Below are 71,602 nucleotides of genomic sequence, written 5' to 3'. Positions count from 1 at the left end.
AATGCATTTGGATTTAGACCCCGACCTCTGACATGTTTCCTATGTAATGGTCCCCACAAAGTAGGCGAATGCCCCCATAAAGTAGGCGAATGCCCCCATAAGACCGCTCTTAGTGCTCTACAAGCATCTATTTGCTCCCAAGAGCATGAGGGAGGGCGAGAGGAGGTAGTAGAAGAAGGAGAAGACGGCGCAAAAGTGGGAGCGGTGAGATTCTTGAATGCCCTTAATGGACAGGTCGTTCATACTAGGAAGACCAACAAGAAAGGTCTTATGTTCGTGGATGCGGCGATAAATGGAAAGGCCGCAAAGAGTGTGATGGTGGACACAGGTGCCACCCACAACTTTTGTTCAGAGATTGAAGCTCGAAGGTTGGGCCTACGCTTACAAAAGGATGCGGGGCAAATGAAAGCAGTAAATTCCAAAGCATTACCTATGGTGGGCCTAGCGAAACAAGTGCCTCTCAAGTTGGGAACTTGGAAGGACCGGGTGGATTTGATTGTAATACCAATGGATGACTTTGATGTAATCTTGGGAATGGACTTCCTAGTGAAGAAGAAGGCAATCCCTATTCCCACCGCTAACAGCCTGTTGATGATGGGAGAACAAACGGGAATAGTTCCCGTATAGAGGAAGCAACTGAACAACCCCAAACTTCTATCGGCTCTCCAATTTAAGAAGGGAGTAAGACGCAAAGAACCCTCTTACATAGCATTGGTGGTAGCGAGGGAGGGTGAAGATGATGAAACTACTTCTCCTATGGTGCTGGATGCCTTAAAATCATTCAATGATGTGATGCCGGACAACTTACCAAGGAACTTACCTCCTCGACGAGATATTGACTACAAAATCGAACTGATACCAGGAGAAAAACCTCCAGCAAAGGCACCTTATCGGATGGCCCCTCCTGAGCTGGCAGATCTACGGAAGTAACTCAGGGAACTTTTGGAAGCAGGGTTCCTGAGCCCCTCGAAGGCACCTTATGGTGCTCCAATATTATTCCAAAAGAAGAAAGATGGAACTTTGCGCCTGTGCGTAGATTATCGAGCACTGAACAAGGTCACGGTGCGAAACAAGTACCCGATCCCTTTAATAGCTGACTTGTTCGACCAGCTAAGCGGAGCCAAATTTTTCACTAAATTGGATTTGAGATCGGGATACTACCAAGTGAGAATCGCTAAAGGAGACGAAGAGAAAACCACCTGCGTTACACGATACGGAGCCTTCGAATTCTTGGTGATGCGTTTTGGGTTGATGAATGCACCAGCACCATTTTGCACCCTCATGAACCAGGTATTTCGAAACTTCCTTGACAAATTAGTGGTGGTGTATCTTGACGACATTGTAATCTTTAGCCCTACCTTAGAAGAACATGTCGAACACATTCGAATGGTACTCTAGAGACTCCAAGAAAATCAATTATTTGTGAAGAAGGAAAAATGTGCTTTTGGCAGAAGATGAATCAAGTTTCTGGGACACATCGTCGAGGAGGGGAAGATCCGTATGGACATGGAGAAGGTAAAAGCCATCCAAGAGTGGAAAACTGCCGCTAATGTGAAAGAACTTAGATCATTTCTGGGATTGGCAAATTACTACCGTCGCTTCGTAAAAGGATACTTGAAGAAAGCAACTCCCCTAACGGAATTGCTAAAGAAGGAGGTGCCTTGGGAGTGGAGCAAGGAATGTGAGGGCGCATTCCAGGATCTAAAGGAAGCTATGATGAAAGACCCGGTGTTGGCCCTGCCGACATCACAAGACCCTTCGAAGTCCAAACCGATTCATCTAACTTCGCTTTAGGTGGAGTCCTACTCCAAGATGGTCATCCTGTCGCCTACAAAAGCAGGAAGTTATCAGCGGCAGAAAGAAACTATACGGCTCAAGAAAAGGAGATTCTTGCCGTAATTCATTGTTTAAGAACCTGGAGGCACTACTTATTGGGGTCAAGCTTTGTAGTAAAGACTGATAACTCAGCCGTTAGTCACTTCCTTACACAACCAAAACTAACCCCAAAACAAGCTTGTTGGCAGGAATTCATTGCAGACTTTGACCTTCATTTCGAGCACAAGGCGGGGATCAAGAACTAGGTGGCGGATGCCCTAAGTCATAAGACGGAGCTTGCGGCACTAAGGGTGGTGGCTAAATGGCTACGAGTACTATCGCGAATTCAATGCGAGAGCTGATAAAGTAACATCTAGGGGGAGATCAATGTGCCTAGAATATCCTCAAACTGTGCAAGGAGGGAAAAACTCGTCAATTTTGGGAGGAAGATGATTTACTATGGACAAAAGGAAATAGGTTATTTGTCCCGAAGGCTGGAGACTTAAGAAAAATGTTAATGAGAGAATGCCACGACACTTTGTGGGCTGGGCATCCGGGGTGGCAAAGGACGTATGCCTTAATCAAACAGGGATATTATTGGCCACAGATGCGTGATGATATTATGGACTACATCCGAACCTGTCTTGTGTGCCAACAGGACAAAGTTAAGAGGCAGAAACCACCAGGGCTGTTGGAACCTCTATTCATCCCGTCACGCTCATGGGAGAGTGTGTCAATCGATTTCATCACCAACCTTCCAAAGATCGGGGATCTTTCAAGTATTTTTATTATTGTGGATCGATTCTCAAAATATGCAACATTCATCCCTGCCTCAAAGTACTGTACGGCCGAGGAAACTGCCCGCTTATTCTTCAAGTATGTGGTGAAATATTGGGGTGTGCCCCGACACATTGTAAGCAATAGAGATGTAAAGTTCACGGGATCTTTCTGGACAGAACTATTCAAGCTTCTTGGGTCCCAGCTCAACATTTCCTCCAATTATCACCCGCAAACGGATGGGCAGACGGAAAGATTCAATGGCATGTTAGAAGAGTACCTACGACCCTTTGTTAGTGCCAACCAGAAGAATTGGGCACAACTCCTTGATGTAGCTCAATTCTGCTTCAACGCACAGAAGGGATCTCCCACAACTAAGTGCCCATTCGAAATAGTTAACGGCCAGAAGCCCTTACTTCCACACACAGTCGATGAGTACCAAGGCAAGAACCCAAAGGCTTTCAACTTCACCAAAGAGTGGAAGAACAACATGGAAATAGCCAGGGCCTACATGGAGAAGGCAGCAAATCGGATGAAGAAATGGGCAGACAAAGACCGGCGACCCCTAAAGTTCAATGCGGGGGATATGGTGATGGTTAAGCTAACTCGAGAGCAATTTTGCTGGCTACGGGACAGAGACCCCAGGTTGATGAGAAAATATGAGGGACCAATGCCGATCATTGTCAAAGTAGGGAGGGCGTCGTATAAGGTGGTTACCCCAGGATGGATGAGAGTGCACCCGGTAGTCCACATCAGCAACCTCAAGCCATACTACGCTGACAAGGAGGATCCAGCGCGCAACACTCCAGCAAGAGCCGAAGTTAAGACCAAGCTGCCGAAGACAACCAAGGAAGTGGAGGAGATCCTTGCAGAAAGAACTAGAAGCGTGCATCGACAGCCAGTACGAGAGTACCTCATCAAGTGGAAGGGACTAGGAGAAGAAGAAACCAGCTGGGAGAAGGAAGGCAACTTGGCACCCTACAAGCAGCAGATCGAGGAGTTCAAGGCAGCGGAGTCGTCGAGGACGTCGATAGAATGAGTGGGGGAGGATGTAAGAGTCACACACACCTCCGCATTTTGATTGTAAATACCAAGCCAAGTTCATCCAGGGTCATTAGTCAAGCCCATGGTCACTTGCTTGGATTTCTGGCTTTTGTTATTCGAAATAGTGCCATTATGATTCCCCGCATATTTTGATATGTATTCCTGTCGGAATGAAAATGACTCAATAAGCTCTTTGGAGGGGGGTGGCTAGTCGGCGAGTTGTCGGGCTAGACCACTAGCATAGGTGAGAACTTTTAATAGCGTGCTTGTAAACCTCTCTGCTGTTCTCTCCATCGAGACCGAATAAAACGAACGCATTTCCAATTCATCGTAGTGTTGCCTTATTTATTGACCATTTTCTAACGATTGTGTGATTACATGCTTTATTTTATTGCTTGCTTGGTGCATGCACAATATTAATATCGTGTTGGTTATCTGCTTGCAAGGCACATTAACTGTTGGCTTACCACCAGCGAGGGGCGAGTAAGCACTGCACGGCCCCATTGTACGCTTAGAACGGTGGGACCGTGACACCTTGCATATATAGGTATCGATCAATTCTAAAAATTTTAGGGCTCCATCTATCCCTGTCTGTGTGTTTATTGGCTAAGATTATTTATTTATTTATTTATTTATTTTTATGGATGTTGAAGAGCTCTGCCACCTTGCTTATAATTAATTAAGACTTTCTTTTTTTTGGGCTTTTCCAATATTGATAAGTAAGGAATTCGAATTTGGGATCACTATATAAGGAAATAATAATTTTGTCATTGCATTTTCACTGTAGAAAATATATCTAAGATTACTGAGTTATATGAAATGTATTTTGTAAGAGTGTCAATCAATCAAGCCAAACCTAAATTAGAATTCTCAAACTCGGCTAGCATAATTTTAAAAGTGATCAAACTCAGTTAAAAATTGTTAAAAATTGTCTCGACTCATTGATAAAAATTTAAAGCTTAACTCGGCTAACTCATTATAAGACAAAAATTTAAAAGAAATTGAGCATTTACTTTTTTTTTTTTTTTAATGTTAGATTATTAGTACATTTCATTTATTTTTGTTAATTTATTTATAAATTAAATATAAATAATATTATTAATGCATTAAAAGTTTCTATATGTTTAAATTATTACTAAAATATCAAAGAATTCATAGGAGCATCTCTAATGGTTTTTACTATTGTTAGATTATTCTTTTGCCATGTCTAAGAAAAAAAAAAAAAAAACAGCGACTTAAAAAAAAAAAATCTCTCCAATGGATTTGCCTAAATACCATGTTAAACTGATGTGATTTGGAAAACAAAACTAAACACTGTCTTTTAGGCATTATAAAATTTCTTAAAAAATAATTTTTTTAAAAAAAGTTATTTTTTTTAATGCAAAATAAAATAAACTAATAATATATTCAATTAATTAATAGCCCTAAATTGCTTTTATGCATATTACGATTGAAAAATAATTTTATAATTGATTATATATTTATATATTTAGATTCAGACTTTAGTTTGATATTGTTTTAGCTTCTAAAATAATCAACTTTAACTATGCTGCAGAAAAAATCAGTTAAGTGTTTGATAAACTATTATTTTATATTATTGTACGATTCAAAATCAGTATTTTATTATTTAATTATTATTGCTATTATAACGATTAAAATGTACATGATTTATCATCATCTTTTTTGCTTGTGGCATCGTTTTTTTGTTAATATATATAACCTATATTACTAAATATTTATCAAAAATTTTATTTTCATCACAACAGTAATAAAGGATAAAATATATTAAATGCATAACTAAAATTTTATAAAATTAGAATTTAAAAAACAAATCCATGTAGAAAAGAAATTACAAAATATATATAAATATATATATATATATATAAATTATCTACTATGCATCAGACTTTCAGTAATTGGATTTCTCAAGTTCTACACCTAAGACAAGAATGATATTAACTTTATAAATAAGGGTAAAAATTGGTATTTTCATTATAAATAATTATAACGGTTAGTATTTTGCTGCTTCTAAAAAATAATTGTTAGAAAATATAAATTTTTGTAAAATTAAAATTTTATTATTTTACCAAACACTAAAATTAGCTTTATGTTCTTTACCAATTAGAATTTGTGCTCTAAAATCAACCCCGAACGATGTCTTAGACAGCGTCAATGTCTCTGCTACATATAGAGAAATTCACATTCACCATTAGAGATATTTTAAGGTATTGTATTCATATGTTAGTCAAGATTGGTTTAGCTATTAAATATACGCTTTATTTATTGTTCAAAATTGACTCATTTTTAATTATTCATTGTCTATCAAAACTATGTATATTTATACATACAAATATATATATATATATACATATATATATAATCCTTTTATGGTCAGGTCGTACATGACCAATGTGGTGCGGACAAAAAAAAGGTCAAAAAAATGGACCATTGGATTCAAATGGTTTTATTCGGATGACTCAGATTGTAAGGAAGCTCACGTGCCAAAAATTGTCAAAAATTGCCATTCGCACCGAGTCTCTTCTTCTCTGATACCCATTCGCACCATGCGTCTTCTCTTCTTCTCCTCTGATTCCCATTCACACCTTCCTCTTTTCCTATAGTATTTGTTTCCTCTGCTTTCACCATCATCTCCAGCTCGCACGTAAGCTGTTGCAGCCCCGTTGTACCAAACTCAAACTTATCAAAAAAAAAACAAAAAAGAAAGAAAGAAAGAAAAAGAAAAAAATTACTCAAAAATTAGAAAAAAATTACAAAAGAATTACTCAAAAAAATTACCAAAAAAATTATAAAAAAAAATGTTACAAAAGCCAACGGCTTTACAATGTAAAAATATTGGCTTTGACCCCCTTTTTTTTGTTATCTTTTAATTTTGTAATTTTCAATTGGCACTCAATTTTTTTTGTTAAATTTAAATTTTATAATTTTGAATCATATTTGTAAAAGTAAAAATATATATAAATATATATATATATATATATATATTCAAAAAAAAATAAAACAATTAAAAAAATTTACAAAAACAAACGCTGTTAAAAGCGTCTGCTTTGACCTATAAAGCATCCAAAATAAGTTTTCAGTGGGACCATTTTGAAATAGGGAGAGAAATTAAAAATACTTGATGCATACATGTGGCTAGGAAATAAACACATAGTGTTGGCCTCACAAAAACCGGACACCATTATTTCTTAGGTTGACTGTTTGTAATTTGATTCGCTTTTCTTTTGATATATTAAAAATAAATAAAAAATAATTAAAAAAATAAAAAATTGAGGAGTTAAAAGACGACGTTTTACATTGTAAAAGCGTCCGCTTATGTCAATTTTTTAATTCTTTTGTAATTTTTTAAATTTTTTTGATACTTTTACAAGAATCATTTAAAATTATAAAATTCAAACTTAATAAAAAAATAATTGGGGATCGATTAAAATTACAAAATTGAAAGTTAACCAAAAAAAAAAAATTGTGAGACCAAAACCAATGCTTTTCCTTTGTAAAAACGTTGGCTTTTGAAAATTGTTTTATGTAATTCTATTAAATTTCTTTAATTTTTTCCTTTTTTTGGTAATTTTTTTTGAGTAATTTTTTTGTAATTTTTTATAATTTTTGATTTTTTTTTTTTTTTGGGGGATAAATTTGAATTTTGTACAATGGGGCTAGAATGGCTTGTGTGCAAGCTAGAGATGGTGGTGGAAGCGGAGGAAAAAAAACATTATAGGAGAAAAAGAACGTGCAAATGGAAATAAGAGGAGAAAAGGAAAAAATGGGAAGGGGCATTGTGCGAATGTGTATCAGAGGAGAAGAGGTTCGATATGAATGGCAATTTTTGGCAATTTTTTGCGCATGAGCTTCCTTACAATCTAAGCCGACCGAATAAAACCATTTGAATCCAATAGTCCAGCTTTTTAACATGTTTTTAGTTAGCACCATATTTGTCAGGTCCAACCTAACCATAAAATGATTCTATATATAGATATACTTATATATATATATATACATATAATGATTCTATATATAGATATACTTATATATAAATAAATATATATATATATATATATGTATATAGATATAGATAATTGATAAATTGGGAAGACAAAATTTAGAATCAAGCCTGGAACCCAGGATCTGGTGTTGTTGTAGTGGTTATTGCCATATGACATGTCCAAAAAACCATAGAGAGAGAGAGAGAGAGAGAGAGAGAGAGAGAGAGAGAGAATTTGTGCTATATAGCTAGCTATTGGAAGCACAATTAGATGGCATTAATTACTATATCAACATCTTAGACAGATTATTCCCAAAAGAAATATATATCTTACACAGATATTTTAGCAAAATTTTCACACCCAACACACATTGGTTCACACATGATATAAATGTATATGGAACTACATTGAGTCAAGCAGAATTTCCACAGCCAACACACAATGGTTCACACATGATATAAATGTATATGGAACTATACTAAGACTTGACGCGGCCATGTCCCCCAAGCCTTTCAATTTTTATTTTTATTTTTGTTTTTTGAAATATCTATATATATCATATAAAATTAAGCATGATCCTAATATTAAATATGTCCCATCATCAAGGATGATAGTTTAACATAAAAAAATTATTCAACTATCACACCTACAAATTCGAAAGATGTGGTTCAAGTTTTAGGAAGTCTAGCTCTAATGAAGTGTGAATGGGAATAAAACATTAATGTTTGGAATTCTTCTTCATTAGAAACTTCTACTTATAAAACCCTTGCATGGTCATTGTGGTACAATATGGTCAATGAGCTAATATCACATTGATTTGCATCAATATAGGCCAATCTTGATTATATATATGCGTTCCCATTATGACTATGATCGGCTTGATTGATTTTCTGGCTGTTGAAGAGCTCAGCCAGCTTGCTTATAATTAATTACAACTGTTTTTAATTTTTACTTTTTTCTATTTTTTCTATTTTTTTTTTTATATTGGGATGAGGAATTCAAACTTAAATTGCTAACCAAAAAATTAATAATTTTTCAGATTGTCCCTGCAGATGCAAAAACCATATAATTAAGATTGTTGAGTTATGTGGAGTGTATTTTGATCTACAATTATAGTTAATTTATAGTATGTAGAATGATCCAGTTATTTGTATTCTACTTCAACTGTAATGTGATTTTTTTTTTTTCAAATGTATTATAACCAAAGTTAGGAGAAAATCTTGGATGTAACCTTGAAAGCGGGGCAGTTAATTGTTTTCAAATACATATAGCTACGTTAGGAGAAAATCTTGAATTTTCACACACAACACACAATGGTTCACACACGATATAAATGTATACATTGAGACTTGACGCGGCCGTGTCCCCCAAGCCTTTCAATTCTCATTTTTATTTTTTTGAAAAATCTATATATATCATTAAAATTAAGCATGATCCTAATATTAAATATGCCCCATCATTAAAGATGATAGTTTAACAAAAAGAAATTATTCAACTATCACACCTTCAAATTCGAAAGATGTGGTTCAAGTTTTAGGAAGTCTAGCTCTAATGAAGTGTGAATGGGAATAAAACATTAATATTTGGAATTCTTCTTCATTAGAAGCTTCTACTTATAAAACCCTTGCATGGTCATTGTGGCACAATATGGTCAATGAGCTAATATCACGTTGATTTGAGTCAATATAAGCCAATTTTGATTATATATATATGCGTTCCCATTATGACTATGATCGGCTTGATTAATTTTCTGGCTATTGAAGAGCTCTGCCAGCTTGCTTATAGTTAATTACAACTGTTTTTAATTTTTATTTATTTATTTATTTTTTGTATTTTTTTTTTTTAATATTGGGATGAGGAATTCAAACTTAAATTGCTAACCAAAAAATTAATAATTTTTCAGATTGTCCCTGCAGATCCAAAAACCATATAATTAAGATTATTGAGTTATGTATAGTGTATTTTGATCTACAATTATAGTTAATTTATAGTATGTAGAATGATCCAGTTATCTGTATTCTACTTCAAACTGTAATGTGATTTTTTTTTTTCAAATTTATTATAGCCAAATTTAGGAGAAAATCTTGGATGTAACGGTGAAAGCGGGGCAGTCAATTGTTTTCAAATACATATAGCTACGTTAGGGTTGAGTGGTGCGGCTAGTCTAGCTTGGTGAGCTAAGGCCCTGTTTGGGATTGTTTTTGGAACCTCAAATTTCATTATAAAACAATCAAAAACTAATTTAGGTATTAAATAAAATTTAAAAAAAAATCTTATTCTTCAAAAATCTAGATGTCCAGAACCTAATTTTGAATCAGCAGAAGAGTACATATATATATATATATATATAGAAGCAGGTTCTTCTAACTTTTTCCACTTACTATCACAAAAATACCAAGTTTAACCCTTTTTAATAAAGCTTTTATTTTTTTTTCCAATTTATATTTTTATAGTAAATGAGCTTTGATACCTTATATATATATATATATATATGTATATATATTTATATCAGTCCATCTATGGTGCGGACGGTCCTCATGTGTACCATAATATTGATGACGGTTTTTTATAGTATTGGTGACGATTTTCTAAAAAACCGTCGTTAATACTATAAAAAACCGTCACTAATACTGCGGTTCTCATGCGGACAATAAAAGAATAGTAATATTATTAAGAAAAAATTTACAATAATATTTTTTTGGTAAAAAAATTGCAATAATATTTGTAATAGTACTACTAAGGATATAATAATTGACAACAATTAAACACTTTTATTTACTACAGGTTTAAATGTTGGTTTTAAAACTTACAACAATTTTGAAATATCTGTTTACCAAACACTTAACCGATTATTTTATAACTAATTATTTCTTCGTGCAGTTGAAGCTAATTTGATTAGAAGCTACAACTATATTAAACCAAGCCTAAGACTCTAGCTCTTCATGTCAGGGCCCGTCCAAAATTCCTCACCGGAACCCTAGACAAGCCCTGATCCCAGGGAAACCCTACCGGACCCTCCAATGGAAAATCTGGCAAAACCTTCCCTAAGTGTTGGACTTACCACAAATTTCCTGCACTGAAAACACATTTCTATAAACATCCCCTTATTTCTCCCACATTACTACAATTTGATTCCACAATTTTACAGCACTTCACAGGAATAACAGTAATCTAGTGCATAAATAATACATAAGCGTCCAGAACAGTATACAGAGCTTCATGAAGTACTATTAAGCAGAGAATACAACAAGGATGAAAGAAATATTACAATTGAAATGAACGAATACAAGGGTACTTCTCGAACTAAGACAGCGACGGAGATTTGGTTCGCTCCGGAAGAACGTCTACCACCCCTTTCACCTAAGGGAACGGAATTTAAAAACGTGAGATGCTAATCATCTCAGTGAGTGACCCTATCTACTGAACGCTTTGAATATTAATAGTATAACAAATAAGAAAATTTAATTTAATACCGACAATTAAATAGGTAAATAAATAATAAACAATTGAAAGTAATAATTTCTCTCAAAACCCTCACTATTCACTCGGTTGGAAATGTTCCCTTTTTAAAACATTTTCACAAAACCCGATATTCGTATTTCCCAAAAACCAAGGGATCAAATAATTTAATAAACAATAAATAAATACCCCAAATATAAATAAAATGTAATAAAATATGATAAATAATTTGAACACTTTGGGGTTTGAAATTTCCATCCAAAAATTTATACTTGACGCACCACACCATATACCAGTGATGCCCTCCGATACCCAGCGTCCCGAGCACTGACTGGCGGGAGATTAAAGAGAGAAACTTGCATACGGCACTTAGGCGTCCCGATAATACCGCTGCTGAAACCGTCATCCAGGCCAAGGAGGGGGGCGGCTATGGCCAATATCAAACTTGCTTGCCCTCGGTCCAATGGCAACTCACGGGAGACATAATAACTTGCGCGCTAACCACATATACACCGGAACACCAATACTGTATGAGTGCGTCTAAAATAAATATTAAATTAATTATTACAGTACCGATTTTCCAAAATCACCGTGGGAAATATCCCAGTTTTCAAATTGACCATCCCACATTTTCCTTTAACATTTCCGGTATGAAACCAACGATAACAATATTCCACGAGCATAAGTGTAAAATTCGAAACCACCAATTTAAACAAATAATTTCCTTAAAATATTTAAACCAATTATGCCCAAAAATAATATTAAAATCCAGATACGATTTATTACTGAAAATACTTTACTCGTGCGTAGTAAATAAAATTAAATTACAATAATAAAAATCGGGGTTTTTGGATAACCCAAATTCAGTTTAGCACAACAAACATACACGTACTTATTAAACAATATTTTTCATAATTATAATTAAATTTCACCACATGAGCATAATTGCAGATATCAATTAAACACCAAATAAATATAATTAATTATCCCAAAATATTTTTAAATGTGGGTCACTCACCTTAAGCACGTATATCAGCTAAGATCCTCCGCAAGAATCAACTCCACTACCCACACGTGCACCTAAAACATCCACAGTACACCAACCAAATATATTAATATTTTAATCGGGTAACTCCCAAATGGGTACCCAGGGAGCGAACACAAACGACAACTAAAATTGACGAGTAATATACCGAATCGAAGCTTGATTGATGAGGATTACAAATCCGGTCTCACTTCCCAGAGATCGGACCCGAGGTGGCCGAAATCTTGTCGGAAAGCTTTCGGGATTCAACTCTTCGATTCTCCCAAACCGTAGTGAATTAGAGGAAAAAGACGCCGGATTTGGATTCAGGGGGTCAGAATTAGTGGAGAGGGACCAGAGACGAGACTGGGTACTCTCCGGAACAGGGAGTTCTCCGACGAGCCATCGCGGTCACCGGCAACCGTCGCCGCCGGTGGTGCGTGCAGCGGTTGATGGTCGTGATTTTTGGAGGTTTTGTAGCTTGAAGGGAGAGGGTTCCAACTGTACCGGCGGTGACAAGAACGGAGGCCGGAATGTGGAGATCTCAGCGGTTGAAAGATTCGGCGCCGCCGCCGGAAAAAGCCTCGATCCGGGGGCATCGCCGATCGGTTGGCCGTGAAATTTCGGGGTTCGACCAGGAATGAGGAGGCGCTCCCGTCTGTCTGGCGCGTGTAGCAAGAATCAGCCGAAAAATTTGACAACTCTGGCGGCCGGTCGTTTCTCTCTCTCCCTCTCTCTCTCTCCTCTCTCTCTTTCTCTCTCCTCCCCATCGTTTTTGCCAAATAAAAGCCACCGTGGGTGACACTGTTCACCACGTGGACCAATCAGATGTCGACATGTGGCATTACTGTACATTTAAGCCAGATATAATAAAATATTACGGTATCCGGCGAACTTCACACGTCCATAACTTTTTAACCAGATGTCCAATTTAAGCTTGCTGCTAGTCTATGAACTCGTATCAATGAGTACTTTACAAACATACAAAAGTCAAAACAAAATTATATAATGATAAAAAAGTCAACTCCCGGCACCTTTTGGACAGTTTGCATCTCGACTTGTTTTACCCATAACTTTCAAACCGTAGCTCCGTTTTAGACGTGCTACTAGTCTACGAACTCGGGACATCATCCACTTCGCCACGGTACCATGGTCAACTAGAAATTTCAACTGGAACAAAAAGTCAACTTTTGACCCACTCGGTCAACGGTCAACCTCGGTCAACGTGCACGAATTCCGATGTGGTTTAGGACGGGATGTTACACTTCAAATATTAAAGGCACATGCAAAAAATATACTAAAAGTGTAACACCCCGTCCCAAAGTACAACGGAAATTTTCCAACTTTGACTAAGGTTGACCGTTGATCGTCGACTTTGACCATTGACCGAAGGAGTCAAAAGTTGACTTTTTTGACTTGGATGGAATTCTAGGTTGAATGAGGTACCGTTATGAAGTACAGATTGGCACGAGTTCATAGACTAGTAGCTCGTTGAAAACGGAGCTACGGTTTGAAAGTTATGAGCAAAACAAGATTAGGGTCCAAACTATCCAAGGGTGCTGGAGTTGACTTTTTATTCATGCAAAGTTGAGCTTTGACTCATGCATGATTGTGGAATACTTGTCGATACGAGTTTATAGACTAGCGGCACGCTTAAATTGGATATCTGGTTAAAAAGTTATGGACCTGTAAAGTTTTAAAATACCGTATTATTTTAATATTATTTTTTTAAAACGTGTAACAATGTGCCACGTGTGACTTAATAAATGTGACCATGTGTCACCATGATGAGATGCCACATGTCAACCATGCTTAATACCATATTATTTTATTATTGTTATTTTATATAATAATATTATTTTTAATATTATTTAATTATTTTATTTTCTTTTCTTTTCTTCCCTTTTCTTTCTTTTTTTCTTTTTTCTTTTTTCTTTCTTTTCTCCCACGTGGGAAAAACATCCAGCCACCCGAATTCCTTCTTCTTCTTCTTCCTCCTTCTTCCTTTTCTTTCCTTTTCTTCCTCTCGGGCCCTTGCCGTTTCTTAAATTCCAGCCACCACCTTGCTACACGAGCCAGCCAGAGAGGAGCGGGGGATGAAGGTGATCTTGGCCGCAAAATTTTACGGCCACTAGTGGCCGAACACCCCCAGATCGGGCCGGAGAAGCCCGACGGCCGGAAATTTTCTTTCTCCTCTTTTCTTGTATTTTCCGGCCAACCCAGCTCGATCCATACCTCTATTCCACCATTTTCGACCCCTCTGAGTCCATTTCCGTGATTAGATTGCCCAAAACCCCCACCATTTGAGAGATCTCTCAAGATGAAATTCGACCGGTACTTCCCGGCAAATTCCGGCCACCACCGACAGAATTGGGGTCAATGGAGACCGGTAATGCGATCCTCATTCCATAAGCTTCGTTTCAGTTTATTACTCGTCAATTTTGGTTAACGTTTGTGTTTAACCCCCCAGGTACCGAGTATTATTTACTCGAATAAAATATTATTTTATTTGACTGTGTGAAAATTGTTATTCTAGGAGCACGTGTGCGTCGTGGAATTGATCCCATGGAGGATCTTAGGTTAATTGCGTGCTCCAGGTGAGTGACCCACCTTTAGAACTATTTTGGGGTAATTAATTATATTTATTTTGTGTTAATTTGATATCTGGAATTATGCTCATGTGTTGGAATTTAAATATAATTGTGGAAAAAATATTATTATATATATATATATATATCCATTGATGCTAAATGAAGGTTTGGGTTGTTAAGAAATTCTCGATTATTATCATTATGATTTAATTGTGTTTATTACGCATGAGCAATGTGTTTTCATTAATTAATTGTATTTGGATTTTAATATTATTTTTGGGCATGATTTGATTTTTAAATATTTCAAGGAAAATATTGGTTTAAGTTGGTGGTGATAAATTTTATAATTATGCCCATGGAACATTATGTGATTCAATTTATTATGTTCCAAAAATATTTATGCCATCGAAAAATTTGAATATTTAAATTGATGGAATTGAGAGCTGGTGGATTTGAAATTTGATGAAATTTATGCGATAAATTTATGTTGATGATTTATAAAGGAATTGTGGAAAATTACGGGTTTAATTTGTTGGGATAAACCCGATGATATTTATGGAATTTTGAGATTTTGAGATGTATTGATTTATGATTTTTAGATGCACCATACACGTACTGGTGTTTTGTGTATATGGATGTGATTAGTGCGCACATGGATGTGATTAGCGCGTAGGTGGGTGTGAGTAGCGCGCAGGTGATTTATGGGGTAGGCCGCCTCTCCATGGCCGGGATACCTGTTTGCAGCGGCACGGTGAGACGCCACGCGACCGTATGCCGGTTTCTCTCTTTAACCTCCTGTCTAGCGGTACCTTGGGACGCTGGGTACTGTTGGCGCCACTGGTATATAGTGGGTGCATCAAGTGATTTTCAGAACTTGGATTTCAAAATAAATATTTTGAAATTGTATTTAAATTTAATAATATATTTAATGTTGTTTTATTATTTATTTCAAATGGAGGTTTTAAATTTGATTTAATATTTTTTCCTTTGCTTAATTATTCAATAAATTGATTTATTTTAATTATTTAATTATTTTCTGAATTGTCTTAATGTAAGCTTCATTAATATTTGGTATTATTTGTTTATGACATTTATTAATCATTTAGTAATTGTTACGAAATTATTTTTATTCTATTCTATTTTATTTTCATTATAAATTTTGGATGCTTGATTTATTATATTTTATTTGATATTTAGTTAACTAATTGATTCCTTGGTTTTCGGGGAATACAAATAATGGGTTTTGGAATATGTTTTAAAAGAGGAATCTTTCCAACAGAATGAATAGTGAGGGTTTTGAGAGAAAATATCATTTTCAGTTAATCATTATTTATTTACTTATATATTCCCAATTAGTCAAATGTGCCATAAGTATCGTTATTTTATAATTGTACAGTAGATAGGGTCACTCACTGAGATGATTAGCATCTCATATTTTTAAATTCCGTTCCCTTAGATCCAGGTTGGAAGACGTTGATCGTCCGGGGCGAGCTCGACATCTCAGTTCATTGCCAAAAGTTCAAGAAGCATTTCCTTCCTTTTTCCTTTTTATCTTGTATTGCTTCTTTATCTGACATTGTATTAATTCCATATTTATTTGTATAATGCTTTGTATACTGTATTGGACACATTTAGTTATTAAATACTGCATTAATTTCCTGTTATTATTTTGAAGTGCTGCAAATTTGTGAAATTAAATTGTAGTAATGTGGGAGGAATAAGGGGATGTTTCTAGAAGTATGTTTTCAGTGCAGGAAATTTATGGTAAGTCCAACCCTTAGGGGAGGTTCTACCGGATTTTCCATTGGAAGGTCCGGTAGGATTTCCCTGGGATCAGGGCTTGTCTAGGATTCCGGTGAGGAATTTTGGATGGATCCTGACAAAAAGAATATCTGGCTGGTCCTTTAATTTCTTGTTCTATTGGTATAAGGTATATATTTCTACTATATATATTTCTATTGTATATATATACAGTTCAGATCGAATCAATATATAATAATTTTATAAAATCAAGATATAATTTAAATCATTCAGTATAAATCAATTATTTTCAATTCAGCTTGATTTTTTTGCATTGTATTCTGATTTTATAAAATCAGGATATCTTGATCGAATAATTATTCTACATCTATATATATATATATACAAGTTTGCTATAAAAAAAAATAGGTTCACTCCATAAGATAAGATTCTAACATCAAATATCCTTTTGGAAGGGCCAGTTTAAAATTGCTTAGCTGGAATTTAACAAACATTTAATAAAAAATGGTCTTTTTGAAAATTTATATAGAAGGCAATGGAAAAAGACAAAATGATCATGTAAAATAAATACCCTTACCTATGTCTTGGGCCTTTAGGTAGCTTGTGCCCCAATAATATGAATAATCAAAGGGGAATTTTGCCCAATACCCTTGTTTCAAGGGCCTTAATGATATTTGCCCATCTCTTTTTTATCTTTTTTGTTTTATCCCTGCATATCAAATTTAACCTTAATAAAAATTAAAAATGACATCCATAGCCATTCATTTTATTTTTCCCTTCATCTAGTAACCACAACCAAAAAGAATCTTTGTTGTTTCTCAACCACTGTAATATTCTGTTCTCCCCTGTTTTAGGTGTTGTTACTGTTCATGCTGAAGTTGCCATTGTTTTGAGCTTGCTGTTGCTGCCATTGTTGCTGTTGGTGCTCTTGTGTTGCTGTGTTGCTGTTGTGCTGTTGCTGTTGCCGTGTTTCTACACCTCCATCAATAATTTATCAATTTTGTTGAATCATGTTTATAAGTGAAAAGTGGTCATGGTATACATCTTGCTTTTGTCCGCCGACTATACTTTGGCTAAAGTAGAATTGAAAATGGAATTATAAAAAAATAGTTAAATCTGTCCATACATATATTTGATGAAATGATGATTTCTTCTTGAATACAATATTTGTTTGGTAATGTCACTTCTCCTAGTCCAATTTTTTCTGCTTAGTTACTACATTATTGGATTTTAGCCGTGACGTTTTACTCCATGGTATTAATAGGTTATACTTATTTATTGGAATTGAAGGCTGCACAAATATATTTGGTAATTGCAAATTCTCCAATTGTTTAATCCAAATCAACAAAATGAAAACTTATACAACTTCAATAATGAGAGTTTCCATCAAGAACATGCTAAATCTAACTTTATTAATGATTCTCAACAAAAGAATCCACAAAACAATATGAAGAAGTGGAAAATTTTCAAATAAAGTTTATTACTGATGGTGCATCGGTAATTACCGATGCCAACGATTTCATTGGTAATTATCGATACCTTGTCAGTAATTACAATTTGTCATTTTTTTCAATCCAACAACTTTGATAATACATGTTTCCACCAAAAACATGCAAAAACTAACTTTATGAATGATCCTCAACAATACAATCCACAAAAAATTTAGAAAATTTCAACCAAAGTTGATTACCAACGAATCATCGGTAATTACCGATGAAACCATCCATAAGTTTTCCCGCAACCACATGGACTTCTAATATGGATTACTGATGGTTGCCTCGATAATTACCGATGACCCCTTGGTAATCAACTTTGGTTCAAATTTTCTAACTTTTTCCAAACTTTTTGTGGATTGTATTGTTGAGGATCATTAATAAAGTTAGTTTTTGTGTATTCTTGGTAAAAACACACATTATCAAAGTTATCGGAACAAATACATTAAGACCCATATTGGATTACCAACAGTTTCATCGATAATTACCGATGGACCGTCGATAATCAACTTCCTTTGAAATTTTCTCATTTTTTCTAAATCTTTTGTGGATTTTTTTGTTTAGAATCATTAATAAAATTATATTTAGCATGTTCTTGGTAGAAATGAAACATAAAATAAACAATTAAGCTCCACATACTACAAATATTTCATAACCAACCACATAGAGGCAATTAATAAGGCAATCAATTCTTTTATCCATTGAACTTTTTTTTCAATTAATATTAATTCATTCACATTATAAGATATATATATATATATATATACACATATTATAGCTGTATACTTGTTCTTTTGATTGTATGTACTTAATTTTTAATATAAAAAAGTAACTAACAAGTTAAACCTTTTAAGATACATTTCACAATGAGCTAATTATCATAAGCATCAAACCATATAAGCGTCTCATGTCAAAAATTGAAAAAGAAAATCTTAAAATAATAGCTCAATATATTGACATATAATCTGTCAATAGACAACCCCAAAACTGATATTTATCACCACATGACATGATATTTTTTCTCAATTTAAAGAGGCTATCATCAAACCTCCTATGTCATGATAACAAGAAATAGCAACCTACTGGGCCATTAACCATTTTTCTCGGTGATCATAGAAATGCCTCCAACATCTTAAGCTATTCATTATGGATGCCAGATAAATTTACTAATGTCAGGCTATTGATAGCTATTTAGACACTGAATAAATACCTACACTATACAACTGGTTTGATTCTATCATTAGAGTCTACCATATCCTCCACGCATTACAATTTTCCCATCCACTTCTAGTTCAAAAACCAATCTTAAAAGCTAAAACTATTGCTTATAGAGTTGGATTTTATGGTTCTAAGATTTTAACATAAGTCTAACTTCATATACAATCCTAAATCATAATATATTGAGCTTAAGTCAAGTTTGATGATACAAATTTACACTCCTAAACCCAGACATTATATTCAACTTTTGGAGAAAATTTAGTTAATAGAATAAAAGTCGAGAATGAGAAAAACTAATTTATCATATGATAAGAAACTTGATTTTTCAAATTCAAAGGATAAAAGAAATAATTTTATCAACTTCCATAATGGAATAGTTCATTCTTTCACATACTTCTACAAAAACCAAGTTCAATTTTCTATCAGCACATAAAAGGCCGATAACTGTTAGATGGTGCTATAATATACTGTCGGTAATGTTTGAACGAAATGTTCATCTGGTATACAATTATGCTCCTTGGATGCATTAGCTGACTGCACATGAAATAAATCAAACTTCAGAAAACAAACTTAAACGTTTTATCTTTCTAGGATAATTTGGAACTCTGTTTCAGAAAAATTTAATTATCATCTTAATTGATAATCAGATTGTGAAAGTAACATAAAGGTTACTTACAAGGGGTCGATCCCGCCAAAACTCAAGCAGTGACCTTCTCTGCAGGATCGTCACATATAAAACAGGTAATAGTGAGAGGAATAATCAGGCCCTAACAAAGAAATTTAAGAAGGAAATGACTTAATAGGATAATAAGACAGCTATTCACTCGAGGCATATATCATCCCATGAGCATTAAGATTTTATCTGTATCATGCTGAATGTTGTTAAATTTATAGTTTTAGAAACTTTCATGCAAGTCCATTAGTTTTACATTAAAGTTGAATAGAAAAAGTAGGAGAATATGCTAACTTCTTGAGACAACTTGCCTTGCAATGCCATTGAAACATAGGAAAGATTATATTGTCATTCACCACAACCTCAACATGCTTCCTAGTCTAAACAACCCACTGCAAAAAGACAATAATTGGATATAATAAGTAAGAAAAAATGCCAATTACTACGATTGATTAGCCTTTAGTGTTTGACTCAAATATAGAAGCGATTAATCTCTTATCCCAAGTTCCTACCTGAGATCCTTTTCTCTAATTATAAACAGGAATAACATGAGCCATTAACGGATTGTATCAGCCCTCTTTTGTATCAGCAATACTGCTCAAGGATAACCACATCTATTTAAGGTTTTAGTTAAGCATATGAATCATTTATGGCTTACTATGCATAAACATGCATTTTCAAAGGCCATCGAATTCAGACAGCCAACAATCATTTCTCTAGTATGTACATGTGAGTTAACTCACCTGTCTACCAAACTGGTTGAGGTTGACATGATATAGTCATATATATAGCTGAAGTTGTAAAGAGGGATGCAACTAAGAAGAGATCAAATAACTGAAATACTGTTAGATAATTAAACTCGAACAAAAGATGACCTTCTTTTGATCAGTCAACAGAAACTAACAAAATTCAATTGCAAAATTCATAATATCCTCACTAGTGTTCTTAAAATAAAATTAATTGATCAAAGAGGGAAAAAAAAAAAAAAAAAAAACTAAGAAATTTAAGATACTTGAATTTTAATAACTGAAAGACACATAAAAAATAATGGGTCTAAGAATCTATACCATGACAATCCTCACCTGTCAGAAAGAAAAACAAAGCGTTGATTATAAGTATCCTCAAGTGCATGCGTAAGCAATAAACGCTCTGCCTCGATCATGCTTGCTTGTTCCCAATCTACCTGGTATATAATACATGAAGTACATATTATACTGCCACCAATATGTAGCATAACAAGTAATTCTTACAGTTTCGTGGTTTCCTAAGAATTTCTTATTTGGTCGGACATTACTTCTAAGGCAAGTGAGATACAAAAAAAAAAATTTACAGAGATCATGACTCATACATAAACACCCAAATAAAGCATCGAGACTACTTGGAAGGAGAAGAGAGGAGCCGGCTCTGGGTTTTTTGGGGGAAGTGTGAGGAAGGAGAAGAGAAAAGCCGGCTCTAGGAAGAAGAAGAGAGGAGCCGGCTCTGGGGTTTTATGGGGAAGGGTGAGGAAGGAGAACAGAAGAAAAGCACTTCGAAGGAAGGAAGTGAAAGAAAGGAAAAAAGTAAAATTTGATATCAAGGGTACTTTAAGAATATTAAAAAAAGAGAGGACAAAACAAAAAAAATTACGAATCGGTGGACATATATCGTTAACCCCTTTTCAAGAGATAATGGGCCAAATTCCCCATAATCAAAGCCCAAAGGGATTTAAGGGGAGTGGTCAATGGATATTTATCATATTGACTAGGAATTCTTGACTTGGGTAGTGCAAGCTGTTCTAGATTTCACAAATACAAATACGTGTGTATATATATATATATATGTATATTTCTTCCATAACGTCAGTAATTGTGTTAAAATATTTTCTTCAATTAATAAATTTAAGTAATTTCCTCCATACTGTTTTTTTTTTTTTTTTGGCATTAACAGCTAATTAATTTGTGTCAGCACGCCTATATTATACAATTTAACCACCATCTTTTACTTCTCAATATATTATACTATATATTAGTAGGAAATTAAGTAGTATAATAAATAATGTAGTCATCCAACAAAAAATAAAAAATTAAATAAGAAATGAATAGAGTTGGCATTCCCATAACTTACATCGTGCGTTTTAAGGGCCGTATGTGTACACTATTTGTCCAAGAAGAGCCATCTAACGTCAATTTTAACATTCAATGCTGCCAACTCATTTTCCATACATGATCGTTTATCTCTTTCTCTCACCTTGTTATTTTCCCATTTTACCCTGATTTCCTTTGGCGAGGCTTCATTTCATTTGTGTTTAATTGTAGATATCAACACATGTTGTCAAAAAAACAAATTTATAATTAATTAATAGCCTAGGGTTATGATAAAGGAAAAATCATATCTATATATATATAAATATCATACAATATGAGTATATTATTCAAGAGCCTTTTCCCAAATATATACATATAGGTTTATATATACACTATAATCATAAATGTTCTCCTAGAAATTATTTCTTCACTTAGAAAATATGTCAATATGGATATTAAAATGGAGACTTATATGATCTCATAGAAATTAAAATGTTTATCTTTAAAAAATTATTTTTGCATATTAGATTTTCAGTATTAAAAAATTCAAAAAAAATTAAAGAATTAATATATAAAACAAAATGAATTAGACAAAATGGATCCCACTCTAATTGTCCCAATTAAGTAAAAGACAAAACCCATGCTGTATATATGTGCATACAGTTTTGGGTGAAAAAAGCCCTGCCATGCATAGTGCATAACAAAAGGTACAATTTTGTAGGTAAGAATTTGGGCCTGTTATCCTGTTCTTTTGTGGGTTTCGCCCAAGGACAAAAGGGACACTTTTATGGGTAAGAATGTGGGCCTACAATTGGGTTCTTTTCTAGGTTTTGCCCAACAATATGTATGACTAAAGTCAAAAGGGTTACAAGGAGATTAGTCAATGGATATTTATCATATTAGTTAGGAATTTAGGATGTCAATAGTGCAAGCCGTTCTAGCTCTAATTGACATACATTTCTTCCATTAAGTCATAATTGTTTTACGATATTCTCTATTACTAACAAATTTAAGTCATTAGTTTACGAAATATTCTTCCCCAATTTAACAAATGATGAAACCTTACATAATATACACTTGCAAAAATGTGATTTTTCCTTTTCAGAGTAATTCTTCTGTGGATAAATCATAAAATTGGATACAGCTAATAATTTTATTACTAGCTAGTTAATTTGTAGTGATAATGAATTCTTATTTATATATATATATATATATTTATATGAATTTATGTATTGTGGAATTTTACGCACAATCTTCATTGTGCGTCGTCTGTTACCAATATCTTAAAAAAAAAAAAATTATTTAAGAGATTTGTAAGAATAAACTGTATATGAAAAATTGTATAATTGAACAACAACCTCGTATAATTAAATTTTGTTATAATATAAACATAGATAAGTAAATGGTTAATTATTTTTCATAAGTCTAGCATTTAAACAATACAATTCAGATAAAATATATGAACAATATTAAAAACGATTCTGTTCAGTTGCATATTCAGCGACTCTTTACGGATGTGTCGCGTATTGTTTTTTTAGCGACCGTTTGACATCGATTGTTTTGAGATGCATCGTATATTTATTAAATTTTTACTGACGTATTAACCTTAGAATCGCGGTTTTATTTTTTCAGACTCTTTTGTTTCATAGCATCGCTAAATAATTATCGCTAGATATCATTTTTCGTATAGTGTATGGATCGGTACATAGGGGGAAAAAAAAAAAAAAAACAGATTTTTAATTTTTGTTAGATGACTTTTCTCGATAAAGAAAAAAAGGTAATTAACAGAAGAAAGACCCCAAAAAAACAAAAGAAGTAAAAACAACAATAAATGAAACAAAAATTTACCAGCAAACACATGTGTGGTTGTGGAGGGGGCACGGCTCCCGCGGCTCCTATATACATATGGTTTTCAACTTTTCTTGGTGCTTAAATTTTCAGTAGGGTGATCCTGACGTGGCGGATGAGGGTCTGTACACCTTTGCCCAATTATACAATGCCAGCGGGGACACTCTGTATTTTGACCGGTCCTTTACTGAGTTTCCGTACCCAAAACAAATTGGCAATGGAGACTCGGCTTGGCTTGTTCATACTTCTACTGGTTCGACAGATGCAGATATAATCGGCTATCGTTTCAATGGAGATCAGCTCATTTGGATTTTGGGGTGGGAGAATCCTTTGAATTCCCAGAACAAAGTAACCAATTTATAAGCTTCTTTTATATATATATATATATATACTATATTTTGTTTTATTACTACTAGTCATTCAAGCACGCATGTATTTTATTTTATTTTCGATGCATGATCATATGAAATATGAATTTCGCAAAATTATAGTACTCCTCATGCGTTTTCCATAATAATTAGTTAAGCTATACTCTCTCTCTGTGTTCAGATATATACTTTTATGCTATAATTTTTTCATTTCCTATTTATGTTATTTTTATCAAATTTATGATTGAAGACTTATAATTGTATTTATATGCATGATATTGATATGTAGGTAGCCACTAAAATACAGCCTTTATCAGACGCACTCCGCGATAATCGGGGCGGTATCAAAAGTAAATTGAAGGATCCTACAAGTAGTAACGAAAGCACTAACATCTATGGAGGATACTTGGCGCATGTGACAATTGGTGATGGCAATTTCCCTGTGCTTCAGGCAGTACTCACAAAAGTAAACGCCAACAACTAGGCTACCACTGCCGCTACTCATATACATACATACATACATACATATATATATATATATATATATATATAAATATGCTCGCATCTATGGTGCGTGTGGAATAATGCCATGATATACATATGGCAGCTTTTTATGTTAATTTTATCGTGTGCTAAGGCTACCTAGCCCATCAAGTCATGATTAATACGTATGTATGTATGATGTGTAATAATGCCATTACCGGTTATGATATGGCAATTAATTTTATGTTAGTTTTATTATCAGGTGCACCCAAGATTTTTATGAGAATCCTAGATAAGCAATAATCTTAGGGAAACCCTATCAAACTTTTCAACTGAAAATCTGTCAACATCTCCCCCTTAAGATTGGACATATTACGTGTAACACCCCGTCCCGAACCATGTCGGAATTTTTGCACGTTGACCGAGGTTGACCGTTGACCGTTGATCGTTGACCAAAGGGGTCAAAAGTTGACTTTTTGATCCGGTTGGAATTCTAGGTTGACTGAGGTACCGTTACGGAGTACACGTTGGCACGAGTTCGTAGACTGGTAGCACGTTGAAAACGGAGCTACGGTTTGAAAGTTTTGAGCAAAACAAGTTAAGGTCCAAACTGTCCAAGGGGTGCCGGAGTTGACTTTTTATTCATGCAAGGTTGAGCTTTGACTCATGCATGGTTGTGAAGTGATCGTTGATACGAGTCCGTAAACTAGTGGCACATCCGATTTGGACATGTGGTTTGAAAGTTATGGATCTGTAAAGTTTTTCAAATACCGTATTATTTTAATATTATTTTTAAACGCGTAACAAGGTGTCACGTATGACTTAATGAAGGTGACCATGTGTCACCATGGTGAAATGCTACATGTCAACCATGTTTAAAAATCAAATTATTTTATTATTATTTCAAATAATAATATTATTATGTAATTGTTTAATTATTTTTAATTTTATTTATTTTTTCTTTTTCTTTTCCTTTTTCTTTTCTTTTTCTTTTTCTTTTTCTTTTCTTTTCCCCACGTGGGAAAACACCTGTTTTTTTTTTCTTTTTTTTCTTTTCCTTTTCTTTTCTTTTTTCCCTTCCTCTTCCCCGAGCCATCAAAAAACCCAGCACAAAATTTTTCTCTTCCTCCGGCCGTCCCTCTCTCTCTCGTGTTTTCAAATTCCGGCCACCCATACGCTACACGCGCAGGCCACCGTCCAAGCCCACACGCCGGCGAGTTCACCAGCCAAATTTGGCTGCCGGTCGGCCGGCGACGCGCCCAGATCGGGCCGGCGAAGTCGCGGTGGCCGGTTAACTTTTTCAGGCGATTTCGCCATATTCCGGTTAGCCCAGTCCGAATTAAACCCCCTCTCCCCCTATTTTGGGTCCTCTGAGTCAAAAAATGGCCTCCAATCTCAAAAATTCGAAGCGGTTTGCAAGATACGAAAGGATTAAAACCGACCGAAGCTTCCCGACCACATTCCGGCTACCTCCAGCTGAATTGGGGTCGATGGAGACCGGATTTGTAATCCTCGTCTCTCGAGCTTCGATTCGGTATATCATTCGCCTATTTTGGTTAAAGTTTGTGTTTGACCCGGGTACCGGGTATTATTTATCCGATTAAAATATTAATTTATTTGACTGTCTGTGAATTTTGTTCTAGGAGCACGGGTGAGTCATGGAATTGATCCCATGGTGGATCATGGGTTAATTGCGTGCTTAAGGTGAGTGACCCACCTTCAAATTAATTTTGGGAATTAAATTGGTGAATATTATGTGCGATTTTATTATTTGGAATTTAATTTCTATGTGCCAAATATTTATTTGATTTATTGTGGAATTATTGGTGAATTTATTGGATTTAAGAAAATGTGCATTATATAAATTTATGCCATGTGAAATTATTTTATGGTTTTGCGAACTTTGAAATTCGAGTGGTTTTAATATTAAATTGGGCATGATTTGATTTTCAAATATTTCAAGGAAAATATTTGTTTATGTTGGTGACTCCAATTTTTATAAAATATACCCATGGAATATTATGAGATTTAATTGTTATATTTCGAGAAATTATTTATGCTATTGGGAAAATGTGAGTATTTGAATTGGTGGATTTGGGAGTTGGTGGATTTGAAAATCACGAAATTTATGGTATTGATGATAAAGAAATTGTGGAGAATTTCCTGGGTTCAAGCGGATGGAATATGCCCGCTGTGTTTATGCAAAAGTGTGAGTTTTGATATATAAATTCAACATGTGGATTTTATGATTTTTAGATGCACCGTGCACGTACTGGTGTTCTGTTTATATGTGATATGGTTAGTGTGCACACGGTTGTGATTAGAGCGCAGGTGGGTGTGAGGAGCGCGCAGGTGATATTATGAGGTTGTCCTGTGGTTGCCATCGGATGAGGGTAGGCCACCCCCCATGGCCGGGACACCAGGTTAGCAGCGACGCAGTGGGACCCCACGCGACCGTATGCCAGTTTCTTTTTATAACCTCCTGTCTGGCGGTACCTTGGAACGCTGGGTACTGTTGGCGCCACTGGTATATAGTGGGTGTATCAAATGATTTTCAGAACTGTGTTTTAAAAATAAAATGTTTGGAAACTGTATTGAAATTAAAATTATAATTATTACTGTTTCTGGTATTTATTTAATGTCTTGGTTTTCGGGGAATACGAACAAAGGGTTTTGTGAAAAGGTTTTAAAAGGGGAACTTTTCCAACTGAGAGAATTGTAAGGGTTTTGAGAGAAATTATTATTTCCAATTAATTATTATCTATCTACTTATTACCGTGATATTATATTGTATAGTAGATAGGGTCACTCACTGAGATGATTAGTATCTCACACTCTTAAATTCCGTTCTCCTAGATCCAGGTTGGAGACGTTGATTGTCCGGGGCGAGCCTAACGTCTCAGTTCGTTGCCGAAGGTTCAAGAAGTATTTCTTCCCTTTTTCCTCTCTATCTTGTATTACATTCTTATCTGTCATTTTATAAATTTCACATGTATCTGTATAATGCTCTGTATACTGTATTGGACACATTTTATTTATGCACTGGGTTGCTGCTGTTTTTTTTTTGAAGTGCTGAAATTTGTGGAATCAATTTGTAGTTTGCGGGAGGAATAAGGAGATGTTTATAGAAGTGTGTTTTCAGTGCAGGTAATTTTTGGTTAGTCCTACCCTTAGGGGAGGTGCTGCCGGATTTTCCGTTGGAAGGTTCGGTGGTATTTCCCTGGGATCAGGGCTTGTCTAGGGTTCCGGGGAAGGAATTCTGGACGAGTCCTGACAGTTGGTATCAGAGCTCTAGGTTCTAGTATTCCTAAGGGACTGTGCATTGTTGTGCATCCCATCCGTGTCTATTCTCTCGTTTTGCCCGTCTTAAAGCGTTCTTTCCGTTTGTCTCGAAGCAAATTCGTTGCCCGAGTTTGAATAACTCTAATCTTCGAGGGCGTCAAAATATTTTTCCGATCGATTATCAAAATTAAATGCTTTTCAAAGTGATATTTGAAATTAAAGGTGTTTTATTCAAGTATTTTTGGTTGTGTTCGTACATGTATTTGTATGTTATATTGTTTGATATTATACTGCACCATATGGAGGCGGCGAGCCAATGTGGTCCATGTAGAGCTAGCCCCATGATCATGTTGCCTACGAGTTCAGGGGATCATGTTGCCTACGAGTACAGGGGATCGGACGGCCAATATGGACGGCCTACGAGTCCATGTAGAGCTAACCCCATGATCATGTTGCCTATGAGATTTAATTGTTATATTTCGAGAAATTATTTATGCTATTGGGAAAATGTGAGTATTTGAATTGGTGGATTTGGGAGTTGGTGGATTTGAAAATCATGGAATTTATGGTATTGATTATAAAGAAATTGTGGAGAATTTCCCGGGTTCAAGCGGATGGAATATGCCCGCTGTGTTTATGCAAAAGTGTGAGTTTTGATATATAAATTCAATATGTGGATTTTATGATTTTTAGATGCACCGTGCACGTACTGGTGTTCTGTTTATATGTGATATGGTTAGTGTGCACATGGTTGTGATTAGCGCGTAGGTGGGTGTGAGGAGCGCGCAGGTGATATTATGAGGTTGTCCTGTGGTTGCCATCGGATGAGGGTAGGCCACCCCCCATGGCCGGGACACCAAGTTAGCAGCGGCGCAGTGGGACCCCACGCGACCGTATGCCGGTTTCTTTCTATAACCTCCTGTCTGGCAGTACTTTGGGACGCTGGGTACTGTTGGCGCCACTGGTATATAGTGGGTGTATCAAATGATTTTCAGAACTGTGTTTTAAAAATAAAATGTTTGGAAACTGTATTGGAATTAAAATTATAATTATTACTGTTTCTGGTATTTATTTAATGTCTTGGTTTTCGGGGAATACGAACAAAGGGTTTTGTGAAAAGGTTTTAAAAGGAAAACTTTTCCAACTGAGAGAATTGTAAGGGTTTTGAGAGAAATTATTATTTCCAATTAATTATTATCTATCTACTTATTACCGTGATATTATATTGTATAGTAGATAGGGTCACTCACTGAGATGATTAGCATCTCACACTCTTAAATTCCATTCCCCTAGGTCCAGGTTGGAGACGTTGATTGTCCGGGGCGAGCCAAACGTCTCAGTTCGTTGCCGAAGGTTCAAGAAGTATTTCTTCCCTTTTTCCTCTCTATCTTGTATTACATTCTTATCTGTCATTTTATAAATTTCACATGTATCTGTATAATGCTCTGTATACTGTATTGGACACATTTTATTTATGCACTGGGTTGCTGCTGTTTTTTTTTTGAAGTGCTGAAATTTGTGGAATCAATTTGTAGTTTGCGGGAGGAATAAGGGGATGTTTATAGAAGTGTGTTTTCAGTGCAGGTAATTTTTGGTTAGTCCTACCTTTAGGGGAGGTGCTGCCGGATTTTCCGTTGGAATGTTCGGTGGTATTTCCCTGGGATCAGGGCTTGTCTAGGGTTCCGGGGAAGAAATTCTGCACGGGTCCTGACATTACGAAATTTCCTACACTGAAAACGTATTTGTAAAAAATATCATCTTATTCCTCCCGTATTACTAGTAATAAAATACAGAGACATGCATAATATTAAACAAATAACAATTATCCAATATAATATACAAAGCATATCTAGGGTTTACAACAAATATGGAATTTAATAAAACAAAAAGATAAGAAATAAATATTACAAAAAAGAAAAAAGGAAAAGGGTGTTCTTAGAACTCAACGACGAAAAGAAAACGATGGGCTCGCCCTGAAAGGTCAATGCCTACTACACTTGGGCTTAGGGAAACATGTTTAAAAATAGAAAAATAATGAGATGCGAATCATCTTAATGAATGACTCAACTACTACATACATATAATAATAATATAAAATAAAGGTGATTAATAATAAATGAATTAATAGGTAGTTAAAATAATAAATAAATTAAATCAAGAATTTTCTCTCAAAAACCCTCACTATTTCAGTCAGTTGGAAAAGTTTTCCTTTTTAACACTATTTTCACCAAATTCGTTATTTTTATACCCTAAAAATCAATGAAATAAATAAATAAATAGGTAAAATACAAATAATTTAAAATTAAAATTAACTGTGAAAATAATTTAGCAACAAATTATTATTTTTGAATAAACTATCATAAGGTAAAATAAAATCATAAGTGAAATTTGTATTCGAAAAGTTTAGTATAAAAGCAATATTAAACTCAATATATAATTGATAAAATTTTGATTAAATAGACCAATTAAAAATATAAAAATATTTTAATTAATTTAAAATATCAATTTGAAATAAATAACAAAAATATGATAAAATTCATTTCGCAACAACAAGTTGAAATAAATAATAAAAACATGATAAAATGCATTTTAAAATATCCATTTAAAATAACTAATAAAAATGTAGTAAAATACATTTTAAAATACCAATTTGAAGTAAATGATAAAAATATGATAAAATACATTTTAAAACACTTTATTTTCAAAAACATGTTGGAAAAACAACTTGATACACTACACTATATACCAAATGATACGAGGTTGTATCCAGCGTCTTAAGTATCACTCTGACGGAGAGGTTCAAGAGAGAAACTTGTAAATGGTTACCTTGGTGTCCCAATGATGTCAATGATAATAATAATCATTCAGTCCATGGACTGAACGGCTGATGCTCACTTTACAAATTTACTTACCAATTCTCAGCTCTATGGCTCCCACAGGTGAAAACCATATATATTTATGCGCTAATCAACAGATACAATACAAAATACCACTATTGTATGGTGCATCTATAACCCTAAAATCATAAATCTTACGAGTATCGAAAATCTCATCAAATGCCAATAGTTTTAGTACATTTTCTTAAATTAGTAAAATTCCAAATTTGCTTTTGAACCATCTTCATAAATCCATCATTTAAATATATCAATTTTATCACAATAAAACCAAATTCATAAATACTTAAATGCATAAATATATTTTTTATCACAATAATTTAATACAAATATTTTTCTCAAATCCTTAAATTAATTTATACAAAAATTACATTAAAATCACATAAAATCTACATATAATTAAATTCACATAAGTACATTTTATTCTGCATAATAAATTCAACAATAAAACTTAACAATAATTTAAAACCATAATTTCTTTAAAACCAAAACAAAAATTCGATGCAACACATATATTAAAATCAACATAAATTGACATCATAAATTTTAACACCAATTTTCTTAAATATTAAATACATAATATTTTTCAAAAATCTAAATAATACAAATATAAATTTTAATGGTTCCAAATTAGTTTTTGAAGGAAAAAATCACTCACCTCAAACGAGTGGATCACTTGAGATCCTCCATAGGATCGGTTCCACTATTTACATAGATGCCTAAAATATCAACGATACACAATACCGATTAAACTAATATTTTAATTGGATATAATACGTACAGTTTGCTTGGGAAAGCTAATATAAACGTTGTCCAAAATACATAAATTATATATCAAAACAAAGCTTATAATACAAGGATTATCGATTGGGTCTTACCTCTCAGAGATCAGACCGGTGGTAGCTAGAATCTAATCGGAAATCTTGGGAAGTAATTGTCATTGAATCTCTAAATCCATTGAGATTTGGACAAAATGGACTTCAAATTTGGATTTAGGAAGGTCAAAATAGAAAGGAAGGATCAGTGATCACATCAAAACTCATAGGAATCAAGGATTCCAGCGAGTTGCATCGCCAGTAAATGTCTCTAGCATTGGCACGTCCAATGTCCACGGATTGTGAAATTTGGTGGAAAGGTAGGTTGGAGGGTGGGTAACACAATGTGTGGGTGGTGTTAAAAATGGATGGCCAAATTAAGAGAAATTGACTGGTGAAATGGGTGATCCTGCCATCGAAAATTACCTTGATCCTATGCATTGCTAGCCTGCTTGCCGTGGAACTTGGCCAATCGACCGGTCTTCAAGTGGCCAAAGCATGGTCAACGGTGTGTGGTTGATTTCTCTTTCCTTCCTCTTTTTTCTCTTGCCTCTCTTTCCCTCTCTCTCCTCTTTCTCTGCATTTACGCACGTCCTATCAATCAATAAAAACACCACCCATGGGTTCCACTATGCATTCACAAGATTGATTAAAAGATTAACATGTGGCACATTGTTGGTGAGCACTGTGCAAATGTTTTTTACACACACAGATTTGTACATGGTAACATAGTTTTAGAAAAATTTCGCAGGTCCATAACTTTTTTTTAACTAAATGTCTAAATTAGGCATGCAGCTAGTCTATGAACTTATATCAACGAGTACTTTATAACCATATACAAGTCAAAATCAAATTTTACAGGAATAAAAAGTCAAATACGGCACCACTGGGACAATTCAGACCGCCTCTTATTTCGCTTGTAACTTTCAAACCACAGCTTTGTTTTCGGCATACCACTAGTCAGTGAACTCAGATCGATGCATACTTTGCCAAGGTGCCTCGATCAATGCAAAACTCTCTCCAAAACAAAAAGTCAACATGGACCGCACTTGGTTAAAATCTGAACAATATGATCAATATAGAAAAAATTCTGGTATACTTAAAGATGGGATGTTACATTTATGATATATATGCTATAGTGTTTCGAATAAAATATTATTATTTAGTATTTTTTGCAAGAGTGTTATTTGTTATCATTTGTGGAATTCACCATCCCATATGATAAAGTTTAATTGGATATTTAATTTTATTATTTTTACAAATCCTAAAACTGAAACCCTTTAATAATAACCATTTAAATTACCATTTGACATATAGATCCCACTGGTGATCATTCACTAGTAGTAACAATAATATTTTTCTATTTTGCAAATACAAGAGAGATTTGGATGTTTTTGAATGTTGTGGACATGCCACTTTAATTTGGATTAGAGCCAAAAAAAAAAAAAAAGAAAAAAAAAAGAGAAATTTTGTGGGAAAGATAGTAAAAATTATGCAAAAATAAATCTATAAAATTAGAAGATTGTACTAATTTGCAGAGAACAAACAAAGTAAAGATTATTAAATGCCTTTGTAATAAAAGTGCTTTGTATATAATAAACTAAAATAGAGATAATAGATTGGTGAATTTAAAATAAGAATAATTTTTTTTTTTAGAAAAGGCACAAATATGACAAAAATTGAAATTGAGGAAATATTGTAGAAATAGTTGTGTGTTGGTTGATTGGAAGTTCAAAGAGTTGTCATCTTCTTGTTGCAGCATCTTCATATTTATAAACCATTAACTACTGAGTTGGATAAGGAAAATTCATGAATTAAAACATCAAATCTCATGATTTACCCTATCGTTAATCTATGACAAACCTTTTCAAATGAAGCCAATTCCAAAACTTTTTATGAAAACTTTTTCAAATGAAGCCAATTCCAAAATTTTTCCCTTGATTTGAGATAGATTTATCAATTTCAATTTTGAACTTAAACCATAACCATAAATGTACATCCATCATCTTCAAATCTTCATAAATATTGATTTATATAAAAAATAAAATTTTTAGCCTTATGCAGAACTTGAATTAAAAGAAAATTGTTATTTATCACTATTAGTGAACGACTACCGATTGAACCTATATACTATATAACAATTTAAATGATTATTAATAAAAAAGTTCATTTTTAGAATTTTAGAATTAAAAATTATAACATTAAATGGTCTGATTAAAATTTATCAGATAAGCAATTAATTGTCATCAGTGCTAAACAATAGCAAGACTCGAAAAAAAAATGTGGCCATATTCAATCTCATTCAAAATTTCCATTAATGCCTAATTTCTTCATTATTAAAATAAATAATAATAAAAATATTATAGATAGTGATGTAAACAATTATTAAATTATATAATCCTGCTGTATGAAATATTTCAAGAACTAATTCTTGTTATGTATGTCACATACGCATGCATGCAGGGTTGTTATTCACAATATGTTGCCAATAATTGTCACATCGATGATATATTTTGGGTATATTTTCATTTAGATATTTGAAGGTTGTATTAACTACAATCTAATTCATCAGATTTTCAAAATTACAATTAGTATCATCTATGTAAAGGATGTTGATTATATTAATCTAAATTAAGGATGTGAATGAAACAATAGAAGAGAACTGTTATAGTTTTTTGAAACCTTAAAGAGATTAATTATAATTTTAAATCAAAGAGATTGCATTGTATTTGAATGCCAAACCTTAGGAAATGGTAAATTTTATTTTTTTCTTAAAAGAAAAGTGCAAGTAAGAGAGATGGATAAATAAACATTAAACACTTCTAGAAAAGGGAAAAAGAAATTATAATGACATGCATGTTTCAGAAAATTTTGTGGACCATCAACTCATGATTTAGATATGAGTAATTCTACGTTTATCAAATTTATTTACTAATTTACTAATTTTGGTATCCAAAGAGTTGGTATTATATCATTGATTTTTCCTTCATTAATGTAGAGCATCATCAATATATCAACCACTCATATATTATCACATATTGGATATCAAAATTTTGATAAATAAATTTTGTATTTATAGCATTACTTTTTAGATATTTATTATTATTAGATCCTGTCATAATTTTATATAAGTAGTGTAGTGCTACATGAGCTAAATTGTTTACCAAAGGATCATGCAAATAAATAATATATTATTATTGTATCAGGATCCTTTGTTTATATAAGCTTTTAATTTAAGTTATGGTTATAAGCCAACTCACAAGCTCGGTACAGTGATAAATCCACCGAAGGTCCAAGGTTGGGCGAAAATCTCCCCTCCTCCATTTCTAACAACAACAACAACAGTAATAATAATAATAACTTTGTCGGTTTTGAAGATCTGTAACACATGGCAATTTAAATATCAAAGGCCATGATTCATAATTCATTTATTTTTCTTGTTCTTTCATTTAAATTTTTGTCTAATCTACTAACACATGGCCACTTAAATGTCAAAGGCAATGATTCATCCTTTTACTTAAAATTTTTTCTTAGAAATAAAGTGCCTATAATTTTTTTTTTTTATCAACATTATTAATTAATTTGCGCAAGTTAAACTATATACTGGTTCACACGCATGAAGACTACATTCAGTTTGCCCAAGTTATTTGGGTTTCACTTTCACGTTCTTAATCAAACAAATACGTCTGAAATTGTATGTGTATTCATTTGGTCATTAATATTGCAAGTCTTGGTCTTTGGAACCTATGGCCTATGGTGTAGCAGAGGTTAATAATTTCAATGGGTCACGTGCACACGATTTCCAAGAAGGAATGTCAATAAGGTTGGATTTTATCATTTTACTATCAGCCATAAAGTGAATGAAAGATCCACCAAATTAGAACTAAATGAATAACAACAAAATATCCCATTCCCAGTGGAACCTTGAGATTTAAGACAACACCCAGGAAATTGAGTAATATCTATAAACCAATAAAGTAGATGGTTTAAAGAGGAGATAAAATATGAATGAAATGTTTGGGATTCTTCATGAAAAACTTAATTCCCGTCCACCATGCTACAATATATATAGTTGTGAATAATTAGCAATACTAAGTGCCACTGATTTGATCTGCATCAATTTGCCTACCAGTCCAATTGATTATTATATCTTACCCATTCCATCAATTAGTATGCGAATTTTTTTCCTTTTCTTTCAAATTAATTCTCTTAAACCCTTCTATATGCAAAATGCTGTCAAAGAAGCCTCATATTATGTACGTGCGTCCATGGGAAATTTCATTTTAAACTCTCTGGGTTTGCCATAATTAATATATTTGTTACTTACCTTTTTCAAAATTGAAATTCGATATCTGCAATCTGGCAGGGAGACAGAAAGGAAAAATTGATCAACTCTTTGCCTTAGAAAATCGAAAGAATTAAATCTTCAAATCAAAAGAGAAAAGGAACCACTTACTTTGCTTTAAGCGGGAAAGCTTGAGTGATTTGTATGATAAATAAATAAAAGAATACTTCTTTGCTTTATAGAGTGAATGCCTGATGTCTAAGGCGAAAAAAGAAACTTTGCACTTAAATAAATAAAAGAACACTTCTTTGCTTTATAGATTGAAAGCTTGATGTCTAAGGCGAAAAAAGAGACTTTGCATTAGTTTAGTTTTTCCATACTGAGAGGCATGAGAAATAATTAAAGAAAGTTTGCTTTACTTGAGAGTCGAACACAAGTGCTCCCACTTACAAAACGTGTGCTCCAGACAACTAAGCTATGAAAGCTACAACTGTTGAATCTCTAATTGTGTAACTATTTTAAAATAATTCGTGGCTGAAGATGTCAAACTAAGAGTTTAATACAGAGAAAATCATACATATGGTTTTGATTTTGGAAATCAAATTTTAGATATATTGCTTCTATTTTCAGTTACAATAAAGAATTCTATTGTCTCCGAACATGATCAAATACCAGTAATAACTTGATCACCTATCTTAGTCGCCTCCTCTTGAAGTTTTTTGCTTCCCTTCGAACATTTCTCATCTTACTAATTTGCAGTTGCCTTGAACTCCTTGGTTTTCGAGATCCCCCTTTAACATAAATTCCCACTTCTCTACTCTTCAACCTTACACGGTGGTGACGTCCATGCGAACCATACCCACTTGTAGATATAAAGGAAGAACCTTTTCTTCTCCTCCTAATAATATTGTATTTTCTACTAACATTATTTAAATGATGATAACTATCTGCAAATGCACTTTCATCACTTGAACTGTAACCTTGTTCCATGTCTTTAAAATGGCGGTGTCGCCTGCGCCTGTGCCTATTTATCCTCTTCGTGTTCTTTAACTTGTGCCACAAGAAACAAGTAATATCTTCTAGTGCATACCAATATGCCTCACATGCAGCCCAGCACAGCTTACAAAGGCTTCTTCCAATGCATTGGCAAATCCCAACCTTGAATAATATGTAGAAGAACAGTAAAGCTGAAAATGTAAATATAAACAGAGAAACAAAACAAAGTCAATAATTCGATCTTCCAAACATTAGCAGAGTGAAGCTAATCGTGCTAACCGAATTGCCAAGGAAAAAAGTGGAAGAAAAACTTACTTATGTAGCAAAGGACCAAGATCATCAAAAGTTTTAATAGACTGGAGACGCATAAATGCTCAATAAAGCAAACTATATCCCATGGTCCTGAACAAACGCCCCTACAGATTTAAATGAATGGAAATCATCTTAGAACCCAGATTCTTTGGAAATCATTGGATATCAATATAATTGGAACTGGTTCAGTAATCTAATACCTCTGTTTTTGGTTTTACTACGCACTGGAAGTAAGTGAAACTAGAGAATGAACCATAGTAGAAATTGGACCTCAATGACTACATATAGTGTTTACTGTGAAGCCATTGTGAATAAACTTAACAACATAAGATATTAAAGCAATTAAGTTGATCAATAAAAATGACAAAAGAAACAGTACAAGTGCTCATCTATCACACATCTGAGCACTTAATTCATCCTAAACAATAATGGAAATCTATTTTGCAGATATAATTGTCTTCTAAATCAGAAATGAAGGCAGATTAACAACTAGGGATCTATAGCATTGCCAAATCGGGTTCACGAAACCATGCACAAGGAGCGCTAAAGCTAATCGCTAATGCATATATACAAAATTAATTGTAATTCAATTTTATGTGAAACATCTATAAAACAATATTTGAATAAGCGTATGAAGACCAAACATGAATTTCAACCAGACATTAAGCATATATACAATGCCATCAATATGTACGTACATATATATATATATATATGAGACTATAAGATTAAATCATATATAATATGAGAGCGCAAAAGTATTACTCGCATGTTCCACCAAACATAGTCTTAAATGGAGCCACAAATGCATTTCCAAGAACACCCCCAACACCATTTGCAGCTTTGCTTATGACAGTCCCCATTCCAATTGAAGCTTAAAAGCCTGCGTTAATTCAAAACCAACTTCATTTATTTAGTTATTAAACAATAAACTAAGATAATTTTTATATAAGAAGGTTATGTGGACCATATTGCAACTTCAAAGGTTCCACGGTTCAACCATTGAAATAACAGTTTTAAAAAAAAAATAAAAAAAATAAAAAAAAAATTACTGAAAATAAAATAATGCCGCTTTCCAACTTAGTATAGTACCCCTCTCAATCTTTTATATAAATAATAATTGGAAAATATGTGAAAATTGAACCACACTACAAATGCTTCAACATTCTTCATATGGTTGAGCTTGCAGCAGAATCAACTTCTCACCTTTTGTGTCCTTTTTCTTCTGTTTCTACATAAATGTTAAGATATTTACAAGGTTTTTAAAAAGAAAAAGTTAATAATAAGAAACCCCTCCAGGCTAGAAAAGAGAAATGATAATAACAAGAAAACCATTTCAGTCATCAATATAAACCAGATGTACAATACCAAAAATAAAAGTTACGATTAATTTTGATTTATCAACATCAGATATGGAAAAAGAAAAATAATAATATTAATAATATTAATAATATAATTAAAGTTATTAAAAAAAAAAAAAAAAAAAAAAGCGAAGAGAAGATTTACAATAGAGCATAAGAGGAAAAGCAATGTGAATGTATTATAATTTTAAGGCCTGACCTTGAACCTTGTTGGATGTTGTAACGGTGAAGAAGGCTTTAGAAAGAAAGTAGAGAGAAGAGGAGTAACGGTTTTCAACAGGAGAGAAAATGGCTTTAACGAAACTACCATGTTATTGCTCTTGCTCTACTTGGGCTTCATGGCCTTCGGAGTTCGGACCAAATTAATACCCGACCTATTCGTTAATCTGGGTCGGTTTTTTTTTTCCCCCCCTTTTTTGGGCGATTATTAAACTATGTACTACTATTTTTTTTTTTTTTTTTTCCCTCCCCGCTGAGAATGTTATTCTGTTTGCTACTGCTATTAATTATTAAAAGTTTCTTTTAATAAGTGATCCAATATTTTTTTTGTGGAAAAATGAAATTGAGATATTACTTACATTTTTTAGTTAAAATAGAATTCTAGAGAATAAAAGAAATTGACAAGACAAGAAAAAACAAAAAAAAAATGTAGGCGTAGATTAAGAATGTTGATATACCGATTAATGTATGCGCATTAATCCCAAAAACCTTTGCTCAAAAATATGATTAGACCGTCAAAACTTAATTAAAATTACAGGACACGTAATTTTTTGAATTTCAAAGAAAAAGAAAAAACATGAAAAGACAATATACAAGTATATAAAACATTTTAATTTTCATGTAAATGATTTTTGTCTCTTTCTTTGTTTATTTTCACTTGTTGATCCATGTTCCGAATGTAAGGCAAAAGAAACACACAAGTCCTGAACCAACTTTGAATATTTTCATTCAGAGAAATTCAATTCAGGTATAAAATTGAAGAAATAATTTTTTTTATAAGACTATGTTTAAAATCTATGTTTTACTACTTATCTACAGAGAGACTATACACAACCTCCTTGGGCTTCATTGAGGTGCCATAAACTCAGCAGCAAATTCTTCATCATTTTTCCCCAACATATCTTTCAAACTACATTCAACATTCCTTGCCTTTATAGTCCAGAATCTTGGCTTTATCTTCTTCTCCAACGAATAGCTAAAGTACCTTGGATACTCCACCACCTCTGTTATTGGCTTCTCCATTGTGTTTACAAGGAAATCGAGCTTCGGTCTCAAAACTTCCTCAATGCTGTACCCAAGTAAAGGAGCGAATCTACGGATCATGAATGCAACATCCCTCTCTGACAACCCAAAGGTCATCAAATATTTCATCCTGCATGACAAATTAGTAATGTGAATTATAAGACATACACTATAATGCTGCATTAATCAAGATCAGCTGCTAATCTTAAAGAGTAGGAGCATTACCGAGGACGTATAGTTCTGTCGGTGTCAGACACGAGAAGCTCTGGATACTTTTTGATAACCCGAGGAAGATGAACTTTGGAAACACCAATAGCAGCAAGAAATTTAAGCTTTCTCTCAAGAGTATTTTCAATGCTGGTTGCAAATATTTCTGGACATCGACATATAATCTTTCCAACATTTTCTTCATCAAATCCCAGACCTTTCAAAAATGAAACGACCTGTACAAAGCAGAAATAACGGTAAAAAACTACCATAACAGAAATATGCTGTTGTCTATGGTGTTAATTAGAGACAGATTATAGAATATCTACATTGTAACAAAGTCGTAAAGTAACCCTAACCAGACAAAAAAGTATGAAATTATACCATATGAATTGCAGAAAGTTGGACAAAATAAAATGTACCTACCTGTGTAAATTCTTGAGGTTTCCGCAACAATATTTGAGGGCTTTTGCAAATAACCTGACCCAATTTCTTGTTTCTAACACCTAATTTGCTAATCTCTTCAACCATCAACTTTAGCTTGCTAGTTGAACAACCCAATAAATGAGGCCAGCTTCTGATTGCATGGGCAGCACTTGTTTTTGGCACCTGTAAACAAGCAAAATCCCCATCCAATACTTCAACTACGACAATTAACCAGTATTTCTTTCATATCAATATCATTTATATCACCCTTCTATCCTGATAAGGCAAGATGCCAAAATGACAGACAGAGTAAAATGTCAATCATTCACCAAAAAAGTAGTCCAGGATTCTGAAGTCCAATTGTCAATGGAATTGGACTTGAAAAAAGGATAACATCTAGTGGAAGTGCTGATCTTTATACATTAGCACATCTGAAAACCTAGCCTAGCATTTCCAAAAAGAATGGAGACATGTCTACAAGCTGCCTACTTCAAAGAGAATGGTACTTGACAGAATACAATGCTTCTTCAGAAGTAACTTATAACACCAGTTAAGCTAAATAAATTGAGATCCCATTGCTTGTCTACTTTCTTCTAATTCACCATACTGTAAAAGGTGATTGGTTAATGCATGGGTACTGAATGAGAAAAACAGAAAAAAGAAAAACTAAGGTATCATTTGGTAATTTGTTGGTTTCTGGTCTTTTATACCTAATTGTGTGCAATTTGCTTATTGGTAGTTAGAGTTCGTTAGGTATCTTAAATAACATAAACTTGAAGGGAAAATGAATATATACATACATATATACATATATACTGTTTAATTTGGTTTTTTCGTGTTTTCGTGCCTACCAAATTCCAACTACCACCAGCACACACTAACAAACATTTTACGCAAATTACACAAAATTAAGCAGAAACAATTGAAAGCCCAAAACCCAAGTTTTACCAAACAACTCCTAAAGATACATTCTTTTAGTTTACACTTCTAATCTTGAATGACATCCTTGGGTGGAAAAAAATTGAAATAAGAAGCTGACTCCTCTATCTTTGTGACATTAGGACCATTTAAACAGACAAGCAATAAATAGAATGATAGACAAATGACCCACCACATAGCAATACTATTGGCCACTCTTGAATGACAAAAGATGCCTTTAGCCTTGCAAAAATTGGAATGGGCAAAACTGGAAATACAGACATGACACTTGGCAAAAAGGCAATATACTATAAGCATTAAAGAAGTCCTTTCATACCCTCTCCATATCAAAGAAAGAAAGAACCTCCTTGTAGTTCTCTTGTATACTAGTCGATAGAATCCAAGGATATTTTATCAACATTTTTCCAACATTCTTTTCCTCCATAGCAACCTGCATGGAAAATTGGCAACAATGAAGAAATTGCTCAACCATAGTCAGATAAGTGGTTGCAGTAAATAACATCATAAAATCTCATATACTATCCAAATCATATGCACAGGAGAACTAGAATGAAATCTTACAAAGTGAAGAACTTATACAGAAGAATAGTAAATAAATCTCATCAAAGTGAAAAGATAGAGAAAATTGATGAAAATAATGAAAGTGAAGCTGCCAATCTATATTGTTAGTAAGGAAATTCTTTTACATTCAATGGTTAACAAAGAAGCAACTTTAGATGAAATTTTTAGACAGTGAAGTTCATTTTGCTACAACAATCAATATTTTAAACTCAAAGTTTGAAAATTCCAATGAGAACAGAGATCCACATCTCATGGAGAGAGAACTGAAGCCAACATGAGTGGAAATGGGATATAAACTTATAAATTTGTACTGCTTCAGAAATATCAAAACTTTGCAGTAAGAAGTATATTTGAGATCATCTAAATCAAATACTCTTTTAGCATAACAAAAAGCAAATAACAGTCATAAAGAGAATTACTAACCTCCTTGAAAGCCAGAACTCTTGTTTTAATGACTTCAATATCGCAAAAAATAATGGGTGGAAATAATATAAGTATATTTCCCATCAATTCTTTGGAGATTCCAATATTCTTAAGAAATTCTTCCATAGCTTTCATATGGGATTCCAGTGGTAACAAAAGAAGACGTGGAAATGACTCCACCAGATAGAGGAAAGAGGCATCTTTGGAACCCAACATGTTCAAACCTCCACGCCTTGCTTCAATCTATTGAACATTCATGTGACAGTCAGGCAAAACTATCCAGATATACATTCTATCTGTTATGCAGTCTACATATGAGCTCCATAAATAAACCTAGAATGGTAGAAAAAACCTATTAAGGTAAAGAAAATTGCAGTCTGACATAAACATAGATTACTCAAATTTGGAACTGGCTTACAGACCTTTTCAAAAAATGACAAAGTTTGCTGCAGATCTTCATCAATTGGAATTGACAGGTGCATCATCATTCGGCGAGCATTTTTGCCTAGAAGCTTCCCACCATTACTGCCAGAAAAGAATATTTCCTTCATATACTTAACCTATATAAGCCAAATGCATAATAAGCAACAGCTCCGCAACAGCTAGAAAGAAAATCTAGATCATATATAGCATTGGATAATGATGTAGTGCCTGAACTTACTAGGAGAAGCATACACCATCACAAAGCCAAGTCCTAAACTTTATGTCCAAGACTCAACATCCTTAAAAGCTTTTAAGTTTTCTTACTTAATTAAGCAATTACAAATATTGATTTAATTTCTTCTTAGCTTTTTTTTTTTTTTTTCCCTAAAAAAAAAAATTAATAATTTCTACTTAACTTATGTTGTTATATGACTAGTACCCTTAACAACAACCTACAATTCCCTAATGGAAACGAAACCATTACTGCGAAATCTCCATAAAAAAGCCTCTTTTTTTTTTTTTTTTTTTTTTTTTTTTTTTCAAAAACAAAAAAATAGAAGTCTCTGTTGCTCTTGCTCTCACCTTATCAATGAGACCCGGAAGCGTTTCAGCCGACAGATACCTTGCAACGTTCATAGCGGAAGAAAGACTCAATCCAACAGCACTTTCCAAAAGAGCAACCTTTCCATTATCACCTTTGTCTAGAGCCAAATAGCTGATCTTCTCCTTAAACCCCAGCAACTCCAAGTCCAAGTCCAACTTCTTACCCTGGCATTTCCAGGAGCTCCAGAGCTTAAGCTCATCCAATTCCCGAACCCCATCAACCAACATCCGCAAATACCGAGGCGAGTTCATGGAAATGAAGGTGGAATCCTTGTGAGAAACCCCGAATTCTTGAAGAAACTCAGAAAACGCTTCTTGGGCTTCTTCCAAACTCTGTGAGTGGTCATCCGCAAGAGGTGGAGAAGCATTGGGCGGGTTGGCGAGCAGGGAAGGATAAATGCGGTGGTGAAGGGTTTTGAAGGGGAAGTGAAATTTGAATTTGTGGGATTGAAAGCTGAAGGTGAAGAAAGGGTTTGAAGAGTTGGAGAAGAAGGAAAGGTTGCGAATGTCAGGGGAAGAGAAAGCCTTGAAGGTGAAACTTAAATCTGTTGGTAGTGTGAGGAATTTGGAGGAAGACATTATCAAGGATGTTATATTCATACATACACATACAACATTCTCTCTCTCTCCCTCTCTCTAAAACCCTAATCTACTTCCTAAAACCCTCTTCTGAACTTGTGGAGAAGCGATTGACCCCACTCCCCGCTAAGGTAATAAAACGGATAAGTGGTTCTGCACAATTAATTTTATTTCTCTAGACCCTAAAATAAGTATCATTTTAGGTCAACTAAAGCGCATAAATGTATTATTAAATTTTGAAGCATTATTCTTGTATTTTTTATTTTATTTAATTTTTTGGTGAATGCATTATTCTTGTATTTGTTATCTTCAATATTCGATGCTCATTTTCATATTATATTAATTTATTGATATTTGTTCATATGACATTAAAGTATGCTATGTAAATCTTATTTTTTATTTTAATTTTTTTAAAATAAAGAGTGAGGCTCATTAAAAATAGAGAGACAAATCCAATCTATATATCCAATATTATATTACTTTAATTTCATGTTGACCATATTTCAAATTATCATATTTTTATGGAAGAAAATAATAAAATAATTGAGAAGGAATTTATGTAAAAAAAAATAGAAAAATAAACATAGCAATATATATTTATAGAAAAAGTAAAAATGAAAAACACAGTATAACAAATATTGTTAAAAGACTTTTTGAAGTTCCACTTTTTATACTGAAAAACGTTCATTTTTTTAAGTAAGTTACGTAGAAATGTTCTTGATTATAAAAAGATGCTTTTTTTTTAAAAAAAAAATAGATTTTGGAATTGAAAAACTATTAGGTTTTGATAAATAATTGCAAAACTATTAGTTAGAAGTAGATGAGGTGGAAGTGGTAATTATGACAGTATTATAATTTCAACAAATAAAAAAAAAAAAAGAGTGTGACGAAATTGTAAAAACGAATTGATGACCAGTCAACATGGAGGAGTTTTAATGTTTCTGAGGGCCCTAATGATCCTGATCAGTGATGACCTCTTGATCCCTAGGAGTACTTACCGCAAAACAGAAAACCAGAGGGCTAGTTCCTTATACTCTCTTTTGCTTGCTTACCATAGAACTGTAAGTAGGCAATATTTGAACCGCAATGATGTTGATAGTTCGGACATCATCAAGCTGATCAATAAACCCAATGTCTAAATTTGGACCACTCTGGATATGCAGTCAAATAGATTTAACACTCATTTTGTCTCCACGAGATTTTGCCTAGAAATACACACACTAGTTTTATAGTTATTGTGTGGTTCAAGGGATTGAGCATCAAGTTGCAAACGGAAATTGAAAACGCCTTTGACAATATACAGAGAGTTGATATTTTACACACAGAAAAAGGCATACTTGAACAACATACCACACAAGAAAGTAAACTACAGCAGTAACTAGCTAAACTAACACATACACATAACCAAAACTTTCTTATTATGCAAATTAAAACAAGAAAAAAGGCCAGGTGTCCTTTTTGGTGAAAAGTCAAACCCAAGTGCCTTGGAAAAGAGCTTTGGTGGAAGCAGTCTCACCAAAAGTCTTCACCAAATCAGAACAAGACTCATTTGACTCCCCTGTTTGTGCTTGTTCTGTCTTCAAGTCCAAACCCAACTCGTCTTCGATGTCATCGGAAGCCGAAATAAGCAAGAACTCACAGCCTTCATAGTTCAAGAAATCGGGGGGGTCAGCGGGGGCATATCTGGATTGGCCGAACTGACCCTGCAGGTGGGCAGGAAACATGGCCTTGCGCTTGTTCTGAAGCCCTCTGGAGGAGGCAGCGGAACCAGCACTTATGGCATGCTGATCCGGGTTCTTTATCTGTATAAGAAAAGAGGCCTGGCGTTCGATATTGAGACACTCCTGGGGCTCATTCTTCTCATCTTCTGGTGGGAATTCAAGCTTGTAGATCAAGTGGGTGTGCATTCTCTTGACTGGATTGTGCCTCAAGATGCGGTAAATGCCTTCTCCAAGTGCTCTTGCCGGAGAGTTGTGCCTGTGCCCTCTGGTTGATGTATCATATTCCTCTGCCCCCAGTAAGATGTTTATTTATATGTACATGCATATATGTAAAGCCAAATTAATGATATCCATGAATGAAAACTAGGCAGGCAATTAATTATTCATATTATATTTTGAATATATATATATATATATATAGAGAGAGAGAGAGAGAGAGAGACCTCCTTTAAGAGCAGTCTTGACATGATGTACATCAGTGGTGACCATCTCAACGAAACCCCAGTAAGGTCGACTTCTCTTGCGTGGATCAGGAAGGCTTTTTCGACCCATTACTATTAACCTTAGCAAGGGTTGCTTCTCAATCTTCACTTGCTGAACAATACGTACCAACATGCAAAGAAGTAGTGTGGTTTATATATCTATATATATATATATATATATATTGAGATTGAAATAATTAATCATGAATATTACCTGCTTGCCATGACCACCTTCAGCCGCAATTGCAGTTGACTTTCCGGAGCCATTTTGATCGGAATTGTTGGATTTGGTGTTGATGGAACCTTCCTTGCCAGAGTGAGGGTCTTGCTTGTCTTCAACTGGCCTTTCACCTGACTCTGGGCGAAGAACTATGTAAAGGCGTTGCACATCCTCTGCGCCGTGAGCTTCTTCTTTGTCAACTTTTGGCCTGTAGAAGAAGAATATTTCCCCTCTCTCCTGCAATGTTGTTACACCGAAAACACTGTAATTCAATTCAAATAAGTTCTAATTGAGGGGAAAAAAAATCAATTTAAGAGAGAAACAGGGGAAGAAACAGAGAGCTGAGCAGTGGAAGTGACCTGAATTTCAAGGTGGGGTTCAGTTCTGGTCTTGATTTCTTGGCCTTGTCCCATTACTATTTACTACTAGACTTGCAGTATGATTGTGATTGAGAATCGTGTGTCTTTTTCTTCGGAAAAACAATTGTTTGTTTGGTTGTCTGGAAATCTAATATAATTATATTATATTATATATATATATATATATGTAGTGAACAACCAGAAACTTCCCTAGTTACAGTTTATTTTGGACGTGCCACGTTCTTTGTGGAAAAAGCACGACCTGTCCAAACACTTCGTCTTCATTCTGCCATCTGCCATATACCCTGAACGTTGAAGAAGCGGTTGCCCTCTATTTTATATTTTTTATTATTTTTTTAATTTGTTTATTATTATTATTACTATTATTTAATTTGGTTTTGTTTTATTTTTATTTTACAATAATGTTTGTTATTGTAATTAAACAGTCCTTGACCATGCCCCACGCAAGCACTGATGTTCATCCTGTTTTCAATCCAAAGACTTGTGCCTAGAAAAATAAATTGAAAAATGAAAAATAAAATGAAGGAGAGACAAATAACAAGAATAAACTTTAGGCTAACAATGAAAATGAAATCCATTCCTTTTCCATGAGTTTTACATCTGCAAATTTTTGGCACGGCTTGCAAGACCAAGTAACTTTTTGGAAAGAGCTTAAAGACTCGCTATCTATACAACTTTTGTATATTTCAACCAAGGCCTAAGGCCCTAAGATAGGGTAGAGGAAGGCCTGGACAAAACTTGAATGTACATATATTTACATGTCATATACATTTCATTGTTATTGATATTTACATAACAAAAGAAGTTCAGTCTGGCAGAACCTTGAATTTGATACATAGAAGAAAATGTACGCAGCAACTTCACTAGGAACAAAATTTGGACATTATATCGGATGTGTTATTATTATTCTTATTTTTATTTTTATTTTTTTACTGTATCAAAGCCCACATTGACCTTGAACTAGCATTGCCTATATTTAATCTTTATACTAAAGTTGATTCCCCGTTGGCCATTTTGCCAATGTGTTTTTCATTCCACATATTGATTTCAAATGGCTGATGATGTGCTTGATTGACTCATTAAACTTTCTGAAGTCACAATCTGAGGATCGCTAAGAACATCCTGCAAAAACAATATTTCTCTGCAATGTCATATACCTTCCATGCATGGGGCAATTTTTAATTAACAAGAAGAAAGGCAGGCCCTTATTCATGTTGAAGTTTGATTATCAATGCTTGCATTCCAGGTAACAACATATGTGTTCCTGTACTTGGAAGTATAGAACAACATAAGCAGCTCTTCCACTAGCATTTAGATAAACAGTTAATACTTTTTTGAAATGGAGTGGAAAATGGTTTACTTCCTTATAATGCTTGGTAAAATTGTTTCTGGTTTCTTGGCATGTGACGATGTAAATGAGCTAGCCTCATTTTTCTACACTACTAACGTTAGTTTCCATAAAACAGAGTTTCAGTCAGGATTGGAGAAGATTTTTTTTCCCCCCCTTTTTAACTGTTCGATGAACTTAAGCACCGTTATTTCATGCTGTCTGTCCGGAGGCTTCTGCGTTTCATAGATATATATATATATACATATTTTTGTTTCTAAACTCACCTGGTGGTTGGAAGCAAAACTGTTGGGATGTGGAGGGAGACCAGAACTGCTTCTCAACAAGTGATGGTCTGTCTTTTCATCAGCAAGTGCTCTCAATCTGTCAAGTTCTGGTAATACTTGAGTAGCAAGATCAGGCCTGTCCTTCCTTCTGAGTTCTGCACATTTGAGGGCTAGCTTTCCAAAGCATATGGCTTCTTCAAGTGGCCAATCAGGCACTGCTGGATCCAGCATATCTGCAAATGTGCCTTTCTCTATAGAGTTCTCAACATGATGTGCCAGCCCCATGGGAGGCTTGGCTGTTATCAGTTGCAGGAGCAGGATTCCTAAGGAATAGACATCGGATTTCACACCAAGCATTCCTGTCTGTTGATACTCTGGATCTATATAGCAAAAAGTTCCTGCTGTTGATGTCATATGGCATTGTGTAACATTTTCAGCAACAGCAGGGACTAGCCTGGCCAGTCCAACATCACTAATCTTACTCACAAAGTTGTGGTCTAGTAAAATATTGCCCGGCTTGAGGTCTCGGTGGACTAATGGTTCTGGCTTAGTTTGATGAAGGAAAAGTAGGCCTGTGGCAATATCTGCAGCAATTTGGAACCTAAGTTGCCAGGTCAGAGCTGGTGTGTTCCCTTTCCGGAAAAGACGGTCTTCTAAGCTTCCATTTGCCATATATTCATAGACTAGAATTCCATATTCTGGACAGGCCCCAAGAAGAAGTACCATATTAGGATGCCTTATGCAGCTAAGAACGTCAATCTGCATTTTAATTATAACAGAAGAGGTACCAGATTAGGATGTCAAACTTATTTTCATATGTTGATGAAGAGACACAGAGATAGAGAGGATGATTATGATATTTATTGAACCTTATGTGACATAAATCATAATAGGAATGCTATGGCGAGAGAAGGTGCTCACCACCAGCACCACTTGGTGGTGAGCACCTTCGCTCACTATACAATGGCTATTACTTATATTTGAACATGGAGATTGATTAAGCAAATTTGTCAGTTTACTGACCTCTTGCTGAAATTGTGACCTTCCTTGAGCAGCATCTGGGCGTAGAACCTTAACTGCAACCGATGTATGATCAAGGAAACACTTGTAAACAGGACCATAACCTCCTTCCCCAATCTTGCGAGATTCAGCAAAGTAATCTGTTGCTTTTTCAATCTCCTCAATGCAATATCTCCTGTACCGGACATCACTTTGAGCTAAATTGCCCAGCACCTTCCTCATTTCCTCTGCTTCTCTAAGGGCTTTTGATTCTGCATTCACTCTTTTTTGTGATTCCAACTCTGCAATCCTCTTAGCAGCATCAGCTGCTTCTATGGCTGCCCTGCACCTGGCTCTCTCTTTCTCTGCAATTGCCAATGCAGTTTCTTGAGCTAGTCGTGCCTCTTCCAGTCTTCGTTCCTCTTCAAGTCTCAAGTGATGTAGCTCCATTGCCTGCAGTGGTTGTCGTGTTACAGAGAATAGGATATGGAAAGTTTTGATGGCATCGAGATATGATGCTTTTTTATTACCTTCTGCTTGGCTGTTAGTGCTTCTCTGCATGCAGTACTGTACATGTCCATTGTTTGCTTTAGCTCTAGCTTTAGCCTCCTCATTTCAGCCTCCACTTCCTCACTTGCGTTCTTAATAAGTAAAAGAAAAACTCAAACTTATCAGTTCCCTTTCTTCATGCAGTGCTTAACGCTGAATATAATTTGAAACTAATATTGCTTTAACGAATGAAGGAAAAGATGCGAAAAATGTTCAAACTTCAAAAATAAGTGAGGCATTAGTAATAACCTATATGATTGTTCATATTAAGCCCATGGTCATACTCGCATAGACATATCCTTTTCTAAATTGATGAAAATCCTGATGCCGTTGTAAATACTTTTATGCTTTATGAATCAATTTGTGACCAGTCAGTTTTTTTCTGTCATGTGCTAGATCCAGTGTACTGCACATTTCAGAAAATGGGTCTTATTCTAAAATTGTTATCAGTTAGTTGCTTTTGGCACCTTTCCAAAAATTGTATCTCTCTGATTTGTTCTTATTTTCATTACTTTTGTTGGTATATTTTCCGATGAAATCCAAGTTGTATGTAGTATATGACAATGAGAAAGCTATTTGTATTGTTTCTTTGAGGAGAGATGGTTTCTAAGGAGTGCATGACCTTACCAAGTTTTGGGATGAGCATGAGCAAGAAGTCCTGGCACTCTCTTGCGAAAATGATGAGCGACCATGCAGGGAACTGAGATCACTGAACTTGATGCCCGAGCGGAATGATCCATAACTATTTTCTGAGCTGGTAGAAATCCGTGAGGTTCTAGGATCCATATACTCATAGAACAAAGGTGAGGCACATTCGGTGCTTGGCCTGTCAGAGCTTATAAATGATATGTCAGTATCGGACTCTGAAAACCCGCCACTAGGCCTTCCATATAAAGCTCTTGCTGTTACCGGTGACCTGATATCAGCCATGATGAAGGGATTAGATCCTTAGAAAAATTGCATAGCATTCAACCAAGCAGTGGAACCTTTTGGTTCATGACAGAGGATTGGCAATTGTAGCAACACCATACATAACACAGTTCATTTTATAATTAACCTCTCGTACAACATCCTTAATCAAAATGATGTTTTGTCACTTGCCTCATTGGCTCGTCAGGAAAATGATGAGGCTTGAATGATGCCCTGCCTGGTGCATAAATATGGAGGGGGGGGGAAAAAAAAATTATTTCAGTTGGCAGTAGATCAGCACAGATTTCACAAGGCTTTTATAATTGAATGGTTCAAACCTCTATAATTCAGCTTTTATAATTGAATGGTACAAACCTCTATAATTCATACTCTTCTTTGGTGTGTCGGTTGACTTAACAGTAGGTTTACTTAGTTTCTCTATATGGTCAAGTAGTGGAGAAGCAAATGGGGCCGGCCTAGAAGCTTTCCGCTGTGACGATATCTTCCCTTTGGAAATGACATAAACGGTGCAGAAATCAGGTGCCCCTTTTGATACACTACTCGGAATACTTGATGCCTTGAATCTGCATAAAAGAAAAATCTATTAACATTTTCAAAGCAAGCTGGTATTATATATGCTGTGCCAACAATTATCTATAGGTAACATGAAATTCAAATATAATAATCAATATTCTAGCAAAAGATCCACTGAACGCTAGCAAGTCTGGCCTAATCCTTGAATCTTGCTGAATAGTGTGCTCAAGGAGAGTTTGATTTTCTATTGGTATGTTACTCATATACTAGTTTTGTATCATTTTCTATACAACTGTTCTTTTCTCCCTTGCTTATAAATGCTTCTTCATATGCTACTGAAATATCTTCTTTGGTTCTCATTATGAGCTCTATCATGGTAAGTTTACTTTGAGATCAAGGGAAGCAATTAATTTTCCTATTTTACTTACCTGATAAATCCATGCTTTGATGGAGCCCCCATAACCAAATACTCGATAGCGGCATAGGAAACATACTCTGTCAATGCTTTGACTACATCTGTGTCTTCAAGTAAGACATCAAGGCATTGTATCTGATACACATAATGAGAGAAAAAATTGGTTGCAGAGAGAGAAACAAATTACAAAAGTAGAAGATAAGTTGGCAAATAGCTAAATATTGAAGGAAAGTAGAGGAGAAAGACCTACATCTTTACGAGTGCAATAGCAGTGGTAGGTAAGGAAAAGATCCTTGTTTTGCTTCTCAAGTTGCTGCTTGTGTGGTGATCCAGATGTGGTGTTTCCATCACATACAACGGCATGATTTACGCCTACTGCAGGCAGAAAAAACAAGTTGTTAGTTTACTACTCCAGGCTTGGATGGTAAAATTAGCTGTGAGGTGAGTAAGAGGCATGGAAAGTGCTTAACACTTGGTTTGTTTGCAAGTTGTGTATTATATATACATGCCCTCCTATAGTTACACAAACAAGTTTATTTCTGTTACAACGCCACCTCTTTTAGATACAATCTTTCCAAATTCGCCATTATGAATTGAATATTTTAGACGTGCAATATTAAAAAATATTCAACAAAAGTTTTGAAATGGGGAGAAGCCTAGGATTCTAGTGAAGGCCTCAAAACTTTGTTTTGGGTGATCATCAAAGTTGCTTACTTGTTTAATTTGCTGAAAGCTAGACCTGTGTAATGGGTCTCTCTCAGATGACTGAAAACTGGCTCTCATAGCCTATATACCAAACAAAAGGGCGTCTGTTTGATTACATTTCTGAACCTAGGTAGCAAAATCTAATGGATATTTTAATTTGCTTCATTTTTTGTAAAAGTCTATCATCATACACCATGCATGCATTGGTGGGGAAACTAATGTTGTAAAAATAAGAGATGGGGGAAAAGAGAGAATTACATGAAGCTGCAGTAGAGGTTGTCTTATGAAGAACATGGATTAGGACAACAGTTTGGCTCTTGGAGAGTAGATTCTCAGCAGCCCATTTGAGAGCAATTTGGCTCCCTTTCTCCTTATCTATAGCCACTGCAACCAAACCATTTCCTACCCCTTTCTTTAGCCCATTTCCTCCCCTTGTTTGCCACATTTTTTCTCACAAATTAAAAGAAAAACTACACAAACGTTAATTTGTACAAGTCTCAAAATTGTCTACTCTGATACTTCACCCATCATCTTACCATTTCGTTTCTGAAAACAAGATAATGAAACCTCTCTCTCTCTCTCTCTCTCTCTCTGTGTAAAAACACTTTAAATTTTATATTCCTTTGCCAAAAAACGACTTCTCATATGTCTTATTTTCTGTTGAGAGCAGTTGGGTTTTTCCTATTTTGGCTTCTCTCAAATAGAAGCCACATAAAACATGAAGGGTGTCCTAAATAAGAGAGTTGGCGGTTTGTATAAAAGATCCTCCGCCCCACAAAAAAAGCCTCTCTATCAAAATTTTGGATGAACCAATGAATGAAAAACTAGTTCTGACAGGCCAATTATAGCTCACAACAAAAATGTTCATTAACCTCAAGACTAGCAATTCAATAAAATAATACTAACAATAATAATAATAAAATAAAAATGCATTGCAAATGCAATAACTTTATCCAGGTGGTTTTCTGTGTCACCGATGTGTAAGAGAATTAGCCTGCATAATTTATTGTATTACTAAAGCAACTTTACTTTGCTTCTTTGAATATTCAATTATAGATAAAAAAGATTTTAATTTGAAAATTATCAACTATTAATAATCTTGCATATAAAATTATTATGCTAAAAGATACACCAAAATTTATCAGAAGGGATGTTAATTTGAATGTAAGAGTTAAAAAAAAAAAAAAAAAAAAAAACAAGGCTTAAAATTTTTCTTAGAAAAGATAAATAAATTTGGACCATTGAAATGCATGAAAAATAAGAACAATGGTTGAAAAGCTATGTTTTAAATAAAAATTGTTTCAAATAATTTTAAGCTTTTGGTAAACTGAGTATCAGGTGAAGTTACCATTTTTACTTAATTCATTATAGTAGGAGCCTCTTTAATGCATTTAGGAAAGTAAAAATTGTTAAAAGGATCTTTTTTTTTTTTTTTAGTTGGTAGCTATAAAAGATGGAAACTGATTCATGATTTTTATATTGTAATAAGAGTCGTCTTTAATGCATTTAAGGAAAGTGAAATTCTTAAAAGATGATTTTTTTTTTAATGTGTTAAAAAATGGAAGTTAATGGATGGAACAAAGAATGGTGCTAATTATTTTTTATTTTTGCTAAGTAATTATTATAATATAAGGTCAGTACAATTTTAGTTTTTATTACTAATATATTTTCAGATATTACAAAAGCAGCAAGTAAAACAAAAATAAAAACATTAGATTTATTTTTTTTCCCCCTCTTTTTAGATGAGAAAGTGAAAAAAAAAAAAAAAATTCTAAAATTTGTTCTATAAACAAAAGCGCCTTAATATACAACAACATGACACATATATGCATGCGTCAGTGTCTCCCAACTTCTACATTTCCAACACAATTTACTTCCTGACCTTAAAAATAAAGAAAAAAAGAGAAAATGCAAGGAAAAAAAAACAAAAAAAAAAAAAAAACAAACAAACAAACAAAACCATTGAATTTCTTTTTTCATTGTTTTTATGCATGTTTAGGAAGCTACAAGCATGGTATATATGTGTGTATATATATACCACTGCAAACTCTTCATGTAAGCTGCTATCAAAGGCCAAACCAGCCATAGGCACTCACAAAAAGAATTCATATATCGCCAAAAAAACATATATATCTTCTTGAAATCCTCCAAACCCCTTCCCAAACAATGTAGTTTTATGATTGACCAAAAAAGTTTCTCAATCACTCTCACCTTCATCCACTTCCTCAATCATCTCAATTGCCTGATTCAAATCCAATCTTGTTTCCACATCCTCCTCACAACAACTCATTCCTATCTTCAAGAGCTTTACCAACTCCCCTTTACTGTCCCTGGTTCCCTCCATTTCCGAATCAAACACTTCGCTGGTTCTTTTTTGCTTGATCATTTCATTGACCCAATTCACCAAATCAGCATCTGGGTCATGCCTTTGGGTGAGATAGTTCTCTGGGAACCTGCCTGTCAACATCTCCAATATCAGAATTCCATAGCTCCACACATCAGTTTTCTTGGTTATCCGGCCATATTTAGCGAATTCCGGTGACTTGTAAGCCATCATGAGGTGCTGTGCGTGGTCTTGGTTGATGACCGGGATCAAACCATAATCGTTAAGCAGGGGCTCCATGGATTCGTTCAGGAGCACATTTGAAGATTTCAGATGACCATGAGCTGCAACCAGGCTGGGTAGGGTGCTGTACAAGGAAGACAAGCCCTTGCCAACGCCTTTGATGATTCTCAACCGAGTTGGCCAGTCTAACACAGGATCATCTATGTTGTGATTGCCTAAACCAAGTAGAAAAGTTTTACATACAGAGGAACTAAGGACTAAGGACTAAATTAAAGATCACAAGCAAATTTTGAAACGCAGAGGAAAACCCTCATCCATCCCCTAATATATATGTCCAACAAAAAAAAAAAAGAAAAAAAAACACAACAGCAAAGATGAAAACGATGAATTCAGAGTTAAGTTAAAACAACTCACCATGAAGATGAAAAGCCAAGCTCCCATTCTCAACAAAGTCAGAAACCAAAAGCTTCTCTTCCCTTTTGTAATAATAAGCCACAAGAGGAAGCAAGTTGGGGTGTGTCAAACTTCCTAGCCTTCTCATGTGCTCATGGAAATCCTCTCTACCTACATTGTTCATCTGCTTATACCGCTTGACGACCACATTATCACTCAATATGGTAGCCTTGTATGAAGCCCCAAATGTTCCGCTACCTAGGATCTCGGCGGTTGCTCTAAGCAGGTCATGCAAATCAAAGGTTGCTCTATCCTCCCACAAAAAGAACAGCTTCCCCTGTTCTGACCTCCTTGGATGTGCATGGGTTTCCGGTGACTTGATTTGCATTGGGCTCCCGTAGGATGCTGCATACTTGTTATGATCATTCATTAATAATGTTGGAGTTTTATTCTCATGTAGCAAACCCTGCTGCCTCCTCAAGTGGGATATGATGAAAGCCGCAGCAAATGCCACTGCTACCAACACAAGAATCACCACAATTAGGACGATATTTCGAACCGATTTCTTTCCTGAGACTTTTACAGGGGGAATGGAAGGAGGAATGCTAGGGGACACTTTTGGGGGCTTGCATGATCCCAACGGCTCTCCACACAGATTTTCATTTCCTGCATCATATGTCCTTGCAAATTAGTCCCCCTCTTTAGTTTTTATTATATAAATGAATTTTTTTTTAAAAATTACATTAATTTCTTTACAATTAATTTGTTGTTCTGTAAATAATCAGAAAAATAATTATTCAAATATAAATTAGAGTTGATAATCCATTAATGTCTAGCTAAATTCAGCAATTATATTCAAATGGTAGGTAGGTACTGAATATATATGTAATTCCATGGTTGTGCAACTAACAAGTAGGATATATATATATATATAATCAGTAGCAAGAGAGATTTTGAAGAACAATTACCCAAAAAAGAAGTTGAATCCATCTTGCTAAGGCTTGGTGGTATTGGACCATTCAATTCGTTATTGGAGACATTCAGGCTCTTCAAACTGGGCTGATGAAAATCCGGGATTTGGCCTTCAAACTTGTTGCCATCCAGCCTCAATTCGGTAAGGCGAGGCAATGCGGTGAGAGACAGAGGGATTTTGCCACTAAACTCATTGTTTGTGAGCAACACTTTCTTTAGAAATCTCATACCCAAAAACGCTTCCTCCGGTATCTCTCCTGAAAAATGGTTGTACGACAAATAGACCGATCTTAACCATATAAGTTTCTTGATATCGGGCATTGCACCAGTAAATGTGTTGTTCATGAAGCTTATGGTCTTCAAGTTTTCCATGGAGACCAGATAATTCAGATCCACCGTACCCTTTAATCCCATGTTTTCGAGTTGCAAGCCCCTAACGGTGCCATTAAAACAAAGCACTCCAATCCAGTTTCCTCTATTTCCCTTGCATGGGTTTGTGGAGGGACTCCAACTGCTAAGAGCTCTGGTGTTGGACAAGGAGTCCTTGAAACTCAAGAGGGCGTCAGAGTCTGATCCAGCAAATGATGAAGACATGAAGAAATAACATGATAAGAGGATGATGAAGAAGAAAATATTAGGATTTGGTGCGCGGAGAAGCCTGGCCTCGCGCACGCCCATTAGCAACCCAACAACCTAGAAACTGTGCCAGGAAAACTCTTTATTAGATGATGATGAATATGATGACCAATAAGGAGTACCCTTGATTGCATGAAGCGCTAATTAATCTATGTTTTTGGTTTTGGCTTTAGGCTTTGTGATTTTTTTTTTTTGGCAATTGAGATATAATGTTGTGATCAAATGAAAATGCAAAAAGGCCAAAGGGGAAGAAAAATGTGATTAAACGGTGGGGGTTTAATTATGAGATGATGATGATGAAGAAGAAGAAGAAGAAGAAGAAGTTAATTAGGAAAAAACCAAATTGAAGGGTTGGTGGAATTGAGAAGGGTCTGCAAGAGCTGCATGACAATGCAGGCAGGGAAATTAGTTTTTTTTGTTTTAAAGGGTTTGAGCTGTTTGGGTGAGATATCTAAGGGCAGCCTTTGAATTCAAGACTAGTGTTTGTTGTTTTTTGGGTATGTTTTGCCAATTATAGGATATCTCGGAGGCGATAATCATATATATGACAATCAGTCATGCATATATATTTTCATTAAAAAATCAAAATAAATAAATAAATAAATTTTATACTTGGACTTGTATCCAGTGATAAAGTGGTTCTGAAGTAGGTCCATTCACTGAATCCATTGGGCCTACTTTCTGAGGGATCCACGCAATTGGTGGAGTGGCTGGAGCACAGTGTTTATTGAGAAACGCACCCAACCCAAAGATACATCAATTATAACATTATAGCTATATTTTTTCTTAAGAGGAATTTGGTCCAATACCCCCATAGAAATGAGCTTCACGATTTTTATCCCTTCATTTGCTTTTTTTTTTTTTTTTTCCTACCCTTTCAATTTTTAATAATCCCAAAATATTTTTATATCCAAATTAAATATTTTGACATTTTTTTTTTATTTTATGTTATTTCTTTATTTTCTTCACCCGACTGTTCTCTTCTCCTTCATCACCCTTCCCTAAAGCTGGCTCATCTTTTCTCATTCATCCATCAAGCTTTCTTCACTTAGTTGTCCTTTTGCCAAACAGCCCCGTTTCGTCTCTCCGATCATCAAAATTCCATACAAAGAAATTGATATTTTGGAATTCGAAATTAGGATATTGTGAAGAAGGAGGATGTGTATTCGTATACGAAGCTCAAGGGTGGTACTGCATGGTGGAAGCAGATGCCTAAGCTTGCTGTTTCACTTGGCCTCTCTGATAAAATGCCTGGTCTGTTTGCTTCATTTTTCCTTTGACTTTTCGATTTGAGTGGTTTCTAGGGTTTTTTAAAAATATTTGTGGGGTGTGTTTTTTTTTTTTTTTTTTTTTTTTTTTTTTTTTTTTTTCTAATTGCTTTTGGGATAAGTTGGAATCGAAATTAGGGTTATGTTTTTTTGTTTTTGCTATTTCTGTAATTGTTTTCCTTATGCTTTTGTAATTTTTGTTTTAGGTAGTGTTCGGTGTGCGATTTGACGGTCTGATAATGGAAATCGGCAAGGATTCGGGAATGGAGGATGGGGATTTTATGGTGGAGACTTGCATTACACATACTCTACCCTCGGCATTGACGCTTGAGAAGGGATTAGAGAGTATCAAAGATGCTGTGGGGAAGTTGAAGCTGAATCCTCCTTCTACCTCCAATGGGTTCTTTCGATTTCAGGTACTGGAAAATTCCGTAAGACTTTGCTATTTTGATACTATGTCATTTTTTTTGGTTTTCATTTCATATGTGATTCTGTGAGGATTTCTACAGGTCGCTGTGCCTTCCAGTGCAAAAGCTTTGGATTGGTTTGCCTGTCAGTCAGAGTCCTGCGAGGTTTTCCCTCTATTTTTATGTTGAAGGAAACAGAAAATCCTTATTGTAAATCGCTTTATGTGAATGAAACCGTTGGAGTTTCTGGAATTGGGTCTTCTGTTCACTTTACACGGAGTTCTTCTTCTATCTCAAGAGAGAAGACAACGACCAAAAGGTTTAGATTCTCGTATCTCTTATTTCTCACTCATCAAAAGCATCTCCTATGATGATTTAGGGGTTGCATTTGGTTTTTGTTGTTTGTTGTCTGTTGTTCATTATATATATATATATATGTAAAAGTAATTTTAACTTTATTAGGACAAGAGTTCCTTTTTTCCTCTTGAGCTTGATGGCTGAATTAGTTAAAGTTGGGGGTTTGTAATACGGTTCCCCAACTCCATAAAGCAAAAGATTGCCCTTTGAATAGTTAGTTTGAAAGATGGATGTTTCAAACTTCTATTTGGAGGGTCATGGACAATTTTGGAGCTATTGAGACTTACGACTTACCTTATTCCATTGACATCAAGGTGCAGGAGGTTATGTAATCATTTTTTTGAGTGGCTTTAGGCTAACGAGCGGAATATGTGTTGAATAAGAACCCAAGATTTGTTAGTTATTTTGTTGAAAGGTCTATTTGGAAAATGATAAGGCAGAAATGAAATTGAATATTAATGTGAACTCTTCATTGGCAATTATGTAAGGAATGTTTCAACATATATGCTAAAGGCTCTAAAACATTTTATGAAATTTAGAATTATGTTGTCCATTTATTGGAAATTTATGGTTGGTATGAAAAATTGATTAAGTAATGATGGTTAGTTGCTTATGGTTATGCATCTAATTATGATGCAAAATCTGTTGCCTTCAAGGTTACTGCGTGTTTGATAATTTGCATTTGGTATTGCAAATGTGATGCATACTGTAGTGGCAATTTTTTTATCTGCATTTAGGTGTACATTGTTTTGAATGGATACTTGGCTCTTTTAGATTTGTATGAATCTTTTCCTTGATAGCTTTAAAAATGGTAGCTATATGGTATTAAATTTAAGTAATGTTTGTGGTTTCTCCATAGATAGAACAAATCAGCTCTTGCAAAATAAGGGTAAAACTTTGACTGTTTATTAGTCACGGTTTTGCATGTGATAGTTATTTAATTTATTACTTTACGTAGTTGCATGTGATACTTATTTAATGTATGTCTTTGCTGTACTTAGTTGCCTGGTGCCATTGCTTATCTTTTTATTACCGTAGTTGTGTTATGTAATGTTTTGCTTTTTCTTATTCTTCTACTGTTTGTTATTTATTTATTTTTATTAATTTTTGGTTATTGGCATTCCAAAGCATTGTTGAATGTTGATCATGTTGATGTTTTGTTTGATTTGTTGCATCTGTGATGTGTAGTTTGTTCTCTGCTACATGTTTTGTACTTGTTAGATTACTAGTGGATGAATTTGATACTACACTTTGGAAGGTTGGCAGAGGTTGACAAGGAAGTAGCAAAAGAATTTGATGGAAAAAATTTTCACATTCTTCTTTTTTTTACTGTTTTGGAGATTTGGGCATCCTTCAGCAGATCAGTCTATGAGATTGGATTTTGGTTCTATACAATTCATAGAGAGCAAGGGATATTACTGGGTATGAGCTATTGCCTCAATTGTTAGATTTGAACCTTTATACTTCTTTATGGATACTCTAGGTATTTAATTATTTTCTTTGAAACTTGTATGCTAAATATTGTAACTAACTGCAGATATTTCGTTTGATTTCATCCAGATATCAAATCGATTTCCGTTTTAGTGGAGGTGCCCCGTATGCTTTTAATGCTATCACTAAAGTTTGGCATTATACCAATTGTGGTGCCAGTTGGTGTTCGAGATTTTGACATTGATGGGGAACATTGGGTCAATTCGGGATTGATACCAACAGAGGCTTTTGTAGGAGCTGTAATATTCTCTAGTTTTTATTCATAAAACACTTGTACAATTTCTTCTTGCTAATTCAGATTTTGTTTTTAGTTTTTTTACATGATTCTCGTGTCAAGATGATGTGTAAGGATCCAATTTCATTATTAAATTCTCCATATTATTTGATATGTGGAAAAGCAATAAATAAGAAGGATGAGAATTTAAATGGATGGTAATTGAGTTCTCAAATATTGGCTCTCTAGTTTCTGACCATTTGAACTTGTTTGAATGGTATGCATTGAAATGTAGTTAGTTTTAGATTGTAGACTATTTCCAGCTTGCAAGCTTCTTCCAATCACTTTTAAAATATGGCTCCATGGTAGTATGTCCAAACAAGAGTTGTTAGGAGGGAATTAATTGTGCACTTGTGGAAAATATTTAAATAAATGAATATGAAAGTGTAAAATAAATGTAACAGTTTCCCATTTCTCATCTACCCTCATTTCTCATTAACTGTCGAATAAAGTGGAAAATATTAAAACAAATTTTTTTACCGTCTCTCATTTCTCATCTACCCTCATTAACTTCTATCCCTCTCTCTTACTCTCCCTGCTGCCACATTAAATGAATCCTGTGTGTCTTCCTCTCTCTTTCTCTTTTGTTGGTTACGTACCTTTCAGCCTTTCTTCGCACTGACGAACCATTGCAGAAAACACAATACTACATTCAGTTCAGTTCACTCTCCCTGCATACCCCCAACCTTTTATGATAACAACAAGACTGAAATTCTTCATTGTGGAGCCCATACACTTCAAAAGGTGTAATTAAATTGTACGTTTTTTCGGATCAGAGTTAAAGATTTTTTGGTATGTGTATATATATACATATATATATATATATATATATGTACAGATATGTATACATTTTTCCCTTATATTGGATTCATTGTTTGTCACGTTTTGACATGATATATAGTGCAAGTTCTATGTTGGTGCTATTTTATGTAAAACAATCCATAAATGGTTCGGAAATTTCCATTTGAAAATTACAACCTTTGTTTGTTACATACGGTCCATCAATAATTATGAAACACTTGCTTGTTGGAAAATTTAACGGCGGTTCCATCAGAATATTTAATTTTTCCATTTTCTAAAAGCAAACCGATTGGATAATCGAATTTGTCCACTTCTCTAATGTTATTGTAAATGAATGACATGCTAAATGTAACTATATTTATAATGTTTAACAAAATAATCCACAGAACACCACATTGTCAACATTGCATCCATTCAAGCTAACGTTATGTTATGATTTAGCACATGTGCGACAAATTTGACATCTTAATATACTTGATCTACTATGTTTGTCAATAGTAGCTATTCTACTAGGTGTTAATATGCAACATTTAAAATGCATTTGTCCTCATTTACAGAAAATGCATTTGTATTTTATCTTTACTCATTTACTGAAAATGCATTTTTATTTGTATTTAAAATGCTATTCTACTCATTTGCATTTAAAATGCTATTCTACTAGGCGTTAATAACATAATTGTTTGGCTTATTTTCTGTACTCATTTACTGAAAATGCATTTGTATTTTTTCATTACTTTTGCTTCAAGATTATAGTTAAACCTTCCAGCAAAGATTCTACGATTGCAATTATATTTAGTCATACGACCTCACGAATTACCACAAGCTTGTGACAAGAAGATACTTAGTATGTTTTGAATTGGTAAACCCTTTGTGCTCAATGTCACAAATTTCAGTTTTACTGTTCTATGATGGAACATGGAGTGTATATTCTGAAGGTACTTGGAGATACCAACGTCAAAGAATGAAGATTATACGTATCAAAAGGAATTGTACGTTGGCCGAACTTGAAGATGTTGTCTACAACGCTCTCAACTTGGATTCTACACAACATCAATTAATCTTCAAGTTCATATACCATGTGTGTTTGTCATGTGAGCCGTACGTTGTGGAAAATGATGAAGACCTACAACGTTTTATAGAAGAGTATAGTTCACACAGACCTTAAGATAGATCTCCACTTATTGTTGATGTGTTACCCAAGGTTCCACAGAGTATTAATACTGTTGGATGTGTGTTGCGAATAGGATAACTACAAGTTCAGGATATATGACTATTGCCCCGCTATCTACAGTTCCCGAGACAGCTACTTGTACCTCTGATGCTGACATTCAGTCCCCAGTGACCGAACTTCATGTGCCGCAAACTCAACCTGGATTCTCCGAAAATCAAATTTGTGAAAACAATGTGCAATCTGTGGAACATGATCATGATAATGAGTGCTTTGACATTAATGATATGAATGAATATCATGGACATGATTATGATCAAGATGAACAATTTAAGGTTGAGGTCAACACTGATCGTAGTGAAGATGGGTTACATGACATTTGTTGGACCCAGCATTTGGGACTTTCAACTAGTGATAGTCGACATGGTGAGTCTCCTTACGGTAATAGTCCAATTGATAATGTGAATGATGATGTGCTTGCCTCTCCTTGTACCAAAAACCATTTGGACGTTCGACAGGATTGTACTGTATCCATGGCTGAACTTAGGGTTAACCGTCGTTTCTCATCTGTCAATGCCCATGAAATCATTCGAATAAACCAACTTTTTACGAGTAAGAATGCGCTACAGAAGAAGCTTAGTCTTTATGCACTAAGAAGAAATTTGGAATTCAAGGTCAAGAAGTCAGATAGAGTCCGATATGAGGTTGTATGTGCAAACGACAATTACATATGGCGAATGCGTGCTACCAAACTACATGGTGATAATACAGAGGCCTTCATGATTAGGGCCTTCAAGGATGAGCATATTTGCTCTTTAAATATCATGAAAAGGGATTATCGTCAAGCAACAAGTTCAGTTATCGGAGACATCATCCAGCCAACATTTGATGGGATTTCAAGGCAATACAAACCTCGAGATATCGTGCATGACATTCACTCTAATTACGGAGTAAACATAAGCTACAACAAAGCATGGGCTACTAAGGAAGTTGCACTATCAGGTTTGTGGGGCACGCCAGAAGATTCATATGCAAAACTTCCTTTATGGAGTCATGTTTTGAAAAGCAAAAATCCTGGCACGTTTACTCGATTTGAAACTGATGATCAAAACAGATTTTTATATTTTTTCATGGCACTTGGAGCTAGCATTAGAGGGTTTCAGCATATGCAGAGAGTCGTAGCTGTTGATGGAACTACACTGAAGAATAGTTATAGAGGTTTGTTATATATTGCATCATGTTTGGATGGGAACAATCAAATTTATCCACTTGCTTATGGAATAGGCCCTAGGGAGACGGATGAGGCTTACACATGGTTTTTTGAGAGCTTTAAAGAAGCGTTTGGGAATGATTCGAATATAGCTTTTATATCGGATAGACACAAAAGCATTGCAAAAGCGATACGTACAGTTTTCCCTAATAATCACCATGGCCACTGCACATATCATCTTGGTACAAATTTACGTGCTAAGAAGTTAAAAGGTAAAGTCAATGCGATTATATCAACTTTTAATGATGCAGCTAAAGCATATATTGTTGAGGATTTTGATAAGGTCATGCAGCTTTTAGAAGGGGTTAGTATTGAAGTTGTACAATATCTCAAGGATGCAAGTCCTGCAAAATGGGCTAGATCACATTTTTCAGGCAATAGATACAACATAATGACAACTAACATCGCAGAGACCATGAACTCTGTGGTTATTGATGCTAGGGATAAACCTGTTTTGCCATTACTAGATCACATTCGTGATGTTTTGCAAAACTGGTGGTATGAACGTTGAACTAACGCAGCTGCAATGCAAATTCCTATTACTAATTTGTTGGAAAATATCATGCAAGAGCGCTCAAATAATGGCAAAGGCTTACGTGTTATTCCAATGAACTTATATGAGTTTCAAGTTATTGGCCATGGCATGTTTGTTGGAGTTGTTAACTTAGAAAATAAGACGTGCTCATGCAAGGAATTTGACATTGATGGATTTCCTTGTGTCCATGCAATTGCAGCATGTAAGCATCGACATATTTCTCCATATATCCTTTGCTCGGTGCATTACTCAGTTGACTCATTCCGTGACGCATATTCAGAAACCATATATCCACTTGAAGATAAATGTCAGTGGCATGCTTCAAATGATGTCATAAACTAGGTTGTACTTCCACCTCAAATTGGTAAACAGTCAGGAAGACCGAGAAAGAAGAGGATTCAATCTCAAGGAGAGGAGCGTCATCAATATAGATGCGGGAGGTGCAAACAGATTGGTCACAGCAGCCAATCATGCTTCACCGCCATACCTCTTGATAACACTACCAACCAACAGCACCATTAAACTGAAGGCCCATCAATCGCGCGACGCTATATTAAGACAATGGGGCCATGTTATGCGGTATACATGTGTATGCAATGTAGTCAGGAATGCAATTAGTTGCTCAACCGCATAACATGTGTTTTAGCATAATAGACGTTGGCTTTATGTGTTCTTTTGTTGTCAAATTCATCTATCGTATTGTTTTGATAACATATCATTCTGTGTTCAGTTTTTGGTTCAGTTGTTTGTAGGTTTCTTACTGTTGCACGGATGATATTACTGCCCAATGGTAATGACCGATGCATTGTCAGTAATTGACATTTGTACACCGTCATAAAAGAATCACCACAATTCCATCCGACAACTTCAATCATGTGTGTTCCAACCAATAACATGCTAAATGTTGCATTATTAATGATAACTTTTGACAAAGTAAGAGATCAAACGGCATTAATAAGTGAAAACGTTCAATTTGTTTTTGCTTCAAACATTACCGTATGTTTCATTGGTAATTACCGAAACCCAGTGGTAATCACATTTTACGAATGTTATGGCCCCCACCAGTCCCCTAATCTGTGTTAAATGCAAGAACATGCAAAATATGGATGCTTACATGATCATAAGGAGAGAAAACCCAAAAATTTCTGAAAAGTTTCTCAAATTGGAAAAAAAAAATACGATTACTATATACCTTCGATAATTACCGATTAAACCTTCGGTAACCAACTTATACTCTCTGGAAAAATTACCGTAGGTTTCATCGGTAATTACCGAAACCCCAGTGGTAATCACATTTTACGAATGTTATGGCCCCCACCAGTCCCCTAATGTGTTTTAAATGCAAGAACATGCAAAATATGGATGGTTACATGATTGTAAGGAGAGAAAACCCCAAAATCTCTGAAAAATTTCTCAAATTGGAAAAAAAATACGATTATTATATACCTTCGGTAATTACCGATTAAACCTTCGGTAACCAACATATACTCTCTCGAAAAATTACCGTAGGTTTCATCGGTAATTACAAAAACCCTAATGGTAATCACAGTTTACCAATCTTTTGGGCCCCACAAGTCCCCTAACGTGCGTCAAATGCAAAAACATGCAAAACATGGATTATTAATTGATCCTAATTTGAGAAAAGCCCAAAATTTCTTAAAAAGTTATGAAATTGGCAAAATAAATATGATTACTATATACCTTCGGTAATTACCGATTAAACCTTCGATAACCAACTTATACTATCTGGAAAAATTACTGTAGGTTTCATTGATAATTACCGAAACCCCAATGGTAATCACATTTTACCAATTTTTTGGGCCCCACAAGTCCCCTAACGTGTGTTAAATGCAAAAACATGCAAAATATGGATTTTTAAATGATCCTAATGAGAGAAAAGCCCAAAATTTCTTAAAAAGTTATGAAATTGCCACAATAAATATGATTACTGTATACCTTTGATAATTACCAATTAAACCTTCGGTAACCAACTTATACTATCTGGAAAAATTACCGTAGGTTTCATTGGTAATTACCGAAACCCCAATGGTAATCACATTTTACCAATTTTTTAGGCCCCACAAGTCCCCTAACATGTGTTAAATGAAAAAAAAATGCAAAATAAGGATTATTAAATGATCCTAATGAGAGAAAAGATCAAAATTTCTTAAAAAGTTCTGAAATTGGCAAAAAAACTACGATGACTGCAGACCTTCAGTAATTACCGATGCAACCTATGGTAATCAATTTATACTCTCTGGAAAAATTACCTTAGATTTCATCGGTAATTACTGAAACCCCTATGGTAATCACATTTTACCCATTTTTTAGGCCCCACAAGTCCCTTAACGTGTGTTAAATGAAAAAACATGCAAAATATGGATTATTAAATTATCCTAACGAGAGAAAAGCCGAAAATTTCTTAAAAAGTTTTGAAATTGGCAAAAAAAATACGATGACTGTAGACCTTCGGTAATTACCGATGCAACCTACGGTAATCAATTTATACTCTCTGGAAAAATTATCATAGATTTCATCGGTAATTACCGAAACCCCTATGGTAATCACATTTTATCTATTTTTTGGGCCCCAAAAATCCCCTAATGTGTGTTGAATGGAACGACATGCAAAATATGGATTCTTCATTGATCGTAAGGAGAAAAAATCCCAAAAGATCTAAAAAAGTTATCAAAGTGTCAAAATTTTCCAAGCTGCTGGATTTTTTCTACTTAAGGATCATTGAAGAATCTGGATTTTGCATGTTTTCGCATTAAACACACATTAGGGTACTTGTGGGGGCCAAAAAAATTTGTAAAATGTGATTACCACTGCAGTTTCGGTAATTATTGATGAAATCTACGGTAGTTTTTCCAGAGAGTATAAACTGATTACCGTAGGTTTCATCGGTACTTACTGAAGGTCTACAGTCGTTGTATTTTTTTTTTCCAATTTCAGAATTTTTTAAGAAATTTTAGGCTTTTCTCTCATTAGGATCATTTAATAATCCATATTTTGCATGTTTTTTCATTTAACACACATCAGGGGACTTGTGGGGTCCAAAAAATGGGTAAAATGTGATTACCATAGGGGTTTCGGTAATTATCGATGAAATCTACGGTAATTTTTCCAGAGAGTATAAATTGATTACTGTAGGTTGCATCGGTAATTACCGAAGGTCTACAGTCATCATATTTTTTTTGCCAATTTCAGAACTTTTTAAGAAATTTTGATCTTTTCTCTCATTAGGATCATTTAATAATCCATATTTTGCATTTGTTTTCATTTAACACACGTTAGGGGACTTGTGGGGGCCATAACATTGGTAAAATGTGATTACCATTGGGGTTTCAGTAATTACTGATGAAACCTACGGTAATTAAATATTTTTGCCAATTGGAGAACGTTTTCAGAACATTTGGGGTTTTTTCTGTTTGGGGGCATTGATGAATGTATAATTTGAATGTTGTTGCCGGAAACACCCATTAGCTGAGTATTTGGAGAAAAAAAAAATGTTAATTGATATTACTGAAAGCGTATCGGTAATTACCGATGGTGAATCGGGAATTATCGATGCACCATCAGTAATAATCTTTGCTTTAATTTTTATCACAACCGAGGGTCTTCTTTTCTCTTTTTTTTTTTTTTCAACGTTTATCATTACTAAAGATAGGTTCAGCATATTAAGATAACATTAGTATAGGGTGTCATAACATTAAACATACGATCTACATTGAAAGTTTATTAAAGTACAAATCAATAGTATATTTTTTTCTAAAAAACCTAATGTCTTTCGGGCCAAATGAAAGATTCTCCTCACTACTCTTGTATTCAATAAATTTCAAAGCGTAGATGCCACAATCACCCCTGCAGAATAGCATTAATGATTAGCATTAATGAAAACCAACCACGTGTATTTCCACATGTAACCACAATAAAACAGCAGCAATAGAAGTGGTTTGAAATGACAACACATTCATACCCATTATCTTGGCGGGGTGCATCTTTGATCATGGTCATCGTGAATGGCTCTAAAGTGGGAGGCACGTCCGGATTCTTCTTGTAATATCCCCCATCCCTCAATAGGTAAGGCAGCATATACGTAAGGCATTCCGCATTGTTCAACTCTTTATTCTGGACATATTTGTTTCTCATATTTGGATCGTATAAATCAATATGCCGGGCCTTCAAGTCCACACATGCTACTAACCAATGGACGCCTCCATTGTCGATAGGGATGTACACCTGCAAATTAGAACATAACCTCATTATCCACAAAATGGGAAACTTAGTGAGAATTTTTTAAATATATGTAGGGACTTACATAATCACATCTCTGCCACGGCACGCTAGGTTTGGGTGACTTTCCATGCACAGAGCTACGAAGGGTCGATCACATAAATATGTGTTAGGAGATGCCCCCTATATGGGATAACGCCCTTTGATGGATGACTGCCAAATAATGAAATAGATACAGTATAAAATATCATCAATATAACGTTAAGCAACGCAGTAACATCCCATCATCTTACCCAAAATAACACGTCTAATATGGCACAGGTGTGGGTGAACATCTTCTCATTCTCAAACCACCTTTTTCGTATGAAATACAAAATAGTGTCAATTTGCTGCAAAACCACATTAAAGGAAATAAATAACAAGTGCGAGGTGATAAATAAAACATCATTCCAAACATAGGAACACAATGATTTTACATGAAAATAAAGTATATAACTTACATCAGAAGTTAACCATCCTTTAGATGTAAGTAGCTTAGCAAAAAATTTCTTCCCCACCGTCATATAAGATGTACACACGGTTGCTTCCTTCGGTGCCACCCTATCCCCTTCATCGAACGCCCTCTCCTTCGATGCATCAATATGTCGATTAAGATTAAATTTGACCTTCTTCTTACACGGGTCGGTGTAAGGAGAGATGATGTGATGTGACTGGTGGTAAACTCTACCGAATCGGCTTGTATCACCAACGTTATGCATCCCATCTTCCACCTCAATCTCAGCTGATTGGTCAAGATGTGGACTATCAGCTGAAGCACCGATATTCCACCCCAAATGCAAAGGCCGATATGGCACCAAAGCCCAGGAATCCTCCACATAGGGTCCTCCAGTTACGATAGGCTCAAACGGTGTAGTACAATCATCATCCTCCTTCCTACCATTGGAACCGTCTATGGGTGCATCAAATTCTTCGCCTTGCTCTCCAAATGACGGTGCCACAAGGGATGATGGTCGCACCGAAGATGATGGTGAATGGCTATGCATATGATGTTTAGCCTGCAAAACACAATAGTTATTTTGTAGTTCCCAAACCCTAACAACAAATAATTGCTGAATTACAATATATAATTTAATAATGCTGAAACACTAAAGTATACTAAGTTGTCTAAATGATACCTGATGTTTTTGTTGGTCAATAAAAAAACTAAGCATCTTCCTTAACGATGCCATCTTTTTATTTAATTCATCAAATTTTGCCTCCAAGCAAGCAAGCTAATCAATATCAATATCCAAAACATAAGTCAACATATATTAGTACAACATATGAAATACAAATTTGCATGCAAGTAACAATTGCATACCCTGAAATTAGCATCTGGAGGGCCACTAGAATGCTCCTCAGCTTTGGACGCATCTTTAGAGCCAACGGTGGCTATTGGTGCTACAAATGGTGGTGCCGTATAGTGAACTTCATGTATGTTCACTGCTATTGTTCGCCAGTAATCCATAGTCTTCTCCTCATCGGTAGCATCTAACCTCCAATGCACAACATACTACATGAAATGAAGAAAGGAAAAAAAAAAATTTGGAAACTAACTTTGGTAATGTAACTTGAATGTAGTTGTACCATGTAGTCAAAAAAAAAAAAAATTGCCTTACATTGCTATTTGAGGTGAACCAATTATGGACAGCAATATGGTTCGGTTGACTTGTAGCATGCCATCCAAGGATCCTTGGACAACGGGTTTCCCGCCGCTCGCCAAATTGGTTACCAAAATCAGGGATTGCTTCAAACCCCTACAACTACAAAATATAAATTATAGGTTATTAAATATAATTTTTACGTAAACGCTACATGTATTAAATATATTACCGTACCTAAAACGCCAATGGAAAACCTTTTAGATCATATGACTGTGATTTATTCTTTACTGCATGTCTTCTATGCTAGAATGCATTGTGGAATGAGTTGATCATCTCCTTGTAGCTCAGAATGCCCCAAGGGTAGGAATTAAATACCTCGATATCAGCAACCAAATCAATGAATTTTCTATTTATTTGAACCCTCGGATCCATTCCGAGTACACCATGAACTAAGAAATATAGTAACGCAATTCTTACAGCATCCCAATCATCCACAAAAAGTGTACCCTTGAATATTCGTTCCAGTTCGGGCGGTTTCAAGTCAGTCCTGTCATCTAGCAACTTCATTAGCAGCTCCTTTCCTTTGGAAATTTGCATATCATACATGGAAGGGTACCTACAAAACTTTAAGCCACTAATGAATGCGAATTCCCACTTCGTAAACTGCACTCTAGATCCGTTGAAGTTAAACTCTAGTACTTCTGAATTGTTGGAAACAACTCGTCTGCAAAGCAGGTGATGAACTACCTGACCAGAGAACCTGAGGTTCTTCATGTCAATTAAGTGTCCAAAACATGTTTGTCTATACTTTTCTAGCTGCTCACTTGTGAGGACACTTGTAATTACTTTGTTCACTTCTATTGGATTCCCAAATGAATGTGCCCTAACTTTAAATATATCGGCATCCTGAAAGATCCATTCTTTTGGAGCATCGATGGGCTGCAAAATGAATTACATAATTGGAACTGACGTCAACGATTTAATCATACCCTATTTTTCCACCCTAACTTGATAATAATAATTTCCAACTAAATCTTAAGACATACGGGTTCACATTTTTGCACAAGTGGTAATTACCAATGAAACCATCG

At 34.7% G+C, this 71,602-nt stretch overlaps 6 protein-coding genes across 16 annotated transcripts; all 6 read right to left on the bottom strand.

Moving 5' to 3' along the window:
* Positions 1-19,467: 19,467 nt before the first annotated feature.
* Positions 19,468-21,464, bottom strand: LOC112493236 (uncharacterized). 11 transcript variants are annotated; one of them, XM_048462833.2, is made up of 4 exons: positions 21,205-21,451; positions 20,939-21,039; positions 19,860-19,898; positions 19,468-19,717 (listed from the first exon to the last, which is right to left on the bottom strand). In XM_048462833.2, exons 1-4 carry the CDS (start codon positions 21,223-21,225, stop codon positions 19,606-19,608), a joined length of 273 nt encoding a protein of 90 aa, XP_048318790.1. In that variant the 5' UTR covers positions 21,226-21,451; the 3' UTR covers positions 19,468-19,605. The 11 variants fall into 11 exon arrangements, 2 of the variants coding, with proteins under 2 accessions (XP_048318790.1, XP_048318789.1); XR_007237642.2 differs by lacking the exons at positions 19,468-19,717; positions 19,860-19,898 and adding exons at positions 20,163-20,248; positions 20,369-20,450; positions 20,600-20,690 and having other exon boundaries at positions 20,939-21,450; XR_007237639.2 differs by lacking the exons at positions 19,468-19,717; positions 19,860-19,898 and adding exons at positions 20,163-20,248; positions 20,369-20,450; positions 20,600-20,671 and having other exon boundaries at positions 20,939-21,449.
* A 15,005-nt stretch (positions 21,465-36,469) lies between these two features.
* Positions 36,470-38,173, bottom strand: LOC112493119 (uncharacterized). Its single transcript, XM_048463259.2, has 3 exons — positions 37,968-38,173; positions 37,206-37,306; positions 36,470-37,081 (listed from the first exon to the last, which is right to left on the bottom strand). The coding sequence occupies exons 1-3, from the start codon at positions 38,063-38,065 to the stop codon at positions 36,585-36,587; spliced, it is 696 nt and encodes a 231-aa protein (XP_048319216.2). The 5' UTR covers positions 38,066-38,173; the 3' UTR covers positions 36,470-36,584.
* Positions 38,174-39,487: 1,314 nt separating this feature from the next.
* LOC107430627 (transcription termination factor MTERF2, chloroplastic) lies at positions 39,488-44,107 on the bottom strand. The gene is made up of 7 exons (XM_060813706.1): positions 43,367-44,107; positions 42,784-42,921; positions 42,362-42,604; positions 41,694-41,807; positions 40,439-40,621; positions 40,031-40,248; positions 39,488-39,935 (listed from the first exon to the last, which is right to left on the bottom strand). Exons 1-7 carry the CDS (start codon positions 43,985-43,987, stop codon positions 39,629-39,631), a joined length of 1,824 nt encoding a protein of 607 aa, XP_060669689.1. The 5' UTR covers positions 43,988-44,107; the 3' UTR covers positions 39,488-39,628.
* A 1,136-nt stretch (positions 44,108-45,243) lies between these two features.
* Positions 45,244-46,908, bottom strand: LOC107428086 (uncharacterized). Its single transcript, XM_048462219.2, has 4 exons — positions 46,749-46,908; positions 46,384-46,626; positions 46,131-46,281; positions 45,244-45,974 (listed from the first exon to the last, which is right to left on the bottom strand). The coding sequence occupies exons 1-4, from the start codon at positions 46,800-46,802 to the stop codon at positions 45,436-45,438; spliced, it is 987 nt and encodes a 328-aa protein (XP_048318176.2). The 5' UTR covers positions 46,803-46,908; the 3' UTR covers positions 45,244-45,435.
* A 257-nt stretch (positions 46,909-47,165) lies between these two features.
* LOC107428085 (U-box domain-containing protein 35) lies at positions 47,166-53,081 on the bottom strand. The gene is made up of 10 exons (XM_025078193.3): positions 52,753-53,081; positions 52,040-52,164; positions 51,803-51,924; positions 51,216-51,424; positions 51,033-51,078; positions 50,559-50,847; positions 49,913-50,023; positions 49,407-49,835; positions 48,384-49,142; positions 47,166-47,891 (listed from the first exon to the last, which is right to left on the bottom strand). The coding sequence occupies exons 1-10, from the start codon at positions 52,937-52,939 to the stop codon at positions 47,817-47,819; spliced, it is 2,352 nt and encodes a 783-aa protein (XP_024933961.3). The 5' UTR covers positions 52,940-53,081; the 3' UTR covers positions 47,166-47,816.
* A 1,160-nt stretch (positions 53,082-54,241) lies between these two features.
* Positions 54,242-57,547, bottom strand: LOC107428084 (pollen receptor-like kinase 4). The gene is made up of 3 exons (XM_025078194.3): positions 56,422-57,547; positions 55,475-56,119; positions 54,242-55,275 (listed from the first exon to the last, which is right to left on the bottom strand). Exons 1-3 carry the CDS (start codon positions 57,101-57,103, stop codon positions 54,692-54,694), a joined length of 1,911 nt encoding a protein of 636 aa, XP_024933962.2. The 5' UTR covers positions 57,104-57,547; the 3' UTR covers positions 54,242-54,691.
* Positions 57,548-71,602: the final 14,055 nt, after the last annotated feature.

Source organism: Ziziphus jujuba, chromosome 12 (assembly GCF_031755915.1).
Source record: "Ziziphus jujuba cultivar Dongzao chromosome 12, ASM3175591v1".
Taxonomy (NCBI): Eukaryota; Viridiplantae; Streptophyta; class Magnoliopsida; order Rosales; family Rhamnaceae; genus Ziziphus; species Ziziphus jujuba.
Note: the sequence above shows the minus strand (reverse complement) of the source record. Positions and strands in the feature narration are given on the sequence as shown.

What these genes read in the sequence shown, in the direction of transcription:
- LOC112493236 (XM_048462832.2), bottom strand. Translation starts at nt 21,090, where the DNA reads ATGCTACATATTGGTGGCAGTATAATATGTACTTCATGTATTATATAC. An exon ending in TTTGTTTTTCTTTCTGACAG is followed by an intron (nt 19,899 to 20,938) that starts GTGAGGATTGTC and finishes ACGATCCTGCAG; the next exon opens with AGAAGGTCACTGCTTGAGTT. An exon ending in TTTGGCGGGATCGACCCCTT is followed by an intron (nt 19,718 to 19,859) that starts GTAAGTAACCTT and finishes TTTCATGTGCAG; the next exon opens with TCAGCTAATGCATCCAAGGA.
- LOC112493119 (XM_048463259.2), bottom strand. Translation starts at nt 38,065, where the DNA reads ATGGGGACTGTCATAAGCAAAGCTGCAAATGGTGTTGGGGGTGTTCTT. An exon ending in ATGTTTGGTGGAACATGCGA is followed by an intron (nt 37,307 to 37,967) that starts GTAATACTTTTG and finishes TTAAATCTGTAG; the next exon opens with GGGCGTTTGTTCAGGACCAT. An exon ending in CTTGGTCCTTTGCTACATAA is followed by an intron (nt 37,082 to 37,205) that starts GTAAGTTTTTCT and finishes TTACATTTTCAG; the next exon opens with CTTTACTGTTCTTCTACATA.
- LOC107430627 (XM_060813706.1), bottom strand. Translation starts at nt 43,987, where the DNA reads ATGAATATAACATCCTTGATAATGTCTTCCTCCAAATTCCTCACACTA. An exon ending in TTCCGGGTCTCATTGATAAG is followed by an intron (nt 42,922 to 43,366) that starts GTGAGAGCAAGA and finishes TGGCTTATATAG; the next exon opens with GTTAAGTATATGAAGGAAAT. An exon ending in GAGTTCTGGCTTTCAAGGAG is followed by an intron (nt 41,808 to 42,361) that starts GTTAGTAATTCT and finishes TTTTCCATGCAG; the next exon opens with GTTGCTATGGAGGAAAAGAA.
- LOC107428086 (XM_048462219.2), bottom strand. Translation starts at nt 46,802, where the DNA reads ATGGGACAAGGCCAAGAAATCAAGACCAGAACTGAACCCCACCTTGAA. An exon ending in AACCCCACCTTGAAATTCAG is followed by an intron (nt 46,627 to 46,748) that starts GTCACTTCCACT and finishes ACAACATTGCAG; the next exon opens with GAGAGAGGGGAAATATTCTT. An exon ending in CAAGACTGCTCTTAAAGGAG is followed by an intron (nt 45,975 to 46,130) that starts GTCTCTCTCTCT and finishes TACTGGGGGCAG; the next exon opens with AGGAATATGATACATCAACC.
- LOC107428085 (XM_025078193.3), bottom strand. Translation starts at nt 52,939, where the DNA reads ATGTGGCAAACAAGGGGAGGAAATGGGCTAAAGAAAGGGGTAGGAAAT. An exon ending in CATGCTCATCCCAAAACTTG is followed by an intron (nt 50,024 to 50,558) that starts GTAAGGTCATGC and finishes TTACTTATTAAG; the next exon opens with AACGCAAGTGAGGAAGTGGA. An exon ending in GTTTTGCTTCCAACCACCAG is followed by an intron (nt 47,892 to 48,383) that starts GTGAGTTTAGAA and finishes TTGTTTTTGCAG; the next exon opens with GATGTTCTTAGCGATCCTCA.
- LOC107428084 (XM_025078194.3), bottom strand. Translation starts at nt 57,103, where the DNA reads ATGGGCGTGCGCGAGGCCAGGCTTCTCCGCGCACCAAATCCTAATATT. An exon ending in GGATTCAACTTCTTTTTTGG is followed by an intron (nt 56,120 to 56,421) that starts GTAATTGTTCTT and finishes CATATGATGCAG; the next exon opens with GAAATGAAAATCTGTGTGGA. An exon ending in CTTGGCTTTTCATCTTCATG is followed by an intron (nt 55,276 to 55,474) that starts GTGAGTTGTTTT and finishes TACTTGGTTTAG; the next exon opens with GCAATCACAACATAGATGAT.